The sequence below is a fragment of the Heloderma suspectum genome, chromosome 6 (assembly GCF_057233095.1).
Source record: "Heloderma suspectum isolate Gila_16-S chromosome 6, 16-S_ref, whole genome shotgun sequence".
Classification (NCBI taxonomy): domain Eukaryota; kingdom Metazoa; phylum Chordata; class Lepidosauria; order Squamata; family Helodermatidae; genus Heloderma; species Heloderma suspectum.
In genome coordinates this window covers 88,783,543-88,855,631 of record NC_139463.1, presented here as the reverse complement: position 1 = coordinate 88,855,631, position 72,089 = coordinate 88,783,543, and the positions used below count along the sequence as shown (strand labels likewise).

The following is a 72,089-nucleotide window of genomic DNA, read 5'->3' as shown; positions in this document are numbered from 1 at the left end:
CAGGGATGCAAATGGTGTCCACCACGTGGACGCCATTTGTGTCCCACCGGCTGGAATTCCGCCAGTGGCCAGAGCTGGCCAGGAGCTCCATGGACTTGCTGTGGAGTGGAGCCAGCTGGGGCTGGTGAGGATTCCAGAGGGGGGAGGGACAGATCACCTCCCCCCTGTGGACCCCCCGCTGACCCAAGGTGAGGGGGTTCCACACACCCCTGCAGCCCCGTTGCTGACAGACCATGGACTGGTACTGGTCCACGGGCCGGGGGTTGGGGACCCCTGTTTTAGAAGAGCAGCAAATTCACATTTGGGTTCTTTAAGAACTCAAGGATGGATATCAACTGAGCTCAGCAATTTATTAACTTTCCATTTTTCAGGAAGATGGAGAACTTCATCTTCTGTCACCACAATTGGACTCAGATCCTCACAGTCCCGTCCTGAAACATCAGTTCAGGCACAGGTATCTGTCCTACATGTTCTGCAGTGAAGACAGATGAAAAGAACTCAATTAGTTTATCTGTATTCTCCTTATCTTCCTTTAGTACTTCTGGAACTGCATGGACATCTAATGGTGCAATTACTTCCATAGCTGGTTTCCTGCTTGTGATATAATTAAAGAATTCTTTATTGTTGGCCTTAATGTTGTTGGTGATATGCTTCTTAAAATGCTTTCTTCCACCTCCAAATGTCTGCTTGCAACTTCGTTGCACAATTTTGGGCTCCATATTGTTCTCCTCATTTGGGCAAGAATTCCATTTTCTGATGGAATCCTTTTCTTTTTTAAGTCCTTTCTTGACACTGCTAATTAACAATGGTGTTGACCTCTTGGACTTTTAATTTCATTTCCTCTCCTGAGGTCCACATTCTAGATGAGCTTCTATTATTGCGGTGTTGAGGAACTGCATGTTTCATTATATTGATTTTGATTTTGAAGGGATGAAACATTTTGACTCCCCTGTTCAACTTTTTAGCAGGTCCCTCCTTGTAGACAGGTTTCCACTTTTCAATTCAAATGTGACTGCATTGGTTTTCTTTGGCAATTCCTCCACTTAAACATATATTACATCTTGCCTCCATCCCTCTTTGTGGGGTGTCTGTGAGCACTAATTGGATGCATTTTCAAACTAATTTGGTTGGAGCTCCAGCATTTTTGGTGTATCCCCCCTTGGCTGACCTCTGCCTCCTGGGACCTCTGCTTGCTGGGACCTCTGCTTGCTGGGACCCCTGCTTCTCTCCTCATGATCTTTTTTTTCAAATGGCTGTCGAATTCTACCTGAACAGGCAATCATCATTAGCAGTGAACAGGTCTGAAGCTGACCCATTCACAAAGAAACAGAAGGCAAGCACAGAAAGCACTGGGGAAGTAGAGTGAATTATCTCTGTATGCTGGATAGACCCCTTCTCCCCCTCCTTCTAGTTGCAGTGACTGTGCATTGAGAACTGGCCCGAATGTACCATATTTCATTCAGATAAATACTACTCCAACCCTTTCTCTCTCTTCACTCCCTATGCTTACCCATGACCCATTCATTTTCCTTCACAAGGGTTTTATGCAATACTGCTTACTTCATCCCTTCCATCTCGCCCCCAAAACGCTTCCTCCTGCCAGCTGAACAGTCCACACATTCCATGCCCTAGTTTAATGTCTGGAGCCCGTCTCCATGGAAATTCAACTCATCTCCCCACAATCCAAGTTTTCATTGAAGGCTGAAATAGTTCATTTTTCTGGTGTTTAAATTACAGTTGTACTACCACAGTATTTCCCTAAAAGTAATGTGTATGTTTTAATACTTAGTTGTTTTAGCTAAATAAATATCCCATGGTTTTCAGAAGCTTATGTGCATTTGGATTGATCTGAGTTTCCCCTCCCCACAAAGATACTCTCTTGCCAATGTCAAAAAAAGGTCCTTTTGATGAATGTTTGTCTTTTAGAACATGCACACAAGTTTGTACATGCATCTAGAGGGAGGACGTCTGGCAACACCTTCATGAATAGTATCCATTGCTGGCCTTACACTCAAAAAGGGTGTACTCCAGTCTGAGGCTGCCGAGTATCCAATACAGAGAGGCTGGAAAGCAGAGACGATCCTCGCCTCTGTGCTCAGGCTGCCCTAGATTTTCACTGGATGGGCAATTTCTCCCGTTAAGCAACGGCACTTCTGAGCGGGAGGAAAGGAGGCCAGGACGAGCACAGGAAGCTGTATAACACAACTTCCCACTTCTCCTCTCCATCCCAAACCTGGGACTGCCCATTTTTCCACATCTCTGTGACCCTTTTTGGAGTGCAGGGATGTAGCTAGAACCACTCTGGTTATGAGGGGGAAGGGGAGCACAATTTCTGGGCTCTGAGGTCAAACCCTTTTTTCTGGCCTCAGCTCCAAGAAACCAAATAATCCTGTCCCCTCCCCCCTCGATGCTATCTAGGGGGAATAGAATTGCTCTCTTTTACTGATATAATAGTTTGTTATTTTTTAAAAACAAAACACAACAACAACATTGTTTTTACACACAATAAAATGTATTATTGTTTTTACACACAATAAAAAGGTAAAGGTGTCCCCAACCAGTCGTGTCCGACTCTAGGGTGCGGTGCCCATCCCCGTTTCTAAGCCGAAGAGCCAGCGCTGTCCAAAGACGCTTCCGTGGTTATGTGGCCGGCATGACTGAACACCGAGGTGCAAGGAACGCTGATACCTTTCCCGCCGAAGCGGTACCTATTTATCTACTTGCAATTTCTTGCTTTCGAACTGCTAGGTTGGCAGGAGCTGGGACTGAGGACGGGAGCTCACTCCATCATGCAGCACTCGGGTCTCGAACTGCTAATCTGCTGACTTTCCAGTCTGCAGTTCAGCGTCTTAACCACTAAGCCTCTGCGGTCAACAAACACACAATAGACAGACACTAAAATATCTCTTAAGATTGTAAGATATCTACTTTTGGCTCCACTTACACAACAGATTCTCATTATTATTCTCTAATTCTTATCTTAGTTGTATATCATACATTGAGTTCACAGACATTATCTCATTTCTCTCCAAATTTTAACAAAAACAACAACAAAAGGGAATTAACCATCTCAAAGTTCAAAATCCACATACATAGATATCCTTTTTCTCTATTTCTTGTACAAATTCTATAAAAGGTTTCCAATCTATCATAAATGTAGTTGTTGATCCTTCTTTAATTACAGTAGTAAGTGTCGCCATCTCTGCCAGCTCCATCATTTTCATAATCCACTCAGTCACAGCTGGTATTGTTTCATTCTTCCACTTTTGTGCGTACAATAACCTTGCAGCCATTGTCATGTAGAGAAAGAGGGTTCCCCCCTTCTCTTTTATGTGTTTATCTATTAGTCCCAATAAAAAAGCTTCTGGCTTAAATTCTACAGTAGTCTTTAATATTCTTTGAGCTAAAGACTGTATTCATTTCTCAAATGTTTTAGCTTTTTTACAAGTCCACCATAATTGATAAAACGTTCCCTCTTGATCTTCACATTTCCAACATCTTCCAGAAACACTTTTATACATTTTAGAGAATACCATCTATACATCATCTAATAAAAATTCTCTTTAAAACTTGTACATAAAGTAAATTTTAAATATTTTCCCCACATACTTTCCCACTCTTCCATTGATATATTATGACCAACATTTTGTGCCCATTTTATCATACATTCTTTTACTTGTTCATCTTCTGTCTCATACCTTAACAGTAATTTATACAGTTTAGCAATAACATGCTCATCATTTTTACACAGTGCTCTTTCAAACTCAGATTCTGTTTGTTCAACTCCACCATTTTTCTCATCTATTTTAAACCTTTCTTTAATTTGCAAATATGAATACCATTGACACAGCCAAAAACATGACCTTCTTCCAATAAGCTTTCCCTTGATTTTAACTTATATTCCCCTTGTGACAGTTCCAGTAAATCATTATATCTTATCCATTTATGCATACTATCAAATTATCTTCTATGCATTGCTTCTTGTGAAGATATCCAATGTGGTATTTTTTTTTTTTGATGCAACCTTAATTTATATTTATTCCAAATTCTTAATACAGCCCTTAATACACTATACTATAGAGTGATTATTAAAATCTACATTCACTTTTGTTTTTTGTTGTTTATTCCGTCAGTCGCTTCCAACTCTTCGTGACTTCGTGGACCAGCCTACACCAGAGCTTCCTGTCAGCCATCGCCACCCCCAGCTCCCCCAAGGTCGAGTCCGTCACCTCCAGAATATCATCCATCCACCTTGCCCTTGGTCGGCCCCTCTTCCTTTTGCCTTCCACTTTCCCTAGCATCAGCATCTTCTCCAGGGTATCCTGTCTTCTCATGATGTGGCCAAAGTACTTCAGTTTTGCCTTTAATATCATTCCCTCAAGTGAGCAGTCTGGCTTTATTTCCTGGAGTATGGACTGATTGTACTGATCCATTTAGTTTTCATGGCAAGAATACTGGTGTGGGTTGCCGTTTCCTTCCCCAGGGATCGTATTTAGTCTGACCTCTCTGCCATGACCTTCCCATCTTGGGTGTCCCTTCACGGTTTAGCTCATGACGTCATTGAGGTGCTCAAGCTCCAGCACCACAACAAGGTAATGATCTCCTTTGCTGAAGACTTTTGTTTCATCATACCACAAATAACCATGCCACCCATATCTCAATTCATGTCTTTCTAATTCTAAAAGTCTTCTATTTTTCAATGTCACCCATTCCTTCATTCACATCAAGCAGCAGGCCGAAAAATAGGTTTTAAAATCTGGTAATCCCAAGGCACCTCTTTCCTTTGCATTTTGTAAGATTTTTATTTTAACTCTTGGTTTTTTTGCTTGCCATATAAACTTTGTTACATCTCTCTGCCACTGCTTGAAAGGTAAATCCAATGTAATAATGGGTATCATTTGAAACAAAAATAGCATTCTAGGTAATACATTCATTTTGATCATTGCAATTCTTCCCAGAAGTGATAGTTGCAATTTTTCCCATTTTGGGGAAATGTTCCTCTTTGTATCTCACAAGGTTTAGTCAAATCCCCATTTATAATTATTTGAGCATTTTGATCGGTATATACAGCTTTCACCCATTTTATAAAGTTTTCTCTAAAGTCCAGTTCTTCTAAAGTCTTAATTAAAAATTTCCAGTTGAGGTTATCAAATGCTTTCTCTGCATCTAAAAAGATTAGAGTAGGGATGTACAAAAGTCACTTACCTTTTTGCAGGGGTGATTCGCGGTGGGGGGGAGGTGCTCCGCACCTCCCCCCCAAATCCTAACCCAGCCAGGTCTGCTCCACGGCAACTCCGCAGAGCCACCGGCCAGGTGCAATCGTATGTGTGCGGAGCCCGTAGACACAAATGGCGGCGGCTACGGCAGCTGCCATTTGCGTTCATGTTTTTGACCGTGATAGGCTACGTAAATATTTATGTAGCCTATCACGGCCTCCGCAGGGACGTAAATGGCGTCCCTGCATTAGCTGTGATAGGCTACATAAGTATTTACATAGCCTATCATGGCCTAAATGGGGAAGCGAATGGCAGCCGCAGATGTGGTTGCCATTCGAAAAGCAGCGAGAATGGCCCCAGATAAGTGCTCCATTTTGCGTGCCTTTCGCGGGGTGAGGGGCTTCGTTCCACCATGGATTTTGGGGGCCGAATGCACTGGCATTTGGCCTCACTGAGATCTATGGTGGAATTCTCTGACATTCCTAGATCAGAGCTGCTTGTTTTCTGGGTGTTCTTCCAAATATTCTGCCACATTCAAGACCGTTCTTACATCGTCTTTCATCTAGGGATGTACGGAACACTTACCTGGTTTCGTCCAGGGACATCCGCGGTGGGGGGGAAGTGCTCTATCCCTCTCCCCAGAATCCTCCCTGGCTGGCTCCACTCCACAGCGACTCCGCGGAGCTGACAGCAGGGGCTACCTGCTGCCAGACATCCAGCCACTGCTGGGCTGCACAGGGATGCAAATGGAGGCTGCCGTAGCCGCCGCCATTTGTGTCCCTGTCTTTTGCCATGATAGGCTACATATATATTTATGTAGCCTATCACGGCCATTTCTGGGAAGGCAAATGGCAGCCGCAGATGCAAATGGCAGAGCAGCTGCCATTTGAGTTCCTGCCTATTGCCATGATAGGCTACGTATATATTTATTTAGCCTATCACGGCCTCCGCAGGGATGCAAATGGCATCCCTGCATTAGCCGTGATAGGATACGTAAATACTTACGTAGCCTATCACAGCTATTTGTGGGAAGGCGAATGGCGGCCGCAGACATGACAGCCATTCTCAGAGCACCGGATGGCTGCAAACAGGTAGGCTCCATTCCGGGCCCATTTCGGGGGGTGGCAGGGGGGGGTTGGTTCATTCCACCACAGATTCTGGGGGGCTGAATGCACTAGAATTCGGCCTACCTGGAATCTGTGATGGAATTCTTTAACATCCCTACTTTCATCTGTCACCTTGGTAAGAATCCACTTTGATCCTCGTATACAAACTCTTGCAATATTTTCTTGAGCCTTTCTGCCAGAATGGTTGCAAATATCTTATAGTCATTGTTTAATAATGAGATTGGTCTATAGTTTTTTGTCGAGGTTAAATCCTGTCCTTCTTTAGGTATTAATGTTATACGTGCTGTTTTCCATGTTTCCGGTATCTCCCCCTTTCCTAATATATTGTTCATCATATTTTTCAATGATTGTAAAATTTCTTCTTCACATTTCTTATAATATAATCCTGATATTCCATCTGGTCCCAGAGTTTTTCCCAATTTATTTATTTTTATTGCTTCCACTATTTCATTTATTGTTATTGGGCCATTCTTCATTTGTTTTTGTTCCTTAGTAATTTTTGATAAGTTTTGTTTATGAATATATTTATCCAGTAATTCTGGGGAGATATCCTGCCCTTTATACAAATTTGAATAGTATTGATAAAAGGCTTTCTGAATTGCTACATTATCGGTTAATTCTAATCCACTTTCACTTATTTTCACAATGTTTTCTTTTTCTTTTTCCTTTTTAAGTTTATAGGCCAAACAACTTCCTGGTTTATTCGCAAATGCAAAATTTCTTTGTTTTAAGTTTTTGTGTGTGTGTTTTTTGCATATCCTGAACTGTTAACATCGACAGTTGTTGTTGGGGTAATTTAATCTGTTGGAGGACACTTGCCTTTCCTGTATCTTTCTTTCGGTGTTCTTCTTTATCCTTTATCTGTTTTAAAATATTTTGTGCCTTCTCTTCTCTTTTCTTTTTCAATTGCGTGTTTTGTTCTATAAAATAACCTCTCATATAGGCTTTACTTGCATCCCATACTGTTCGGTTATTTATTCCCCTGTCCAGATTCAATTTAAAAAATTCTCTCAATTTCTTTTTAGTATCACCTAGTGTTGGCGGAGAATTTCTCCCCGAAACTTCGGGGGGCCGAGCGCCAACGTGTTCGGCCCCCCGAACAAGTTTCGGGGAGAAATTCTCTGCACCCCCCTGCCCCCCACACCCCCCCAGGATGGGACTTACCTTTCCCGAATGTCCCTCCCGGCGGCGGGTCCCGGCGGCGGTTCGTCGGGTCTTCGTCAGGGGCAGTGGCGGCAGCCGATCTTTCGACCGGCTGCTGCCATCGCCATTCCAATAAAACTAAAAAAAAACAACGCCCCCGTGATAGGCTACGTGACGATTAATGTAGCCTATCATGGCTAGATTTGCAAAGTCAGCCATGATAGGCTACGTAAATCATCACGTAGCCTATCACGGGTGACTTAAAAAAAAAAAAAGCGCGTACTGGTAATGGCGGCCCCCATAGGGAGCCGCCATTCATGTTCCTTATTTGGTCGCTGTAGTCTACGTAAAGATTACGTAGACTACGGCGAAAATAAGGGCAGCACTATTTGCGTTGCCCTTATTTTCAGCGTAGGCTACGTAAAGATTTACTTAGACTACAGCGACCAAATAAGGAACGTGAATGGCGGCTCCCTATAGGGGCCGCCATTTGCGTACGTGCTTTTTTTTTTTTTTTAAGTCACCCGTGATAGGCTACGTAATGATTTTCATAGCCTATCATGGCTGACTTTGCAGATCTAGCCGTGATAGGCTATGTTAATCATCACGTAGCCTATCACGGGGGTGTTTTTTTTAAAAAAATCTTTTTATTTCGTGGCCGGGCGAGGCGAGGAGCCTCCTCCCCGGCATGAATTTTGGCCGGGCGAGGGAGGAAACCTCCCCCCCTGGCCTGAGCTTTGGGGGGAGAGCAGCGAAGCGCCTCCCCCCCACCGCGAAAAGCTGCGAGACCAGGTAAGTGACTTTTGTGCACCCCTAGTATCACCCACAATACTTTTATTTTGAAAGATCATTTCATTCAATCTCCATCTAAAAGTAGTGCTTATTTTCACATATGACATAGATATAGGGTTATGGTCTGAAAATGATCTTGGTAGAACTTGTATTTTGCCAGTATTTGTAGCAAGCTGTTTAGTTGTCAAAATCATATTAATCCTTGAAAAAGATTTATGTCTTTCTGAAAAATATGTATATTCTTTTGAGTTTCCACTTTTATCTCTCCATATCTACTAAAGCCAAATTGTCCATCAATTCAAAAAAACTCTTAGGTAATTTCCCTTGATTACACTTAATTTTTTTCTCTGATATTCTATCAATTTGAGGTGCAATCACCCCATTCCAATCTCCCATTAAACACCAACTGTCAAAAGTTTAGGGATGGCGGAGAATTTCTCCCCGAAACTTTGGGGGGCCGAGCGCCAACGTGTTCGGCCCCCCGAACAAGTTTTGGGGAGAAATCCTCCGCACCCCCCTGCCCCCCGCACCCCACCCCAGGACGGGACTTACCTTCGCCGAATGTCCCTCCCGGCGGCGGGTCCGGCCGGCGGTTCAGCGGGTGTTCGAGTGGGGCGGGAGCGGCAGCTGGTCTTTTGACCAGCTGCTGCCGCCGCCATTCCAATAAAAGAAAAAAAAAAACGCCCCCGTGATAGGCTACGTGATGATTAACGTAGCCTATCATGGCTAGATTTGCAAAGTCAGCCATGATAGGCTACGTAAATCGTCATGTAGCCTATTACGGGTGACTTTAAAAAAAAAAAAGCATGTACGCTATTTGTGTTGCCCTTATTTTTGCCGTACTCTATGTAAACATTTACGTAGACTACAGCGACTAAATAAGGAACGCGAATGGTGGCTCCCTATGGGGGCCGCCATTAGCGTATGTGCTTTTTTTTTTTTAAGTCACCCGTGATAGGCTACGTGACGATTAACGTAGCCTATCACGGCTGACTTTGCAGATCTAGCCATGATAGGCTACATTAATCGTCACGTAGCCTATCACGGGGGCGTTTTTTTTAAAAAAAACAACAACAATGGAGTTCGCGGCCAGGCGAGGCGGGAAGCCTCCTCCCTGGCCTGAATTTCGGCCGGGCGAGTGGGGAAGCCTCCTCCCCGGCCTGAATTTCGGCCGGGCGAGGTGGGAAGCCTCCTCCCCGGCCTGAATTTCGGCCAGGGCGAGGTGGGAAGCCTCCCCCCCCCAGCCTGAACTTCGCGGGGGGAGCAGCGAAGCACCTCCCCCCACCGTGAACAAGCTTCGACGAAAGGTAAGTGCCTTTCATCCACCCCTACAAAAGTTAGATCCACGATTATGGATCTGAGATCCTCATAAAATTCTGCTTTGTGGCCCTTAGGTGCATAAACGCCTAAAATCAACTTTGATACACCATTCAGTGTAATTTTAACTCTCAAAAATGACCTTGTTCATCTGACAATACCAGTTCCGGTCCCAAATATGGCTTAATATATAAAACAACTCCATCTTTCTTTTTTTTTGGCTTGCAGTTATAAACTCTTCACCTATATTTTATTAATTAAATATTTGGTATCTTCTTTCTTAATATGAGTTTCTTGTAAGCATATTATGTCATGTTTCAATTTTTGTAAATAGTAAAATATTTTCTTTCTCTTATGAAGAGCATTTGCCCCATTAATGTTCCAAGTTAAAATTTGTAATCCATTTTTTAGGAGATATAAAATTAAAGTACATTTTTAATTTCTTCCTGTTGTACCCTGTGTACTGTCCTCTTCTTGTGCTTCAGGTTGTAGATCTGTCCAATCTTTTCCATAAGTTCGAAGGAACTCTCTTGCTTTTTGAACTGAGTTCAACTTAAATCTCTGTTCTCTGTAAGAGAAGACCACACCTTCTGGGAATTCCCATCTAAACAAGATCTTTTTCTATTTCAAGATTGTTGTTAAAAATGCATAATTTCTCCTTTTCCTCAGAAATCTTCCAGGAATTTCTTTTATGATGATAAACTCTTTGCCCACCATCTTTGCACTTGTTTAGTTTTATAGTGTTTCTGAAGAATTGAATCCCTTGTAGTTTTCTTTACAAAATGGACAATAACATAGGGTTGGCAGAGAATTTCTCCCCGAAACTTCAGGGGGCCGAGCACCAACGTGTTCGGCCCCCCGAACAAGTTTTGGGGAGAAATCCTCCGAAACCCCCCCCGCCCCACGAACCCCCCCCGGGACGGGACTTACCTTCACCGAATGTCCCTCCCGGTGGTGGGTCTGGCCGGCGGTTCGGCGGGTGTTCGAGCGGGGCGGGAGCGGCAGCCGGTCTTTTGACTGGCTGCCGCCGCCACCATTGCAATCAAAGAAAAAAAAAACGCCCCCTGATAGGCTACGTGATGATTCACGTAGCCTATCACAGCTAGATTTGCAAAGTCAGTCATGACAGGCTACGTCAATCGTCACGTAGCCTATCACGGGTGACTTTAAAAAAAAAAAAAAGCGCGTATGGATAATGGCGGCCCCCATAGGGAGCCGCCATTCCCGTTCCTTATTTGGTCGCTGTAGTCTACGTAAATGTTTACGTAGACTACGGCGAAAATAAGGGCAACGCTATTTGTGTTGCCCTTATTTTCACCGTAGTCTACGTAAACATTTATGTAGACTACAGCGACTAAATGAGGAACGCGAATGGCGGCTCCCTATGGGGGCCGCCATTAGCGTACGCGCTTTTTTTTTTTAAAGCCACCCGTGATAGGCTACATGACGATTGATGTAGCCTATCACGGTTGACTTTGCAGATCTAGCCGTGATAGGCTACGTGAATTGTCACGTAGCCTATCAGGGGGTGTTTTTGTTTTTGTTTTAAACGTTCGCGTTTGCGGCCGGGGCGAGGCGGGAAGCCTCCCCCCCCCGGCCTAAACTTCACGGGGGGAGCAGCGAAGCACCTCCCCCCCACCGTAAACGTCCTTCGACGACAGGTAAGGGACTTTCGTCCACCCCTACAATAACATCTCTATGTAGACCTTTTGTTTTTGCATATGTCGAATTCAGTCTATAAGACTGATCTATTTCCATTTCCATGGTTTTCTCTTCTTTACTCAGAAAGGCTGCTATAGTCTTTACCAATTCTGTTCTGAAGTCAGGTTCTTCTAGGGATGGCAAAGAATTCCACCACGGATCACGGTGAGGCTGAATGCCAGTGTATTCGCCCCCCCGAACTCCATGGTGGAATGACCTGCCACCCCCAGCCCCTCCGCGGATCCCCCCCAGGATGAGACTCACCTGGGGCGGATCTTCCGGGTGGCAGCGGCTCCGGCAGAGGCTTTGGTGACAGCGGTGGAGGTGGCGGCCGGTCTTCCGACCAGCTGCCGCCACCGCCATTTCCACTCTGGTAAAAAAAAAAGAAAGAAAGAAAATGAAAGACGTGATAGGCTACGTAAAGATTTACATAGCCTATCATGACTAGGTTAAAAAAAAAAACCCACGACGTGATAGGCTTCGTAAATCTTTACGTAGCCTACCATGGCTGAGTGGGTTAAAAAAGAAACAAACCCACGTACGCAAATGGTGGAGGCTACGGCCACCACCATTTGCGTTCCTTATGTTTGCCCTCTTAATCTACGTAAATATTTACGTAGACTATGATGGCAAAAATCAAAGGGAACGCAAATAGCATAGCGGGTGCTATTTGCGTTCCTTTTTCATTCCCCGTTTTAGCCTACGTAAATATTTACATAGGCTAAAACGGGGAATCAAAAAGGGACGCAAATAGCGCCCGCTATGCTATTTGCATTCCCCTTGATTTTCGCTGTCATAGTCTATGTAAATATTTATGTAGATTAAGAGGGCAAAAATAAGGAATGCAAATGGCAGCAGCCATAGCCGCCGCCATTTGCGTACGCAGGTGTTGTTGTTGTTTTTACCCAGAGCCCGCCGTAGCCGGAAATCCGGCTGTGGACAGCTCTGGCCTGGCCGGGCCTGGCTGGCTGCTCCATGGAGCTGCTGTGGAGCACAGCCAGCCATGGAGGATTCCAGCGGAGAGGAACGAAGCGGGGAGGAACGAGGCGAGGATTCCGGGGGGAGTGACGGAACACCTCCCCACCACCATCAACATAATCCACGAACAGGTAAGTGACTTTCGTACATCCCTAGGTTCTTAATTGCCATAACTTTCCATGACCACTCTAAAACGTAACAAGTGTTCTCTCTCTCTAAGCTCAAACCAAGCTAAGGCATCCTGCTCATGTTCTAACTCCACAATACAATTTCTGCATTATTTTCCAGTAGTTCCACTCTGTTTGTCATTATTTTAAATTCTTCTGTTCTTTGATTTAATGCAACATCTAATTTCTTAAATTTTTGTCTCAATTCTTTCTTTGTTTTTAATCTCCTCCTTTACTTCCAATACTTGCCTTTCCATCCATTTTTCTATACGTTGTTCGAAGGTACCCATCCTCTGTTCTATACGTTGTTCAGAAGTGCTCATCCTTTGTTCTATGCGTAGTTCCAAAGCCTCCATCTTTTTGCTTATAGCATCTATAATATTCTGTGTTTGTTCATCCAAGGCCATCTTTTGTATATCTTGCTTCTGCTCAGGTACCTCTTCCTTGCTTATAGATGTTACTTTCACCGATAATTTCGTAGCTCCCTTCAGAGTCTCTTTTAAAGAGCCTTTCCGGGATTCCGTATTTCTACTTGATTGTTCTGCAGGCATCTCCTAGGTATTCACTCTATTACCAGTTATTCTGATATCCCTTGATGGATTATCCAAATTCATAGTACTCATCCAATTATCTTCTTCATTACTTCTTTTATATCTGTCTGGGTATCCAGTAAGTTGTTGATTCTCCAGTGCCAAAAGTTCCTCTCAGTATCAAAAGGAGAAAAAGAGATAAAAAAAAAAGAACATGAAAAGAAAAAAGATTTTTCATCAACTGCTGGTTTTTTAACATCCAACAGGTGTCAGCAGTACTCCTTCTTTAAACAGTTGAAGTTTTAGGGGTGTACGAAACCCTGCTTACCTGGCTCTGCTGGGCTCTGCAGGTGGGGGGAGGTGCTCCGTGCCTCCCCCCAGAAGCCTGGCCGGCTCCACTCCGTGGCCAAGCCGTGGAGCCGCCGGCCGGCTCCAGCCACCTGCAGCCAGACATCCGGCTGCTGGGCAGCCCTGCAGGGATGCAAATGGCGGCTGTCATAGCTGCCATCATTTGCATCCCTGCAGTGAGCCGTGATAGGCTACGTAAATACTTACGTAGCCTATCACGGCAGGGGAGAAACCCCAGCGTACGCAAATGGTGGTAGCTGACGCCATTTGCATACGCTGGGTTTTTTTTCCCCATGCCGTGATAGGCTATGTAAATACTTACACATCCTATCATGGCATGGGGGAAAAAAACCCCAGCGTACGCAAATGGTAGCTGCCACCATTTGCATACCCTGGGGATTCCTCCCCCCACCATGATAGGCTGCGTAAATACTTATGTAGCCTATCACGGCCTCTGCAAATGGTGTCCCTGCATTACCCGTGATAGGCTACTTAAGTATTTATGTAGCCTATCACAGCTGAAGAAGGAGGAATCTAATGGTGGCCACAGGATGGCTGCCATTCGCACAGCAGCGCGGATGGGAGCAGGTAAGTGCTCCATTTTGCATGCCTTTTGTGGGGTGGGGGCAGCGGGCACTTCATCCCGTGTGCCTTTCGTGGGTTGGGGAGGCGGGGGCTTCATTCTGCAATGGTTTTCGGGGGGCCGAATGCACTGGCATTCGGCCTCACCGAGATCCGTCACAGAATTCTCTGACATCCCTATGATGTTTTTTCCAACCTGTTCCAGGCTTCCTGCCAAAAATTTATTTGTTTTGGGTTCCTCGCTTTCTCAAGGTCATGTTGGGGAAGCAAGCAGCTGGACAAAAACATAGCTTTCAGCCATATAAATTCAAACATGAAAAATTTCAAACACTGATTTAAGGAAATAGAATGTTAATCAGACTGTAATACTTATTCAAAAATGCAAACAGTCTTAGTACTCTTTCCTTTTTCTTCTTTTGAAAAGATCTCTTGAACTAAATTCAGTTTATAGGAGTCTGCAACTCCTTGATTTTAATTCAGGTTAGATTTATACAACACTTTTTGCTGTGCAAGTGGTGCTTTCCAGTAATTTAAGTTTCCAAATACTAACTAAAATTGGAGGTCGCCCTCCTTATGTTATTGTAATTAATTAAGAGTTTCAGAACAGCATTTCAGTAGGTGTTTATCTCTACCTTAGCTTTGAGCCTCTTTGCATCCTCTGCAAAGACAGCTTTTCTTCTAAGATTTCAACTGGATGGTACTGCAGGCTTCCCCTAAATTTTCCAGGGGAAAAAGAAATGTTCCTCAACCTTTTCACAGCTGTTTGAAGGAAGTGACCCCTGGAGCCCCACAAGTCACTGCCAGGTAGGGATGTACGCAAGTCACTTACCTTTAGCGGATTATGTTGATGGTGGGGGGGAGGCGTTCCGTCCCTCCCCCTGGAATCCTCGACGCTGGGGGGAGGCACTCTGTTCCTCCCCCCCGGAATCCTCCGTGGCAGGCTGTGCTCCACAGCAGCTCCATGGAGCAGCCGGCCAGACCCAGCCAGGCCAGAGCCGTCCGCAGCCAGATTTCCGGCTGTGGAGGGCTCGGGGGGGGGGGAACGCATACACAAATGGTGGTGGCCGCCATTTGCATTCCTTATTTTTGCCATCTTAATTAACGTAAATATTTATGTAGACTAAGGTGGCGAAAATAAGGGGAACGCAAATAGCAAAGCGGCCCAAAATAAGGAACACAAATGGCAGCAGCCGTAGCCGCCGCCATTTGCGTATGCTTTTTTTTTTTATCCAGACGTTTTAGGCTATGTAAAAACTTAGTAAAAACTAAGTCTCATCCCAGGGGGGATCTGCAGGAGGGTGGGGGGTGGCAAGCTGTTCCACCACAGATTTCAGGGGGGCGAATGCACTGGCATTCGGCCTCACCGAGATCTGTGGTGGAATTCTCTGCCATCGCTACTGCCAGGACGACATGGCTCCTTGAAAGAAAGAAAAAATCTGGCGGGGGGGGAACTAGAATTGCTCTCTAAATTAGTTAAATCCTGTTTTAAAGGCTTTTAGGTTGGTCTCCAGATCTAATTTATATAACAGGATTGTTTTAAGGATTCCTTGGACAATGTATATGAAGCAGATGCAAACACTGTAAATTACTTTAGAAATGCTAGCTGTTATGTAGATGGTATTAAAGCAGCTGGCACATATGTTCAGAGGACTAAATAGCTACAGTTTCCATATGGCTTTGACTATGTACTCTGTGATAGAAGGAAATGCAGAGTGTTGACAATGTGCATTACAGTCCTGCCTGTCATACAGAACATCCCATAGCAATGTCAGAACTCATTCATTTCAACCATTTCCACCACTGAGATTGCAACTGACCGACTGGTCTGCATGAAAAGCATCCCCAGAGGACTTCCTTGCCAGCTTTGCTGAAGATAGCACACGTTGTGGCTGGGAGACGCAACTTGTGGCCCTCCAGATGATTTGATGTACAACTCCCATCACCTCTCTCCATTGCCTATGCTGGCTAGGGCTGATGGGAAGCCAAGGCTGGACCATCTGGAGAGACCGAGGTTGCCCATCTGTACTCTAGGAGGAACTTACCAACAGAGCAGAGGCTCTGTAAAAGACTTCAACCATCATCCTATTTCATTTTCTATTTGTAACGAACACCTTAAATACATTCCTCTGTTTCATGAGAGTGTCTAATTCTGTGAAGCAACAATTGTTTAGAGTCTTGCATCCAACAGATGTCTGGTGGGTGGAGGAACCTCATTGGCATTTTCTTCCAGAAAATAATGACTGATATGAACATGCTGAAGGGATTTGCTTTGAAAAATAAAACAACCCTAATGTAAATGGAGGAAAGAAATTGTTGGCTGTCCCAAATACTGCAAATATGATGAAAAGTATGGTGAAAGGAAAAGGAACTAAGGATGTATGAAAGTCACTTACCTTTTCGATGGGGTGATTCATGGTGGGGGGGAGGCACTCCGCCCTCCCCCCAAAATCCTAAACTGTCCGGCACCACTGGCCAGGGCCATCCACAGTTGGAGTTCCGGCCGCGGACGGCCTGCTGCAGATGCAAATGGTGGCTGCCATAGCAGCCGCCATTTCCGTCCTACGAAGCTGCCATGATAGGCTGTGTAACTATTTAGGTAGCCTATCTCAGCAATCCAAAAAATCCCAACAGTGTACGCAAATGGTGTCAGCTGAGGCGGCCACCATTTGCGTTCCCTATTTTGAGCCATTTTAGCCTACGTGAATATCTACATAGGCTATTACGGTGAAAAAAAGACAATGCAAATAGCATCGTGGGCGCCATTTCCATTCCTTTCCCCCCCCTCCATTTTAGCCTACGTAAGTATTTACATAGGCTATTACGGCGAATGAAAAGGAACGCAAATAGCGCCCACTACGCTATAAATATAACATAAATATTTACGTAGGCTAAAATGGCTCAAAATAGGAAATGCAAATGGCGGCCACTGCAGCCACCGCCATTTGCATCTGCTGTTTTTTTTGGGGGGGGGCTTGTCATGATAGGCTACGTAAATACATATGTAGCCTATCACGGCCCCCGTGATATTAGCTGTGATAGGCTACGTAAGTATTTACGTATTCCTTAAATACGTATTTATGTATTCCTTCCAGCCATGCCAGAACCGTCCGCGGCCGGATTTCCAGCCATGGAGGGCTCTGGGGAAAAAAAACAACCCGCATACACAAATGGCGGCGGCTACAGCCGCCGCCATTTGTGTTCCTTATTTTTGCCGTCTTAATCTACGTAAAGATTTACATAGACAAAGACAGCCTTTTTTTTTTTTTACCCAGTCGTTTTAGGCTGTGTAAAACTTAAATGTTCCTATGTTAAAACTTAAACGTATGTAAACATTTACGTAGCCTATCATGGTGTTTTTTAAAAATCTAGCTGTGATAGACTACGTAAATCTTTACATAGCCTATCACTTTTTTTTTTTTTTAACTTGGAAATGGCGGCGGCCGGTCGGAAATGGAGCCGCCGTCGCCAGGGACATTCGCACAAGGTAAGTCCCGTCCCGAGGGGGGCGGCGGGGCAGACCATTTCTCCACCAATTTTGGGGGGCCAAATGCACTGGCATATAGCCTCCCCGAGATTCGTGGACAAGTTCTCTGACATCCCTACGGCCAGGGCCGTCCGCAGCCGGAGTTCCGGCCGCTTCCGGGCTGCTGCATCTGCAAATGGCGGCCGTTGTAGCGTATATATAAATACATAAATACTTTATGTATTTATAAATACATAAAGTATTTATGTAGCCTATCACAGCAAAAGGCAGGGACGCAAATGATGTAAATACTTGCGTAGCCTATTACGGCAAACAGCAGGGGTGCAAATGGTGTAGTGGCCACCATTTGTGCCCCTGCTCTTTGCCGTGATAGGCTACATAAGTATTTATGTAGCCTATCACCAACAAAGCCAGGCAGGCAAATGGCAGCCGCTACAATGGCCTCCACTTGCGGCTGCAGCAGCCCAGCAGTGGCTGGTAGACCAGCTGGAGCTGCCACCACCACCACTACTTTCTCCGCCGCCACCGCCACCACCTCCACTGCATCTGCCACCAGGTAAGCTCTGTCCTGGGGGGATTCTGAGGGGTGGCAGTGGGGGGAGGCCATTCCGTCACGGATTCCGGGGGCCGGACACTAAAGAAGTCCTGGAGTCCATGGCGGAATTCTCTGACATCCCTTCCAAGCACTCTGTGGATCTCAAAAACCTAGGGTAAGAAAGGCCCATTATGTTTCCAGGTTACCTGGTGCAGAAAATACATGCCCAGACAACATAAAGGCAGCTGTTTAAAAGATGTTGACCTCACAGATTCTTTACAGCAAAGGAGGATCTCAGGTTTCCCTCCCCCCCTTATGTCACAGGGATTTTCTCTGGTGTGCAAGGGGCCAAAAAAATCAGCTGTGACTTTCTTAGGGAGGATTAAAGTAGGGACAATATTGTTACAGGCAGCATTCAAGGAGAATTAGAGATCTCAGAGAATGTCACGCAATGTAGAATACTGCTGCTACACATAATTGAGAAGAGCAACCAATGGTAGTTTTTCTTTACGAAGTAGGGGTGTATGAGATATTTCTTTCAGTTCTTTTTTTTAAAATACAGAATTTGCCCAGTTTGCATTTTCTGGAGCAAACACATGCTCAGAAACAATCTGTAGAAGTCTGTACGTTTTCATGCTAGAAGAAAAAAAAGGTTCGCAAATTAATATGAACTTAGGTCAGAACGAGCTTTGAGTTGGAATTCAAATAATTTTGGCAAGCTCATGTTTTGCACATCTCTATTTTAAGGTAAAGGAGGAGGAGATTAAATGTATTACCCTCTGTCAACTAGTTTTAAATTCGACATCTTTGCTTGACATCATAAAATACAACACAACACAACAACAATCACATGATAAGTCACCGAAGCCATGTTTTGAGGTTATCTAGAAGGGGAACATCATTCCAAGAAAGCATAAAAGGAATCATTTAACAAGATGATGACATCCCAAGAACTGTAAATCAAAAGTGGATGTCAACTCAAGTTTTTGTTTTTTGTTTTTCTGTTGTTTCATACATATTTTCTATGGTGCAAATTTTTTAATTAATCATGTTTGACTATGTTTGGGGGAGGTTATGTCAGGGACTGTGTTAGTGCGGAAAGAATACCAGGAGCAGCAGAGCTGAAATAATGCCATGCAATGTTGTATACTGAATTAATGGATTAATTGATGAATGGATGAATCTTTTATTTACAATCACCTGACCATGAGCAAAAGATACAGAAATGCATAACAATGAAATATGTTGTTCTACATCATAAAATTAAGTCACAATGCCATAGAAGATCTAGTGAAAATAGCAATGTTTAAAATTTTAGCAACTCGTTCGGTAATTCATCTGTTGGATCCTTCGAGTAAGATTCACATAAGAGATTGAGTAATTGGAAGTATCAGGGCAGATCTGACACCTTGATAGTAACAGCAATTGAACAAAACATTTATTACAGATTCCACTCTAACGTTGTTGCAAGGTCAACATCTCTCCTTTACTTGGAATATCTTCCAGTGAAGAGTTTAGAGGGTAAAACATTAAGCCAGGCCAAAGAGTGCTTCTGCTTCGACATATAATTCAGGAGAGCAACCAGTGGCCCATCAGAGATCATCATGGCTGTAAGAAATTGTCTAAGATGCTTCAGCTATTCTTATTGTTTTATTACATGGTATGTATATTTTATTGCAGTATGATGCCAAAGAACTACCAGCATATCTTAGCCTTGGTGTTCGCTGTAAAGGAGATCAATGAAAATCCCACAGTCTTACCTAATGTGACAATTGGGTTTCACATCTATGAGAGCTACTACAACCCACAGATAACTAAGATGGGCACCCTTGGTCTGCTTTCTTCACCGCATAGATTCTACCCCAACTATGAGTGTGATGTGCAGAACAATTTGATAGCCATCATTGGGGGAATGTACCCTCTCATCTCTCTTGACATTGCCACAATCTTGGAGAATTACAAGACTCCACAGGTAGGTTTGTAGACATGAGTAGGTATCTCCATTCCAAAATGGCAGAAGGAACAGGCCTTTTGACGCCTTTATGCAAAGCTTTAGAGCTGCAGGCAGACAAGATAGGCAGTCACTATTTCTGCAAGGCAAAATAAGAAGGAAAGGAAAGGTTCCTCCTGTGCAAACACTGAGTCATGTCTGATCCCTAGAGGGACGCCACTTAAGCAGGTGTTTTCATGGCAGACTATAGCAGGATGGTTTGCCATTGTCTTCCCCAGTCATGACTACCTTTCCCCCAGCAAGCTGGGTACTCATTTTACCAACCTCGGAAGGATGGAAGTCTGAGTCGACCTGAGCTGGCTACCTGGGACCCGCTGGGATTGAACTCAGGTCGTCGGGAGAGTTTCGGTTGCAATACTGCCCCCTGCTCTCTGTGCCATATTAGGCCCTAAGGCAAAATAAGTGACTGTTTAATTGGTATTTGGTGCCAAAGATGAGAGAGAACCCAAGGCAAATGAATCAAGTATTGACATTTGGCATTTCCCATAGCTGCCAGTTTCCTCTGGTATTTGACCACTGTGCCCCAGAGAGAGGAGACAGTTAGGCAGAAGCTGAGTCTTTGGCAGTAGTAGGCATTTGACCCCAGCACCCCACAGAGTGGGAGAGAGGCCGGTTTAGCTGATGTTTGTGCACTGCAACCCACTGAGTTACTGGAGAAGAGAGAAAGGGAGAGGCCGACTCTGTAGCTGGCATTTGCCTGCAAGTCCCCATAGCTAGAGAAAGAGCCATGGCAGGCACAGTTCGGAAGACATTTGACTGTGGCAGTTCTCCTCTTCCCCATACATGCAGGATTCAGAAGGCAGAGTACTGCTTGCAGTTCCCCCAGCACCAGCACCTAGAATCTCCTCTGTAGGGATGAGGGAGAAATCCTCCATGGACCCCAGTGAGGTCAGATTCAAAAGAATCTGGACGCCAAGGGTCCATGGAGGATTGGAAGACTTACCTTCGCCTCCTGGAGGAATCCTCGCCGGTGGGATCTTCCCCGCCGGCTGGCTCCGGAGCGCCATTGATATGGCCGCCATTGCCGTATCGCTGGCTGGACATATTGACTGTGGATGCAAATGGCAAATGGCCATAAATGGCTGCATTTAGCTTAAACTAAGACCTTTACAGCTGCAAATGGCATAGTTGATGCCATTTGCATCCGCAGTCAATCCACCTAGCCAGCAATATGGCAATCGATGGCGTCCATATCGCTGGTGCTCTGGATCCGGTGGCTCTGCAGAATTGCCATGGAGCAGGGCTGGCCAGCTAGGATTCCAGGGGGGAGGGAGGGATCACCTCCCCCCACTGCGGACACCTCCCTGTACCCGGAGGTAAGCATTCCACCCATCCCTACATTCCTACATATTAGGAATGGTAACCAAGCATATTTCTTTAACAATCATTATGCAACCTCAGCCTAATATTTTGTAAATTATTTCCCTCAATAAATATCTACACTTTGTTTTCATTTTTTTCAAAAAAAAAAAATCTCTAGTGTTGTTTTCAGCCCTATCCCTATGGCATAGGAACCAGGTTACTGAGTTTCTTTGAACTATGGAGGGTTTATTTTGGTGGCAGAAATTTAAGATATTATACCTGATGGAGTATTCCCTAATGCTGAGGTCTAATTAGGAACTTTAGTAAAAAAAAAAAAACGTGCAATAAGTTTCATAAGTTTTCTTCCTTTTCTGTTCTGTTCTGTTCTGTTCTTTTCTAAAAGCAGTATAGGTTGGATAACCCATGTGCTGTTTGATTGCATCTGGTGAAAGTAATGGGATAACAAACTTTTTCTTGGACAACTCCAGATGTTTTGGACTTCAGCACTCATCAGCCTTGGCAAGCATGGCCAATCGTTAGGAATGCTGGGAGTTGTAGTCCAAAATATCTGGATCACAACATGTTGGGGAAGGCTGACATATATGTTTCTCTCACATATGGATTTTAGAGCTACATTCCTCGACTGCTACAACATCTGAGATGGGTCTGTTAACTTTTTTTGCCTTTGTCATTTGAAAATCTGTCCTGGGTGCCACCTTAAAATGCCTGCCATTGCCCTGGCTAGCCACAAAGAACAAATAAATGGCTTTTACTTGTACTTTCTGAGTAGAGGGTGAGATTTGAGTCCCAACACACAGAAAAACTCCTTTGAGTGAAGCTTTCTGAGCCAACAAACACCTATTCCTTCCATTTTTTTTTTTCTGATCTTAATCTGCCATCCATTTCCCATATTCCTTTTTCTCTCACACCCTGGATCACTACCTGAAACTCTGACTGGGCTTGCACAACACCCCAATCCACACTTAGTGATTGAGAGTGGACTGTTTTTGAACCGTAGGCTCTCCGTTGAACCATGAGTTACAGTGTTTTCTGAACCCAGGATATTTTCTGCAGAGTGACTTGTTAACCATGCAGTGTGCCATATTTTTTTCTTGAAAAAGCCACCTTCAGAACCCCTGGTTCATTTTTGGGTTCACAGATGAACTCATCCACTGTATAAAAAAAAAAAAAGGCAAACTCCATGTTAGGCATATGTAGAAAAGGAATTGCTCTCTTTACGCACACACCCATGTGCCACAGCTTAGCAGACAGCAGTAACAGGGGCCGCATCTGAACATCTGCAGCTCTGCATTTACAAAAGGATTGTTTCAAGCCACCCTGCAGAAAATGTCCTGGATTCAGAAAACAAAAGTCCCGTTCAACAAAAACCCACACTGAACCACTGAGTGTGGGTTAGCGTGTCATGTGAACAATCTCTCTCTCTCTCACACACACACACACACACACACACACACACGCTAGGGATAGGCAGATTCCCTACCTTCTGGTCCATGGGGAAACCACTCAGATGGGAGAGGCGATCTGATCCTCCCGCCGGAATCCTCTGGAACCAGCTTCTCTCTGCAGCTATTCTGCGGAGCTGCACGCCAGCTCCGTATCACTGTGAGGAATGAATACAGCCACAAATGGCGTAATGGGTGCCACTTATGGCCATTAAGCACTTATTGCTGCCATATGTGGCTGCAGTTAGGTTAAACTAAGGGCTTGATGGCCACAAGTGGCATCCACTACACCATTTGCGGCTGTATTCATTCCTCACAGCGATACAGAGCCAGCATTTGGCTCCACGGAATTGCTGCGGACAAGAACTGGCTCCAGAGGATTCTGGCAGGGGGTGGAGGTAAGTGATCCATTCCGCCGTAGACTCTGGAGGCCAGACTCTTTTGAATCTGGCCTCATTTGGGTCCGCAGCAGAATTCTCCACCATCCCTAACACACACAGACACACACACCAGGTCACAACCCATACACATCTGTACACACACTCTCTCTTTTCCCCTGGATCAGCACCAGTGCAAATTCCCTCCATCCCTCCCTCTCTTACACACACATCACAGATGAACCCATCCATTCACATGTGCACGTGTGCACGCGCGCGCACACACACACACACACACACACACACACAGGCAAGGACCCCTTGTGCGGATAATGCATACATGTCTGCATAGACACAAGTCCTGCCTTTCTCCTCTTCTCTGAAACCACATGAAAAACCACAATTGCTGCCTTCCAAGATCCCTCCAAAATCCCTCCTCTCAGAATCATCTCAACACCTTAATCCCCATCCATTCAATCATAGAAGCACTCCACCCTCCCCAATTCCCTATGTTGCTCCAGCTGGCTCCTCCAACAACCTGCCCGGCTTCCCATTGGTTCACTGACCATGCTAGATGCTTCCCCAGCAACCTGGTGGCTTACTGGTGCCCTTTCTACCTCTCCATAGCTCTTTCCCCAGTAGTAGCAGGGATCCCATCTTCTTTTTTCCTTTCCTTTTTCCTGGTGGCTGGCATGCTGAAGAGGACATTGTTGGCCTGCAGCCCTCCACCATCTTAATTTCCTAAGAATTTCTCTGAGCCCCATGTGCAGCCCTGTGGCATTCCTGGGAAATAAAGAGGGCAGTGCCGGGAAGCCCTCATCTCACTTTGAGACATTCCCAGCTGCTTGGAAGTCATTTTAATGTTCTTCTGTGTGGGAGGTATTGTGTGTCTGTGGTTGTTGTTATAGTTGTTGCTGTTTTGACACCCAAGACGGTTAAAGAGCACACATCTAACATATCTCTGCTTCCCTCCCCGCCATTCCATAGTTCACAACTGGTTCTACATTTTTGGTATTTTAGAGCAAAGAAAATCAACACAAAACCCTATTTACCAGCCCTGATAAAAACAAATGTTCTGGGCCTGTGCAGTATTGCATGTTAAACTCAGTTAAATGATAGCACTGTCATGTTGTTGTTGTTCAGTCATTCAGTCGTGTCCGACTCTTCATGATCCCATGGACCATAGCATGCCAGGCCTCCCTATCCTGCGCTTTCTCCCGGAATGTGCTCAAGTTCATATTCATTGCATCGGTGATGCTATCTAGTCATCTCATCCTCTGCTGTCCCCTTCTCCTTTTGCCTTCAGTCTTTCCCAGCATCAGGGTCTTTTCCACAGAGTTTTCTCTTCGCATTAGGTGGCCAAAATATTTGGGCTTCAGCTTCAGTATCTGTCCTTCCAATGAGCAGTCAGGGTTGATTTCCTTTAGGATGGACTGATTTGACCTCCTTGCAGTCCAGGGCACTCGTAAGAGTCTTCTCCAGCACCACAGTTGGAAAGCATCAATTCTTCGGCGCTCAGCCTTCCTTATAGCCCAGCTCTCACAGCCATACATTACTACTGGGAAAACCATAGCTTTGATTAGACGGACCTTTGTCGGCAAGGTGATGTCTCTGCTTCTTACTATGCTGTCTATGTTTGCCATAGCTTTCCTCCCAAGGAGCAAGCGTCTTTTAATTTCATGGCTGCAGTCACCATCTGCAGTGATCTTGGAGCCCAAGAAAATAAAATCTGTCACTGCTTCCATTTCTTCCCCTTCTGTATGCCAGGAAGTGATGGGGCCAGATGCCATGATCTTCGTTTTTTTAATGTTGAGTTTCAAACCAGCTTTTGCACTCTCCTCTTTCACCCTCAACAAGAGGCTCTTTAGATCCTCTTCACTTTCTGCCATTAGGGTGGTATCATCTGCATATCGGAGGTTGTTGATAATTCTCCCGGCAATCTTAATTCTGACCTGTGATTCATCCAACCTGGCGTTTCTCATTATGTACTCTGTATATAAGTTAAATAAGCAGGGTGACAATATGCAGCCTTGTCGTACTCCTTTCCCAATTTTGAACCAATCGGTTGTTCCATGTCCGGTTCTTACTGTTGCTTATTGACCCTTGTACAGGTTTCTCAGGAGACAGGTAAGGTGGTCTGGTACTCCCATCACTTTAAGAATTTTCCACAGTTTGTTGTGATCCACACAATCAAAGGCTTTAGCATAGTCAATGAAGCAGAAATAGACATTTTTCTGGAATTCTCTTGGTTTCTCCATGATCCAGAGAATGTTGGCGATTTGATCGCTAGTTCCTCTGCTTCTTCGAAACCCAGCTTGTACTTCCTGTAGTGTCAGTTCACATACTGCTGAAGCCTAGCTTTTAGGATTTTGAGCATCACCTTTGCCTTGTATGATATAATGATGGTAGTCATACGTTGGGATACTGAGGATGACTTGGAGCAATCCTAAATGTCTAAAAATGTCATTAAGTAAAAGTTATACTAGATCAATAATGTTAATAAGAAATGGAAGCAGCAGCTATGCTAGAAATCATACAGAAGAGATTAAACAAAACAAAAATCATTTCCCGTCCATGGCTTTCATTCTTAATACCAGATAGTCCCAAGTGGGGCTCATCAGTATATTGGGATTGTCCAGTTACTTGTCCATTCATAAAATACATCTATGTTCTATTTCAGCTCACTACTGGTCCTTTTTCTGCAGCACGGGGTGACAAATCTCTATTCTATTATTTATACCAGATGGTCCCAAATGATGCACATCAGTACAGAGGGATTGTCTAGTTACTTGTGCATTTCAAGTGGACATGGATTGGGCTCTTTACTACTGATAGTATCCATGGCGAACGGCATTTGCAGAAATTACTGCCAATGCTTTCACAGGGCGGCATCTGTGTTGCCTTTGTAGAAAAATTCCAAGTCTTCAAAAAAAAAAAAAGAGAAAAGGCAGGGTCATTGCACAGTGAATTGGAATATAGTTCTGTTTTCATGGAAAAAAAGGCCAGTGTATTTCTTGATGATTCTTCAAATCCATCTATAATTAAAATAAACTCACTCCTTATAGCAGTGCTGGATTCACCTATAAGTAAGGTGTGGGTTATGACAACATACTGGGATTTCACATCAAGCACCAGTCTAAGAGGTCATGATATACAATCCCTCCATGGTATGCTATCCTTTGCAGTTCACTCAAAGGAACCATTGGGATTCAGGCAATTTCTTCAGAGTGTAAATCCTTCCTGGGCAAAAGAAGATGGCTTTATCAAGGTATTCTGGGAGAAGACCTTCAATTGTTCATTGAAAAGAACCTTTGAGAGTGAAGCATTCCAGAAAGACTGCAGTGGAAAGGAGAAACTGGAGAGCCTTCCTGGAACTGTCTTTGAAATGGGTATGACTGGTCACAGCTACAATGTGTACAATGCAGCCCTTGCTGTGGCACATGCTCTACATTCCAGGCATACATCAACATCCAAATACAAATTATGGAGGTCTGGAAGAAAGCTGGAGCCCTGGAATGTGCTGGCCTGGCAGGTATTTTTAATCAAAAGCAAATCTCTTTTATATGTTAGTTGTTAACAGAATCAAGACACATATAAACTATATTACAATGCTATGGATCTTTCAGTTCCACAATGTATCCTGTTAGGAATATGATCAATTTATGGTTGACAAAAATAACAAGTCCTTTGGTAACAAGCATTCAAAAATACTGGCTAGAGTGCTTAAAATGACACAAATGAAATCTAAAATATATTCAATAAGTAGATATAATGGCACCTTAATAGTTTATCATATGCAAATTAACTCCCTCTTTGCAGATTTTTATGCACAGCTATATCATACAACCTCCCCAAGTGTGGACCTTATAAATAAGTATTGGAAGAAGAGTGGCATTGCTCCAATTAACAAAAGCCAACCAAAACTGTTGAACAGAGACATATCACTAGAGGAGGTTGAGCAAACCATCAAACATTTGAAATATAATAGAGATTCTGATCCTGAGAGATTTGGAAGTTCATTTTATAAATAAATAAAAGCATAAGGATTTATTGAGTCCTAGACTTGCTCAGCTTTTTTCTAAAATCTGCGAGGGAGAAGATCCCCCAGGTACCTGGAAGACATCTAGTTTAATAATAATGCCAAAACTTGGAAAACACAATACAAAGGTGAGATCCTGTTGCCCCATTATATTACTTAAACAGGATAAAAAAATAATAATTGATTTTAGTTCAATGATTAAATAAGGTGGTAGGCAATTTAATTCATGTATATCCGACTGGATTTATTCCTCAAAGAGGAATAATGCATTAGATCTAATATATTAGATCTAATACAATGGGGTTAAATGTTATTTATGATGCAACCAAAACAGGCCACCCACTGTCATTAATTTTGCTCAACATATTCAAGGCCTTTGACTGTCTTGAGCGGCAGTATTTGGTAAGAGTCTTGAATGATTATCAGTGAGGAACCAAAGTTGTGACTGCAATTTCCAAACTCTATGCTACTAGAAAAGCAACCATGTGTAGTAACAATGTGCACTGTCCAAATATCATTTTGGAATGGGGAACAAAAGAGGGCTGTGCCCTGTCACCTCTGCTCTTCACCCTTTCCCTGGAACCGTTGACTAATATTAGTCATCAACATTCTGGCATTGCTAGATACAGGGGATGGAGTGAAAAACATGTGATAAACATCTGTGCAGATGACATAACAATCATGCTGGGGGATCCATGCCAATCATCTCTACTTTAAAAGAAGAATCTGGAGGAAGAATTAGAAAATTGTAGGCAAGTGGCAAGTTAAAAAGTTACTCATGAAAAATCCACTATCATGTCATGCAACATTCACCCCAGTCATCAACATTGTACTAGCCATGCTTTCAGAACTCCAGTTTGCAGAACCTCCTTCAGATACCTGGGAATTCATATTCCCAGGAAAACTAGCAAATTATTTAAAATAAATTATGGCTTTCTTATAAAAAAACAAACAAAAAACTATGACCAGGGACCTAAAGAAATGGTGCAAAGTGAACCTGTCAATTTTAGGTTGAATTGCTGCAACTCAAATATCCATGATTCCTTTTAAAAAATTATTATTATTTCAGGTCTTTCCCATCCTCCTCCAGCCAAAGACTCGAATATCTTGGCAATCTCAACTTAATTCATTTATTTTCAAGCCAAAGGACCTCTCCTGGCATTAACACTGTATTACAAAAACCCAGGCAGAGGAGGTTGGGGAGGCCCAGACCTTTCATGCTTTCCAGTTGTGGCATCTCCACTTTATCATTATGAAGGCAAACAAAAGCTGGATATGTCTGGAAGAAGAAATGTTGAACAAAGGCCCCTTATGGGCTTTGCCTTTTCAATCCATACAAATAAAGGAGATAAACAATATTAAAAACCAAAGACCAAAACTATCTTCATGATCTGGAAAAAGGGGCAAGCTATCTTGTCTCTGGTGTGGTCTCCTCTCACCAAGGTAATCTGGATACCACTGTCATAACTAGGATTCCCAAGTGAGAAAAGAAGGGATATGTTTGGTTGAGTTTCTTTTATTCCCAGGATAAACCAAAATCAAAAGATGAACTCTGAGTTGACTTAGGAAGCTGTCTTGCTTCCTCAAAGATCCTCACATATAGACATACACTCTTAGGACCTTAACAGGACTAGAATAAGCAATGTTAATGGTACAGAAGGGGGTAAGGGAATTGTATCTTTATTTTACACTGTTTTAATGGATGCCTAAATGGGTTCTATGGCTGGCTTGAAGAAAGTGTGGGAAGGTGATTTAAGAAGGGAACTAGAAGATGCTCACTGGACCAAATTATGGGACAACAGGCCATTTAGATCAGTGTCAGCCTCCATCCAAGGAACCTCCTTGAAAGTTCTGCATGGAAAGTATTGTATAGAGAAATAATGAATAGAAACAATTTTATATGACCCAGAACATTTTTTTATTATTAGCATTATATGAAGGATCTAATGGAAGGATTAAATGTAAAGGCTTGCTATCATTCTTGTTAATTGCCACTCGCCAGACACTTACACAGCAGGAGGTGGGGGGGATAACAGACAATTTGGCAATATCAGGGGGGAAAACCCTCATGATTTACATTTGACTCAAGGAAAGACAGAGACAGACAGATAGCATGGAGTGTTATTCAACATACATCACAACTGGATTTACAACAATATTTTCCTGCTTCTGCCCTGAGCATCTGGACATTATAACAGCTAAACAAAGATTATACAGCACACTTAGTAGGAGTAGTGGTAGCAGCAGTAGTAGCAGTTTTAGTAGTATATTATTTGTGTCACAAAGTTTCTGGTAGCAAACCATTGTGCCCCCATTGTTAGGGGACTGTTGTCAGGGGGTTTTCATGGTTACGTTGTCTTTGGTTGTTGTTTTTCTGCCTTCTTATTGTTTTCTAGATATATGATAAAATTTTGTTGTTCAGTCATTCAGTCGTGTCCGCCTCTTTGTGACCCCATGGACCATAGCACGCCAGGCCCTCCTGTCCTGCGCTCTCTCCCGGAGCGTGCTCAAGTTCATATTCATTGCATCGGTGATGCTATCTAGCCATCTCATCCTCTGCCGTCCCCTTCTCCTTTTGCCTTCAGTCTTTCCCAGCATCAGGGTCTTTTCCAGGGAGTTTTCTCTTCGCATTAGGTGGCCAAAATATTTCAGCTTCAGCTTCATTATCTGTCCTTCCAATGAGCAGTCAGGGTTGATTTCCTTTAGGATGGACTGATTTGACCTCCTTGCAGTCCAGGGCACTCGTAAGAGTCTTCTCCAGCACCACAGTTCGAAAGCATCAATTCTTCGGCGCTCAGCCTTCCTTATAGTCCAGCTCTCACAGCCATACATTACTACTGGGAAAACCATAGCTTTGATTAGACGGACCTTTGTCGGCAAGGTGATGTCTCTGCTTCTTACTATGCTGTCTAGGTTGGCCATAGCTTTCCTCCCCAGGAGCAAGCATCTTTTAATTTCATGGCTACAGTCACCGTCTGCGGTGATCTTGGAGCCCAAGAAAGTAAAATCTGTCACTGCTTCCATTTCTTCCCCTTCTATATGCCAGAAAGTGATGGGGCCAGATGCCATGATCTTCGTTTTTTGAATGCTGAGTTTCAAACCAGCTTTTGCACTCTCCTCTTTCACCCTCAACAAGAGGCTCTTTAGATCCTCTTCACTTTCTGCCATTAGGGTGGTATCGTCTGCATATCAGAGGTTGTTGATAATTCTCCCAGCAATCTTAATTCCGACCTCTGATTCATCCAACCCGGCATTTCTCATGATGTACTCTGCATATAAGTTAAATAAGCAGGGTGACAATATGCAGCCTTGTCGTACTCCTTTCCCAATTTTGAACCAATCGGTTGTTCCATGTCTGGTTCTTACTGTTGCTTCTTGGCCCTCGTACAGGTTTCTCAGGAGACAGGTAAGGTGGTCTGGTACTCCCATCTCTTTAAGAATTTGCCACAGTTTGTTGTGATCCACACAATCAAAGGCTTTAGCGTAGTCAACGAAGCAGAAATAGACGTTTTTCTGGAATTCTCTTGCTTTCTCCATGATGCAGCGAATGTTGGCGATTTGATCTGTAGTTCCTCTGCCTCTTCGAAACCCAGCTTGTACTTCCGGTAGTTCTCAGTTCGCATACTGCTGAAGCCTAGCTTGTAGGATTTTGAGCATCACCTTGCTGGCATGTGAATTGAGCGCAATTGTGCGGTAGTTTGAACACTCTTTGACGTTGCCCTTCTTTGGAATTGGAATGTAAACTGACCTTTTCCAGTCTTGTGGCCACTGTTGAGTGTTCCAGATTTGTTGGCATATTGAATGCAGCACTTTAACAGCATCATCTTTTAGGGTTTTAAATAGCTCGGCTGGAATACTGTCATCTCCGCTAGCTTTGTTGTTACTAATGCTTCCTAAGGCCCACTTGACTTCACTCTCTAGGATGTCCGGCCCAAGTTCAGTGACCGCACTATCATGGCTATCAGGGACATTCAGATCTTTCCTGTATAGTTCTTCTGTGTATTCTTGCCACCTCTTCTTAATCTCATCTGCTTCTGTTAGGTCCCTGCCTTCTTTGTCCTTTATCATGCCCGTCTTTGCACAAAACGTTCCCTTGAGATCACCCATTTTCTTGAAGAGATCTCTCGTCTTTCCCATTCTGTTGTTTTCCTCGATTTCTTTGCATTGTTCATTTAAGAAGGCCTTCTTGTGTCTCCTTGCTATTCTCTGGAACTCTGCATTCAGTTGGGTATATCTTCCCCTTTCTCCCTTGCTTTTCGCTTCCCTTCTTTCCTCAGCTACTTGTAAAGCCTCCTCAGACAGCCACTTGGCTTTCTTGCATTTCTTTTTCTTTGGGATGGATTTCGTTGCTGCCTCCTGAACAATGTTACCGACCTCCGTCCATAGTTCCTCAGGCACTCTGTCTATCAGGTCTAATCCCTGAAATCTATTCCTCACCTCCACTGTATATTCATAAGGGATATGATTTAGGTCATACCTGAACGGTTTAGTGGTTTTCCCGACGTTCTTCAATTTAAGCCGAAATTTTGCAAGAAGCAGCTCATTATCTGAGCCACAGTCAGCTCCAGGTCTTGTTTTTACTGACTGTATGGAGCTTCTCCATCTTTGGCTGCAAAGGACATAATCAATCTGATTTCGATATTGACCATCTGGTCATGTCCATGTGTAGAGTCACCTCTTGTGCTGTTGGAAAAGAGTGTTTGCTATGATCAGCATGTTCTCTTGGCAAAACTCTATTAGCTTTTGTCCTGCTTCATTTTGTACACCAAGGCCTTTCCTGCCTGTTATCCCGGTGATTTCTTGACTTCCTACTTTAGCATTCCAATCCCCTATGATGAAGAGGACATCTTTTTTTGGTGTTAGTTCTAGAAGGTGTTGTAGGTCTTCATAGAACCGATCAACCTCAGCTTCTTTGGCCTCAGTGGTTGGGGCATAGACTTGAATTAGTGTGATGTTGAATGGTTTGCCTTGGATTCGTACTGAGATCATTCTATCATTTTTAAGATTGTACCCCAGTACTGCTTTTCCCACCCTTTTGTTGACTATGAGTGCTACTCCATTTCTTCTAAGGGATTCTTGCCCACAATAGTAGATATGATGGTCACCTGAATTAAATTCGCCCATGCCTGTCCATTTTAGTTCGCTGCTTCCCAAGATGTCGATGTTCAATCTTGCCATCTCATGTTTGACCACCTCCAGCTTACCTTGATTCATTGATCTGACATTCCAGGTTCCTAAACAATATTGTTGTTTACAGCATCGGATTTTCTTTTAACCACCAGACACATCCACAGCTGAGTGTCCTTTCGGGTTTGGCCCAGCCGCTTCACTCTTTCTGGCACTACTTGGAAATACCCTCTGCTCTTCCCCAGTAGCATATTGGACACCTTCCGACCTGAGGGGCTCATCTTCCGGCGTCATCTCTTTTAGCCTTGTGATACGTTCCATGGGGTTTTCTTGGCAAGAATACTGGAGTGGGTTGCCATTTCCTTCTCCAGTGGACCACATTTTGTCAGAACTCTCTGCCATGACCTGTCCGTCTTGGGTGGCCCTGCACGACATAGCTTATGGCTTCACTGAGTTACGCAAGCCCCTTCGCCACAACAAGGCAGTGATCCATGAAGGGGTATGATAAAATATTTTTTCACAAATTCTAAAAAGAAACACTCCAGTACATGTAGCCAAAGTAAAACCAGCAGCAAGAAAAGGCAATGATCTAAAAGCACTAAGACACTTCTCGTAATGCCTGGGAAAATAAAAAAAAGGTCTTCACCTGGTGCTGAAAGGACCATAAGAATAAGATAGGCACCGGCTGAGCCTGTCTGGGAAGGGTGTTCCACAGACAGGGCGCCACCACCGAAAGGTCCCCCCTGGTTTTTGGCAGCCATCCACCTTGCCTTATTTGGCAGGGGAAGCTGGAGGAGGGCTTTAGATGATGACCTTAGTGTCTGGGTAGGCCTAATTTAGAATTTCAAGTGTCTGATAACATCCAATAGTCTGCTGTAGAAACAGGGTACCTTCATGCTATTTAATGTCCCATCAGGTTGACATCTCTGTACTCATAATTAAATTTGCTTAGTACTGGTGCCATTATTTTTGATATGCTCCAGTGCATTTGCACAGCGGACATCCAATGGAGATCAGGGAAAGCTTCAATGTCAGGGAAAACACTGCACATGCAGTGGACATGTGTGTAGAACAGGCCTGCACAACTGGTGAACCACCAAGCTGAACACAGAATCCTTTGGCTGCCTGCCTGTAACTCCAAAAGGAGAGGAATTCTCCAGCAGCCAGCAAGCTACGACAGTTAGACTAGGGATGTACGAATCCCACTTACCAATCCCACTCACCTGGGTCCACTACGGGGGGAGGCGATCCATCCCTCCCCCCAGAATCCTCCCCACCCAGCTCTGCTCCTTGGCAAGGCAGCAGAGCCGCCAGCCAGGGCTGGCCGCAGCCGGACTTCCAGCCTCTGCCAGGCTGCTGTGGATGAAAATGGCGGCCATCATAGCGGCCACCATTTGCATCCCTGCATTAGGCCGTGATAGGCTACATAAGTATTTACATAGCCTATCATGGCCTAATGCAGGGATACAAATGGCGGCCACTACGATGGCCACGACTTGCATCCACAGCAGCCCAGCAGTGGCTGGAAGACAACCTGGAGCCGCCACTGCTGCCGCCATCAGATAGGTCCATTCTGGGGGGGATTTCGGGGGGTGGCGGGTGGGTAGTCCATTTTGCCACAGACTCTTTAGAATCTGGACTCATTATAGTCCATGGCGGATTTCTCCAACATCCCTAAGTTAGAATGTGTTCAGCTTGGCCTAGAGCTTTCCACAGCTTTGAAAAGAATGGGGAATAAAGAGCTCCACCTGTGCATGGGAGCCTCATGGTCATGATGTGACCCATACTAACAATTTTCTGTGTAATATAATATTTTCCTCACCTTCCTAGCCATTTCCTATGTTTATGTGATGCATAATGCTATTTGCCTCCAAAATCATATGAGCCTTTTAAAATATCTAGCTGAGAAAAAACAAACAAAAACATCTCATTTTTGTTTGGTTAGGGAGATAGCTGTGGAGAAGTTAAGCGGCTAGCTGTTCCAGCTGTATTCTGCCCTCTGTACATTAAAAGCCACACAAGTTAATCATGTAGCTCCATCCAGCTTCTCCATGTAGCCTTTCTTAAAGTCATGGTATATGAGTTATTAGCGTTAAGGTGAGGGTTAACAGCTGTCATGTTGCTCATTGTCTCCATCTCCATTTTAATGTAGGGATGGACAGAACACTAACCTTCCATTCTGTTATGTTTCCGCTGTGGGGGGAGACGCTCTGTCCCTCCCTCCGGAATCCTCGACGGGGGGAGGTGCTCCCTCCCCCCCCTCCCCCGGAATCCTTCCCGGCTGGCTCCGCTCTGCGGCCAAGCTGCGGAGCCGCCGGCCAGCTCCCGCTGCCCGCAGCCGGACATCCGGCTGCTGGGCAGCCTACAGGGATGCAAATGGCAGCTGCCGTAGCCGCCATTTACGTCCCTGTATTTAGCCATGATAGGCTACATAAGTATTTACGTAGCCTATCACGGCAGGGGGAAAAAAAAACCAGCGTATGCAAATGGTGGCGGCTATGGCCGCTGCCATTTGCGTTCCTTCTTTTTGGCCATCTTAGTCTACGTAAATATTTACGTAGACTAAGACAGCCAAAACTAAGGAATGCAAATGGCGGCAGCCGTAGCAGCCACCATTTGCATACGCTTTCTTTTTTTTGCACCCAGACATGGTAGGCTATGTACGTCTTTATGTAGCCTATCATATCTATGTTAAAACACACACACACACACACGACCAGACTGCAAATGGCGGCGGTGGCAGGCGGCAGCCGGTCGGAAGACCAGCCGCTGCTGAAGCTGCTGCTGGAGCCGCCGCCGTCCGGAACATCCACCCCAGGTAAGTCTCATCCCAGGGGGGATCCGTGGGGGGCTGCGGGGTGGCAAGCCGTTCCGCCATGGATTTTGGGGGGCCGAATGCACAAGCATTCGGCCTCACCGAGATCCGTGGCGGAATTCTCTGACATCCCTATTTGTATGGATCACTGATCAGTAACCTGTTTTTCTGGAGGGTGACATTAAGACATAATGGAGTGAAGGACATATCTCAATCCCCCTTTAACCAAAATGACTGCCACAAATACCTGGTTAGGAACTGGGGCAGAAACTTTTCTCAAGGGAACAGTTTTGCATCTGTCCAGCCACAGAACGTTGAGGTGGGGATGGCACAGCTGCACAGCTGGCAGAGTGTGGATGCTGTCGGGGACTTCCCAGCATCTGCCCAAGGGCCTCCCTGACCAAGCTGGCTGTGGCGGTCTAACATGCGGTGTTGGAGAACCCTAGGACTAATATCTTGGTGCCTTGAATATACACACTGAGATTGACTTAACCCTAGGGCTGGAGTGGGTGCCCAGCCAGATTCCGATGGCCTCCACCTCACTCATGCCCCCAGACCATGCCCACTTAGCCTGCTGAGCCCCTGCCCAAGCTTGCACTCCCCTTGCCGAGCCACCTCACCTATCCTGAGCTGTCTGCGAGCACTGGTCGATGCCGTGGTCCCTTTCTGCAAAAGTATTAGAGATGTAAATGGGCCATTTAGCCCTGTAATGTTGCCTAGATGCGGCCTCTACTTCTGCTATTTGTGCAATATAAAAGCTGTGGAAGTTCCTGAGTGACCATTTTGTTTGCAAATGGCCATGTTGGGAATGACGGATGCTTGCCGACAGCTCCGGGGTGGGGCAGGCAGCTCAGCAAGCAAGTTGCGAGTGGGTTGACATATCCAAAATAATGGAAACGTGTCTAGGATTCTTACTTGCCAATGTAATTGTAAAAATAGTTTGCTGTCTGTTAGTATCTTTTCTTCTTTGAATTTAGCTCCATCCCTTTCTAAGGGACATCTCATTCAACAACAGTGCAGGGGAGACAATACAGTTTGATGAAAATGGAGATGCTGTCACAGGATTTGATGTTACAAACTGGATCATTTTCCCAAATCAATCTTTTGTGAGAGTTAAAGTGGGAATGTTCAATCCACGAGCTCCTCCCAGAAAACAGTTAACAGTCCATGATAAAAGCATTGTGTGGCCTAGGAGTTTCAAGCAGGTGAGACTGGAAAAAGCATGCAAGATGGAGCACAAATTGTTTGTTTGTTTACTACTATTTTACATCACCTGTCATGTTCAGCACAAGGAATTAAAGAGGCATGGGAGTGCCCCTTTAGTTCAGATGAGTCACACACACACACACACACACACACACGTTCCACCACTATAACCTCAAAATTGTATTGATTATGAAAATGACACCACTTGAGCTGATAACTAAAAACCTGGTTTCCATGTTCTACCTTATGCGGTCTACAATTGCACAAACATTCAAATAAATCTAGGGATGGCCGTGAATTTCTCCCCGAATCTCAGGGAGGACGAATGCCAACGCATTCGGCCCCCCATAATTGGCGGTGAAATTCTCCGCCCCCTCGCCCCCCCCCCGGGATGGGACTTACCTCCTGCGAATGTCCCTCCTGGCGGCGGGTCCCGGCGGCGTTTTGGCGGCATTTCGGTGGGGGCGGCAGCCGGTCTTCTGACCGGCTGCCGCCGCCGCCATCACAAAATAAAGTAAAAAAAAAACAAAACACCTGTGATAGGCTACATAACGATTAACGTAGCCTATCACGGCTAGATTTCCAAAGTCAAAAAGACTTTGAAAAAAAAAAGCGACCGGATATTCCAGTACACCAGTATTTTCAAAGGGTTTTGCAGAGGAAATCAACGGCATTCTGTGATCAATGCTGATTTCTTCAGTTATGGCATGCGACCCCACAATGGCAGGCTACACATTACACAGACTGGGGCTGTAGTGAGGGGGTGCTTACGTGGACGTTAAACCATTAACCCCCCTCTCCTATTGTCTCAATCTGAATCAGTTCACTGTGACTCCATTTTTCATTGACAAAAAGTAATGTGCTTGCACAGAACTTTTAGGACATTTGTGCACAGCTCTGAAGGATTAACAGGAAGCAAGACAATCTGTCTGTGCCCACATCCCCATGCCTATATCAGCCTTGCACACAGTCAGGTGAATAAAGGAATAGACTTCAGATTCAAACAGAGTGTTTCTGTCTTCCATAACAGCTCTATATAAACTTGCCCAAACACCACCCACCTCTCTCTCTCTCTCTCTCTCTCTCTCTCTCTCTCTCACTCTCTCTCACTCTCTCTCTCTGCCTTGGCCTCTGTCTCTAAAAGACACTCACACACACACATGCACACACATGCTTTTCTTGAACAGCTTGGCAATTTCAGGCTTTCTTCAAGAATATTCAAATATTTGATTCCCTGAAGGGTTCTCTCCTAGCTTGCAATGCTGATGTAAGTGCACTGCCGTACGTATATATGTATGATAAATGAAATGTGTGCCATGATCACTTTGCCACTTGCAAAACATATTGTTTTGTGTGCAGGCATGTCTTTGTTGGATTACAACAGCAACAACAACAACAACAAAGGCAAAAGGAAGACTCCTAATTTCCAGCCCAACAGGGACGGCTGTTTTGGCTAAACTCTAGCACATACATGCACCTAACACATATATTCACTGGCACAACAAAAAGGTAATTTACATATTGTAAGGAGTACCACAGACACACTACTGATGCTAGTGATACACAAACACACATGTAGACACATGCAGTACTGAAAAAAGAAGTATGAGAGCTCGGGGTGGTCTCCATAATCTATAACTGTTTCATGCTGGTCACCAAGAAAAACCATTACCCTGGCATGGGCTGTGATGGCCTACACCTTGCGTTGGAACAAACAGACAGATTCTGGAAGCTGTTGGGGACTTTCCAGCCTGCTACCCAATTGTCTACCTGGCTGGGCTGGCTAAGGCCATTTCACAGGTGGTGTTGGAGAGCTATAGGACTATTATCTTGGTTGTCTTGAGCCCCTGCCCTCACATGCACTCTCTCCATGCTCTCCAAGATGCCCTGACATACTCCTCACAGTCTGCAAGGACTTGTCGTTCATGTGGTCACAATTTTGAGAAAAAACAAACACTGGTGACTTGGGAAGTTCCATAACTTTAATATTGCACAAATAGTGGCCGTAAAGACTCCATCTACACAATATTAAAGAATCACAGCAATATTACATGATTTAGCAGTCCCTGTAGTCTTGAAGGAGGTGGGGGGGTGCAATTTTCAGGCATTCTTGGATGAAGCTGATTACTTTGACCCATTTCAGTCTGGCTTCAGGCCCAGGTTGCAGATGGAATAAGACTTGGTTGCCTGCTGGATGACCTTCTTCAGATGAGGGATGGAGAAGTGCAAGCCTATTGCTGTTTACGGATCTCTCATTGGCTTTTGATACCATCAGTCACAGTATCCCTTTTCACTGTCTTTGTGAGATCAGGACACCATTTTATAATGGTTTAGCTCTTACGCACAGGGCCAGAACTAAAGATAACATTGGGTGAGTGAGCCTCAGACATTGGAACTGAGGAGACTCACTGCACACTATTTTGTCCTCAATGCGGTCGGAGATCAATATGATTCAGCTGGAGGTGGTCATCAGGATATCTAGGGCAGTATGCTGATGACACCCAGTTCTGTTTCTCTGCAACATCAGAGTCAGGAGAGGCTGTGCATATTCTGAACTCATCCCTGGATGTAATCATGGGCTGGATGAGGGCTAATACACAGAAACTAAATCATGACTATACAGAGACTGTATGTGGGTGGTAACCAATCCAGGAAACAGGTTGTTTGCCTGTTCTGAAAGAGGCAACACTCCCTCTGTTTGAACTAGGGATGTACAAATCCCTTACCTTGTTCCATTGTGGGGATTCCGTGGGAGGGGCACTCTGTCCCTCCCCCTGGAATCCTCCCCAGCCAACTCTGCTCCGCAGCAAATCCGTGGAGCTACCGGCTGGGGCTGGCCACAGCTGGACTCCTCCTGGCCGCTGCCGGGCTTCTGCGGCTGAAAATGGTGGCTGCTACACCAGCTGCCATTTGTGCCCCTGCCAAGCTGTGATATGTAGGTCCATCCCAGGGGCGATTTTGGGGGGTGGCAGGTGGGAGGCTGTTCTACCATGGACTCCAGGGGGCTGGATTCCAAAGAATCCGGCCTCACTGGAGTCGGTGGCGGATTTCTCCAACATCCCTAGTTTGAACAGGATATATCTTTGGATATATCTTTGCTCTGGATATATTCTTGTCACTGGAGTCCCAGAAAACCTCAGGGGCTGGGAGCACTGATTCCCAGTTTCAGCTGGTGTGGAAACTACATCATTTGCTACAGAGGGATAACCTAGCCACAGTGGTATATGAACAGATAATCTCACAGTTGGATTTATGTAATACACTCTATGTGGGGCTGGCCTTCACCTAGTTCAGAAGTGGCAGCTAGAGCAGAATGGAGCAAGTAGGAGTCTCAGTAAGGAATCCAGCCATGTACACATTTGTGTTGAAAGAAATGCATAGGCTGTTTATCAACTATTGAGCCATGTTCCAGGTTCTGTTGTTGACATACAAAGCTCTAAATCAACTAGGAGCAAGGCACGACGTAGCAGACCGTGTTCCACTCTGTATACCCAGCCTATGCAAGCTTTCCCTGTTTTGATATTTCTTATCATACCACTTCTCCAGTTCATGGTTTCTTTATATATATATATATATATATATATATATATATATATATATATATATGCTGTATTTTGACAGTCTTTGGATACTTTTGTATGTCATCTGCTTAGAGATTTTATTACCTCAAACACTTTGCATTATTAATCTTCCCCATTTAGAATACCATGTTTCTTTCTTTACACCCACAAGTGAAACCACAACTCTCAAATCTTTTTCTCAGTCCTAACCACTCTCCACTGATGTTTCTGATTAGGTGGTGCCCATTTCCCTGTGTAAAGACAACTGCCATCCTGGCTACATCAGGAAAAAGAAGGAAGGGGAGCCATTTTGCTGTTTTGATTGTGCCCCATGCCCTCAAGGGAAGATTTCTTATCAGAAGGGTAAATGTCATAGATCTGCACACATATCAAGCATGCTACATATCATACAATATCAAGCAAAACTGATATAATGAAAGTTGGCATGGTCTTTGGTTTGGAAGGAGTAGGAACAGGTTACTGACCCTTGAACATCTGTGTCTCTGAATGTTTTATGCACTTATTGATGAAAAGATGATAGACAGGCAGGCAGGCAGGCAGACATGTTCTATGCTGGTGTGGAACTTGAAAGGAGCAGGTCACTGGGGCCAGAATGACTAAAAGTCTTCCTAAATAGTCATTGGTACATTCCCTGGTACACCCTTTGCAATGGAATTTAAAGAAAAAATTCCCAGGAGGGCTTAGAGATGGTTTGGGAAGGCGGCTAATTCCTATTCACCCACTCCAACCAGGGTGATGGACAAGCTAGGTGTAAATGGGAAACAATACAGGACATTTTGTGAGACAAAAGATGGAGAATGAGAATGAGAGTGAACATAGCTGTAAACTCTGGAAGCATCTGGATTATATCTTCCTCCCTGGAGATCTGATGTGGGATAAGCAGGGCTGCTATGTAGGGATGGCACGGGTGCACAATTCACTCTGGAAATCCAGTGGACCTGCTCCTGCCTGCACCCCCGAGCCATGCTTGCTGAACCCCTGCCCCCACTAGTCCCATGCCCGCACTCAGCAATTGGCCCACACTCACCCGAGCAGCCTTGTCAAGCTTTGCATTCAACGTTTTCTGAGAAATAAAATGGCAATCACAAAAATATGCTCCTAAGGAAGAAGGATGTGATTAGTCACTGGCAGTGGCAACAGGGGCAGGTGGAAAGACAGCCTCCGGGGCTGGGGAGTTTTTGCTTGCCTACACCATGCAGGGCCATGGTGTCGGCGGAGGCTGACTGTGCCTCTGGAAATTCTCAGAGGGGAAAGAGGGAGAAAGAGAGAGAATTTCAGGTGAGCTCGTGGTGATTAGGTGAGATTTAGACATCTTGGCTCACAGTTCATGTATTGCCATCATATTATACCAAACCAGAAAGCTCTGTCTCACATCCAAAACATTTTTCATTTTATTTATTTTTGTTCCTTTGTTCTGTTTTGTTTTCCAAGCATGGATAAATGCAGATGTATGTCGCAGTGTTGTCTGATAGGGATAGGATCTTTGAACCATGCTACACTTTTGCTTTGAGGCCTCAGCGATATTCCTAGATTGCATCAGCTGTCTTTCTCTCATATACAAAAAAACCCACTGCTTTTTCTTTCCAGATATGGATTCCTGCACTGAATGTTCAGGAGATCACTATTCAAATGTAGAGCAGAATCAATGCATTCCCAAGGTTATAAGCTATCTTTCCTATGAGGAACCTTTGGGGATTTCGTTGTCTTTATCTGCTGTCGGATTTGCTGTGATCACAGCTTTTGTACTTGGAAACTTTGTGAAGCACCAGGAAACTCCCATAGTCAAGGCCAACAACTGGACCCTCACCTACATCCTGCTCATCTCCCTCCTCCTTTGCTTCCTCTGCTCCTTGCTGTTCATTGGAGAGCCAAAGAGGATGACCTGCCTTCTCCGGCAAACAGCTTTTGGCATCGTCTTCTCAGTTGCTCTTTCTGCTCTTTTGGCAAAAACCATCACTGTGGTTCTGGCATTCATGGCTACCAAACCAGGATCCAGCATGAGGAAATGGGTAGGGAACAGGGTGGCCAGTTTGATAGTCATGTCCTAGAATCATAGAATAGAATAGTAGGGTTGGAAGGGGCCTACAAGGCCATCGAGTCCAACCCCCTGCTCAATGCAGGAATCCAAGTCAGAGCATCCCTGACAAATGGCTGTCCAGCCTCGTCTTGAAGGCCTCCAGTGTGGGAGAGCCCACCACCTCCCCAGGTAATTGGTTCCATTGCCGTATTGCTCTGACACTCAGGAAGTTTTTCCTGATGTTCAGCCGGAATCTGGCTTCCTGTAACTTGAGCCCATTATTCCGTGTCCTGCACTCTGGGATGATCAAGAAGAGATCCTGGCCTTCTTCTCTGTGACAACCTTTCAAGTACTTGAAGAGTGCTATCATATCTCCCCTCAGTCTTCTCTTCTCAAGGCTAAACATGCCCAGTTCTTTCAGTCTCTCTTCATAGGGCTTTGTTTCCAGTCCCCTGATCATCTTTGTTGCCCTCCTTTGAACCCTCTCCAGCTTGTCTGCATCCTTCTTAAAGTGTGGTGCCCAGAACTGGACACAGTACTCCAGATGAGGCCTAACCAGTGCTGAGTAGAGGGGAACTAGTACTTCCCGGGATTTGGAAGCGATGCTTCTATTAATGCAGCCCAAAATAGCATTTGCCTTTTTTGCAGCCACATCACATTGTTGGCTCATATTCAGCTTGTGATCGACGACAATTCCAAGATCCTTCTCGCTCGTAGTGTGGTTGAGCCACGTATCCCCTATCTTGTAACTGTGCATTTGGTTTCTTTTTCCTAGGTGCAGAACTTGGCATTTGTCCCTATTAAATGCCATTCTGTTGTTTTCTGCCCAGCACTCCAGTCTATCCAGATCACTTTGAATTTTGTTTCTGTCTTCCAAAGTATTAGCTATCCCTCCCAATTTTGTGTCATCTGCAAATTTGATCAGCATTCCCTGCACCTCCTCCTCCAAGTCATTAATAAAAATGTTGAAGAGCACTGGGCCCAGGACTGAGCCCTGCGGTACCCCACTCGTTACCTCTCCCCAGCTTGAGAAGGTCCCATTGATAAGCACTCTTTGAGTCCGATTCTGTAGCCAACTGTGGATCCACTGGATCGTTGTTTCATCTAGCCCATTTCGAGCAAGTTTGCTCATCAGGATATCATGGGGCACTTTGTCGAAAGCTTTGCTGAAGTCGAGGTATATGATGTCTACAGCATTCCCACGGTCTACAAGGGAGGTGACTTGATCAAAAAATGAGATCAGATTTGTCTGGCAGGACTTGTTTTTGACAAATCCATGTTGGCTTCGAGTAATCACGGCATTGTTGTCAAGGTGCTTCCAGATGGATTGCTTTATGATCTGCTCCAGAATTTTCCCAGGGATTGATGTCAGACTGACTGGTCTGTAGTTCCCAGGTTCCTCCTTTTTACCCTTTTTGAAGATAGGGACAACGTTAGCCCTCCTCCAGTCATCTGGCACTTCCCCGGTCCTCCATGATTTCTCAAAGAGAATAGACAGCGGTTCTGAGAGTTCTTCTGCCAGTTCCTTTATTACTCTAGGATGCAGTTCATCTGGCCCTGGAGATTTGAACTCATTCAAAGTAATGAGGTGTTCCTTGACCATATGCCTGTCGATCTCAAGCTGCAATCCTGCCCCTTCAGCCTGTACTTCGCCTTTGCCAGGGGGGTCATAGACCCTCTTTTGGGAGAAGACTGAGCCAAAGTAGGAATTGAGCACCTCTGCCTTTTCTTTGTCATCTGTTATCATTTTGCCATCCTTATTTAATAGCTGAACAACCATTTCTTTCCTCTGCCTTTTACTATGCACGTAGCTGAAGAAAGCCTTTTTGTTGTTTTTAGCATCCCTCGCTAACCTCACCTCGTTCTCCGCTTTAGCCTTCCTGACACCATCCCTGCAATTCTGTGCTACCTGCCTGTACTCTTCCTTTGTTACTTGGCCTTCTTTCCACTTCCTATATGTGTCCTTTTTTGTTTTCAGGTCATCCCTAAGCTTTTTGTGAAGCCACATTGGCTTCTTCTGTTGTCTTCCACCTTTTCTTCTTGTTGGAATTGTTCGTGATTGTGCCTTGAGAATTTCCTTTTTTAAAAGTTCCCACCCATCTTGGACTCCTTTTCTCGCTAGCATTGTTTGCCATGGGACCTTACTGATCATTGTTCTGAGTTTATTAAAATCAGCTTTCCTAAAATCCAGGGTACGCGTTTGAGTACACTCGGCTTTTGCTTCCCTTAGAACCAAGAACTCAAGTACAACATGGTCGCTTTCCCCCAGAGTTCCTGTAACTGCTACTTTATCCACTAAGTCATCTCTGTTGGTTAGGATCAAGTCAAGGATAGCCGATCCTCTAGTTCCTTCCTCTACTTTCTGTAGGAGGAAGTTATCCGCCACACAAGTCAGGAATTTCCTGGAGGGGCCATGTTTGGCAGAATTTGTCTCCCAACAAATATCGGGGAAATTGAAGTCCCCCATTACTACTACATCATGCTTCCTTAAAACATTGGCTATTTGCTTTTCAAAAGTTTCATCCTTGGCTTCTCCTTGACTGGGTGGCCGGTAGTAGACTCCGACCACCAGGTTCCTTTTATTCTTTGCTCCATTTATTTCAACCCAGATGCTCTCGATGGGGCTACCAAGCTCCTCCTCCTGTATTTCTGTGCAGAGATATGTATTTTTCACATACAGTGCAACCCCGCCTCCCTTTCTGTTCCTCCTGTTCTTTTTGAACAAGTTATATCCTTCAACTGCTGTATTCCAGTCATGAGAGTCATCCCACCAAGTCTCAGTTATACCTATCAAGTCATAATTTCCCTCCTGTATTAAGAGTTCAAGTTCGTTCTGTTTGTTTCCCATACTCTGGGCATTAGTATATAGACATCGAAGACCATGTGCTTCATAGTCTGGCTTTCTTCCTACATGTGTCTGAAGACTATTATTGGGCGCTATCAGCGCTGTTCTCTCCATTGCAGTGCATGCGCCTACGTCCATTGTTACCCCCAACATTACATCTCCCTTCCCCGTAGGATTCAGTTTAAAGCCCTCCTGATGAAGTTCTTCATGCTGTGGCCAAACACATTCTTCCCAGCCTTTGTGAGGTGCAACCCATCCCTAGCCAACAGCCCATCTTCCAGGAAGTATAGCCCGTGGTCCCAGAATCCAAATCTCTCTCGTCGGCACCACCTTCGTAGCCAGTCATTCACCCGGAGTATTTTTCGTTCCCTTTCTATCCCTCTTCTAACTACTGGAAGGATGGATGAGAAAACTATCTGGGCCCCAAAGTTCTTGAGTTTCCTTCCCAAAGCTTCAAAGTCTGACGTGATCTCTTCGTAGCTCCGCTTGGCGGTATCATTTGTTCCCACATGGATGAGAAGAAAGGGATACCTGTCAGTGGGCTTTATGAGTGCAGGCAACCTTTCAGTCACGTCTCTAATCTGTCCTCCCGGGAGACAACATACCTGGCGAGTCCACGGGTCTTCGCGACATACTTGGGTCTCGATCCCACGCAGCAAGGAGTCTCCCACTACTACCACTCTTCTCTTCTTCTTCTTGTAGGCCTGGGTTTCATCGCCTCTGTTTGACTGACCTTTAGCCTCTTGCTCACTCTCATGCAGGTTCCCCTGTGATTCTTCCTCTGCAGGCTGTCCTCCAGTCTCATCTGCAAGTACCTGGAATCGGTTCCACAGCTCCACCGCTTCCACTGGTGCAGAGTGGCGTCTAGTTCTTCTTCTCCTAACTGTCACCGTTTTCCAAGGAGTATCCTCTACTCCATTTTTCTTCTCCTCAGCATTTCCCACTTCTGCCTCATCTTGCTGTTGCTCTTCAAGCTTCTGGTCTGCCCTTTGCTGCTGTAGTTCCCCCATTCTGTCCAAGAACTCTTCGTGTTCTCTTATTCCCCGGAGGGTCGACAGTCGCCGCTCCAGTCCACTTACTTTTTCCTCCAGCAGCGTGATCAACTTGCACTTGTTGCAGGTGTAGGCCATGTTGTTCTCAGGCAAGAAAACAAACATGGCACACACCTTGCAGGTCACCACCACTGGAGAGTCTTGTCCTTCCATAGCCCCTTTTCCCTTTTTGTGTCTAGCTTTGTGATTGTTCTAGACTAGCCTGTGCCTGCTCCTCTACTCAGTAGAGGTTAAAAGCAGAGTCCCACTGGTGTGGAAGTGTGTGTTACAAGACAATTAAATGGGAAAAAGTTAGTTAAAAAAAATGTTAGGGGCCTCCCCCTTGACCTCCCCTGCCGAACTCCCCTGGCCAACTCCTGTTTGCTCCCCCTGTTCGCTCACTCTGTTCGCTCGCTCTCTGGGAGCTTGCCTGCTTCTGTAGTCCCTGGACCAGCTGGAGCAGCTTGCTCTGCTCTGCTCTGCTCAGCTGGGAGGCGGGAAACAGACTGAAGCTTCCCGCCCAGTCAGCTGCTGGGAGTACTCAGGCCACACCCCTCCAATTCAGTTGGAGCTCTCAGAAGCTCCTGGTGAGCTCACAGCCAGTCAGAAGGATAAAGGGCAGCGCCCTGGGCTTCCTGCAACCCACTTACCTCTTAGCCTCTGTCTCCTTTGTCTCTTCAACCACTGCAACTCCCCTGGCCAACTCCTGTTTGCTCCCCCTGTTCGCTCGCTCTGTTCGCTCGCTCTCTGGGAGCTTGCCTGCTTCTGTAGTCCCTGGACCAGCTGGAGCAGCTTGCTCTGCTCTGCTCTGCTCAGCTGGGAGGCGGGAAACAGACTGAAGCTTCCCGCCCAGTCAGCTGCTGGGAGTACTCAGGCCACACCCCTCCAATTCAGTTGGAGCTCTCAGAAGCTCCTGGTGAGCTCACAGCCAGTCAGAAGGATAAAGGGCAGCGCCCTGGGCTTCCTGCAACCCACTTACCTCTTAGCCTCTGTCTCCTTTGTCTCCTTTGTCTCTTCAACCACTGCAACTCCCCTGGCCAACTCCTGTTTGCTCCCCCTGTTCGCTCGCTCTGTTCGCTCGCTCTCTGGGAGCTTGCCTGCTTCTGTAGTCCCTGGACCAGCTGGAGCAGCTTGCTCTGCTCTGCTCTGCTCAGCTGGGAGGCGGGAAACAGACTGAAGCTTCCCGCCCAGTCAGCTGCTGGGAGTACTCAGGCCACACCCCTCCAATTCAGTTGGAGCTCTCAGAAGCTCCTGGTGAGCTCACAGCCAGTCAGAAGGATAAAGGGCAGCGCCCTGGGCTTCCTGCAACCCACTTACCTCTTAGCCTCTGTCTCCTTTGTCTCCTTTGTCTCTTCAACCACTGCAACTCCCCTGGCCAACTCCTGTTTGCTCCCCCTGTTCGCTCGCTCTGTTCGCTCGCTCTCTGGGAGCTTGCCTGCTTCTGTAGTCCCTGGACCAGCTGGAGCAGCTTGCTCTGCTCTGCTCTGCTCAGCTGGGAGGCGGGAAACAGACTGAAGCTTCCCGCCCAGTCAGCTGCTGGGAGTACTCAGGCCACACCCCTCCAATTCAGTTGGAGCTCTCAGAAGCTCCTGGTGAGCTCACAGCCAGTCAGAAGGATAAAGGGCAGCGCCCTGGGCTTCCTGCAACCCACTTACCTCTTAGCCTCTGTCTCCTTTGTCTCTTCAACCACTGCAACTCCCCTGGCCAACTCCTGTTTGCTCCCCCTGTTCGCTCGCTCTGTTCGCTCGCTCTCTGGGAGCTTGCCTGCTTCTGTAGTCCCTGGACCAGCTGGAGCAGCTTGCTCTGCTCTGCTCTGCTCAGCTGGGAGGCGGGAAACAGACTGAAGCTTCCCGCCCAGTCAGCTGCTGGGAGTACTCAGACCACAAGGAGTACACAAGCAGGAGGGAGTACTCCTGCTCCTCTATTCAAACAGGGCTTTATGTGAGTTGGCTAAGCACTTCTCCATTCCGAGATATGGACATGCATTCACTGACTGGGGAAATTGTAGCAGAGTGCAATGAAGGCTCAGTCACCATGTTCTACACTGTCCTGGGCTACATGGGCTTTCTGGCCATTGTCAGCTTCACAGTAGCTTTCTTAGCCAGGAAGTTGCCAGACAGTTTCAACCAGGCCAAGTTCATCACTTTCAGCATGTTGGTCTTTTGCAGCGTTTGGCTCTCCTTTGTTCCAGCCTATCTGAGTACCAAAGGGAAATATCTGGTGGCCGTCGAGATCTTCTCTATCCTAACTTCCAGTGCCAGCTTACTGGCTTGCATCTTTTTCCCCAAATGCTACATTATAGTGTTGAGACCTGACCTAAACATCAAAGAGCAAATAAGAAGAGCAAAATGAAGGAGAAAAACAGTGGAAGAATGTGAGAATCAGTCTTCTTTTCCCAAAATGTTTGAGGTGTTGCATATGAAGGAAAAATATTGCCCCTACTTTTCAGCAAAACATGGCCTATTGTATTGATAAACATGGAATCAGATTCCATTCTTATTAATCATTAAGTTTTACTGAGAACACTCTGGGTTGCTCCCTCATAAATGTCCGCTGAAGGACCTGGCTGGTGTCTACGCTCCTGCTAGACATTTATCCTACAGGCTACAGGGGGAGTGAGACATTCTTCCTCTGGCTAAGTCCTCATTCCATATGTTTTTAATGTTGCTTTGATAGAAGCCTCGTGCTTTCTCATGATAGTATTTAAAAAAACCCAAACTCCCTCTCTTACCAAATATCTAGAAGTAATTCCTTAGATGATGGAAAGAAGAAAAAATAACCTGGTGAATATTGTTCATTTCATCAGTAATCACATCCAACAGTTGTCTTTCTCAATGATGCTATTGATCTGTAGATGTCTTGCATGTTGTATATTTGATTTGACTCAGACACACACACACACACACACACACACACACACACACCATGTTCTCTGCATCAAGCTGTATCAGTGATTTTTTAAATTGACATTTGAATGTGTGATTCCATTTCCCTGATGTATGTTTTAAATTCACTTTAGTGTTACTTGGATACACAAATAATGTTTTCCAGTGCCTTGTCTAAGTTCTCTGACTTCCTTAGCATTTTGGAGTATCACATTTTCCTCTACACCGAGCATTCAGTGTCAGAAGGCCGCCAAATTAAGCTAACTTCTTCCTATAGCAGGTTGGCCAGTGATGAATAATGAGCCAGTCAGAAATGAAATCTGGGTGAGGTGCAGCCTAAATGTCAACAGGGTAAATTACATGTGAAGCTAGGAGGTCTCAGACATCCTCCAGGTGAAACTGAGTGCTGAACAGCTGGCAGGGATCTGGACTGCTGGAAGGGCATCATGCTGCCCACATGAACGGAAAGGGCAGAACTGCCCACAATATTCAGCTCAGGACTTAGATGGGAGTCACGGGGCAATTTTGCAGCAGGACATCCAGGCCAGGCTGCTGAGGCAAAAGAAGTCTATGATCTGGCTCTGTTCCTCGCTGGCCGATAGTGAGGGATGTTGTGAGTGTCCATCTGGGGGCTAGAGCTCAGTGCGTTCCTGCCAGTTCCACCCACCTGGACACCAGTCCGTGACCCCCCCCCCTCTTGCGCAACTTGGTGCATGACAAATCGGGCAAGAGCGGCAGCCACTGCCCCTTTCCAAGCGTGGCTCTGAGCAGCAGCGGTGGCAGGACAGGAGCCGAGAGGGAAGCGGCATGGTGCTTCCCTCTCGGCTCCCATCCTGCCTCCCCTTCTGCTGCAACGGAGAACAACTGCACCCCTTTCTGCTATTCACTGGCATCCTGTTCCCATCCTGCTGCCTCCGCTGAATACAACTGTATCTCTCTCTGCCAAGCTCCAGCAGAGAGGGATGCAGCTGCTCTTGGTGGAGGCTGTGGGGGCAGGAGGATAGGAACCAAGAGGGAAGCACCATGGTGCTTCACTCCAGTTCTCATCCTGCTGCCTCCACTGTTGTGGATAAGAACAACTGTGCCCCTCTCTGCTGAGTACTGGCAGAGATGGACACAGTTGCTCACAGCGGCAGGGGCGGAGGTGCTCTCAGCGTTCCCGCAAATCACCAGCTGGCTCGTATCCCAACGCAAGCAGGGGCGGGCAGTGGGTGGGGATCAAGTGGCGGCTCACTGGGCAGACTCAGGTGAGTTTGGTGATCCCTACCGATAACTGTTTCAAGAGTTGATTAATGTCTTCCTTGTTGTTGTTGTTGTTCAGTCGTTCAGATGTATCTGACTCTTCGTGACCCCATAGACCATAGCACACCAGGCCTTCCTGTCCTCTGCTCTCTCCCGGAGTGTGCTCAAGTTCATATTCATTGCATCAGTGATGCTATCTAGCCATCTCATCCTCTGCCATCCCCTTCTCCTTTTGCCTTCAGTCTTTCCCAGCATCAGGGTCTTTTCCAGAGAGTTTTCTCTTCGCAATGTCTTTCTAAACATCTGCAACTCCAAAAGTTGTGAGTCTATGGTTCAACCTGTGGATATTCTAAATTATATCCATAGGTTGCAGGATAGCACTTTTCTCTGTGTTCTTCACATCAACCTAATCTGAGCAGGAAGCCATCTGAGATTACCTTTGCTCTGGGAAAAGAAAGAGTGAAACGTCAAGGCCACATACCACCTGTTCCTGCTTCAGTTGTTTGGCTGTTTTCAGTGCCACAATAATGGCAGCACATGGGAAGCAAATTTTCTTCCCTGAAATCATCAGCATGATTAACCCTCCTGCTCACTAAGCCCCAAGGGATGTCTAGAGGCCTCAATGAGCAATAACTTTGTTATACAAGCCACCGATAATACTCAGAGCTGCACCAAAGGGCCAGAAGCTGTGTCGCTGAGAGGGATGACCATTTTCAGAGATGTCTGCACTGCTGGATTTACTGGATTTCTACAGAGATAAAATATGAATAGTAGCTTGAGATATCTGCACCTACCAGTTCCCTCTTTTCCCCAAAAGGATTCCTCCTTCTCTTGATATCGCTTGATGCATCAGTACAGGAAAGGATCAAATATTTCACAGGGTTTTATCTTTGCGCAAAGTAATAAGAAAAAATGGTCAACATTCAGAAATTTCAAAATTGGGGAAATGGTGTAGATATTCCTTTATATCAACTTAACGTTTTTTCAGGAGGGTTTTAATTTATATATGCTGCTATATGAAAACCCCTTATTTTACTATACTTAGTGGTATATAAATATCACAAATAAAAAATAAATAAAATATATATGGTCAGCTCTCATTCAAGCAGTTTATAAACAGGCAAATCTGAGACATCAAGTACTCTTGAGGAAAATAGGGGAATGTGTCTCTAAATGGGAACTTCTGACCTCCAAATGGTGTTGTTGGTGGTGTGGTTGCTTGTGCTGTTGCCTCATTTCATGTGCAAGACAGGTTCTGTTGATCACAGCACAAAGACTCCTTCCAGTAAATGCAGAGTCAGTGACGACATCAGCAGTAGGCATGGGTTTTATCAACGGGGAGACCTTGTCATTGGAGAGGTTGCTTCTACACTCTATTCCCTGTATCCTCCTACATCTTTCAGGGAAAAGCTATCTTCATTGTCAATGAAGGAACTCATGTAAGGACTTTTCATCTACCCCTATAGTTTTGTTTTGCTCATACCATGTTGTTGTTGTTCAGTTGTTCAGTCATGTCCAACTCTTCGTGACCCCATGGACCATAGCACGCCAGGTGTTCCTGTCCTCCGCTCTCTCCCAGAGTGTGCTCAAGTTCATATTCATTGCATCCGTGATGCTATCTAGCCATCTCATCCTCTGCCGTCCCCTTCTCCTTTTGCCTTCAATCTTTCCCAGCATCAAGGTCTTTTCCAGTGAGTTTTCTCTGCATTAGGTGGCCAACTATTTGAGCTTCAGCTTCAGTATCTGTCCTTCCAATGAGCACTCAGGGTTGATTTCCTTTAGGATGGACTGATTTGACCTCCTTGCAGTCCAGGGGACTCGTAAGAGCCTTCTCCAGCACCACAGTTCAAATGCATCAATTCTTGGGCGCTCAGCCTTCCTTATAGTCCAGCTCTCACAGCCATATGTTACTACTGGGAAAACCATAGCTTTGATGATATGAACCTTTGTCGGCAAGGTGATGTCTCTGCTTCTTACTATGCTGTCTAGGTTTGCCATAGTTTTCCTCCCAAGGAGCAAGCGTCTTTTAATTTCATGGCTACGGTCACCATCTGTGGTGATCTTGGAGCCCAAGAAAATAAAATCTGTCACTGCTTCCATTTCTTCCCCTTCTATGTGCCAGGAAGTGATGGGGCCAGATGCCATGATCTTCATTTTTTTAATGTTGAGTTTCAAACCAGCTTTTGCACTCTCCACTTTCACCCTCAACAAGAGGCTCTTTAGATCCTCTTCGCTTTCTGCCGTTAGGGTGGTATCGTCTGCATATCTGAGGTTCTTGACAATTCTCCCAGCAATCTTAATTCTGACCTGTGATTCATCCAACCTGGCATTTTTCATGATGTACTCTGCTTATAAGTTAAATAAGCAGGGCAACAATATGCAGCCTCATCAAACTCCTTTCCCAATTTTGAACCAATCGGTTGTTCCATCGTAGGGATGTCAGAGAATTCCGTGACGGATCTCGGTGAGGCTGAATGCCAGTGCATTCGGCCCCCCAAAATCCATCGTAGAATGAAGCCTATGCCCTCCCAACCCATGAAAGGCATGCAAGATTAAGTCCCCACCATTCCCAACCCACAAAAGGCATGCAAAACGGAGCACTTACCTCCTCCCATCCATGCTGCTTTGCGAATGGCGGCCGTCCTGCGGTTGCCATTCGCTTCCTCTTCATAGCCGTGATAGGATACGTAAATACTTATGTAGCCCATCACAGCTAATGCAGGGACACCATTTGTGTCCCTGCAGAGGCCGTGATAGGCTACGTAAGTATTTACGTAGCTTATCATGGCAGGGGGGAAAAAAACCAGCGTATGCAAATGGCAGCGGCTACGGCGGCCGCCATTTGCGTTCTCTTTTTTTCGCCGTTTTTAGCCTATGTAAATATTTACATAAGCAATTATGGAGAAAAGAAGGGGAACACAAATAGCGTTCCCCTTTTTCCCCCAGCGAAAAGAGAGTGGAACGGAAGGTAAGTATTCCATCCATCCCTAGTTCCATGTCTGGTTCTTACTGTTACATCTTGACCCTCGTACAGGCTTCTCAGGAGACAGGGAAGGTGGTCTGGTACTCCCATCACTTTAAGAATTTGCCACAGTTTCTTGTGATCCACACCATCACAGGCTTTAGTGTAGTCAATGAAGCAGAAATAGACATTTTTCTGGAATTCTCTTGCTTTCTCCATGATCCAGCGAATGTTGGAGATTTGATCTCTAGTTCCTCTGCCTCTTTGAAACCCAGCTTGTACTTCCGGTAGTTCTTGGTTCACATACTGCTGAAGCCTAGCTTGTAGGATTTTGAGCATAACCTTGCTGGCATGTGAAATGAGTGCAATTGTACGGTCGTTTGAACACTCTTTGGCATTGCCCTTCTTTGGAATTGGAATGTAAACTGACCTTTTCCAGTCTTGTGGCCACTGTTGAGTGTTCCAAATGTGTTGGCATATTGAGTGCAGCACTTTAACAGCATCATCTTTTAGGATTTTAAAGAGCTCAGCTGGAATACTGTCGTCTCCGCTAGCTTTGTTGTTACTAACGCTTCCTAAGGCCCATTTTACTTCACTCTCTAGGATGCCCGGCTCAAGTTCAGTGACTGCACTATCATGGCTATCAGGGACATTCAGATCTTTCCTGTATAGTTCTTCTGTGTATTCTTGCCACCTCTTCTTAATCTCATCTGCTTCTGTTAGGTCCCTGCATTCTTTGTCCATTATCATGCCCGTCTTTGCACAAAACGTTCCCTTGATAGCTCCAAGTTTCTTGAAGAGATCTTCAGTCATTCCCATTCTATTGTTTTCCTTGATTTCTTTACATTGTTCATTTAAGAGGGCCTTCTTGTCTCTCCTTACTATTCTCTGGAACTCTGCATTCAGTTTGGTATATCTTCCCCTTTCTCCCTTGCTTTTCACTTCCCTTCTTTCTTCAGCTACTTGTAAAGCCTCCTCAGACAGCCACTTTGCTTTCTTGCATTTCTTTTTCTTTGGGAAGGATTTAGTCGCTGCCTCCTGAACAATGTTACGGACCTCCGTCCATAGTTCCTCAGGCACTCTGTCTATCAGGTCTAATCCCTGAAATCTATTCCTCACCTCCACTGTATATTCATAAGGAATATGATTTAAGTCATACCTGAATGGTTTAGTGGTTTTCCCTACGTTCTTCAATTTAAGCCAACATTTTGTGATAAGAAGTTCATGATCTGAGCCACAGTCAGCTCCAGGTCTTGTTTTTACTGACTCTATAGAGCTTCTCCATCTTTGGCTGCAAAGGACATAATCGATCTGATTTTGATATTGACCATCTGGTGATGTCCATGTGTAGAGTCGTCTCTTGTGCTGTTGGAAAAGAGTGTTTGCTGTGATCAGCGTGTTCTCTTGGCAAAACTCTATTAGCTTTTGTCCTGCTTCATTTTGTACACCAAAGCCATGCTTGCCTGCTATCCCTGTGATTTCTTTACTTCCTACTTTAGCATTCCAATCCCCTATGATGAAAAGGATATCTTTTGTTGGTGTTAGTTCTAGAAGGTGTTGTACGTTTTCATAGAACCGATCAGCCTCAGCTCCTTCGGCCTCAGTGGTTGGGGCATAGATTTGAATTACTGTGATGTTGAATGGTTTGCCTTGGATTCGTCCTGAAATCATTCTATCATTTTTAAGATTATACCCTAGTACTGCTTTTCCCACCCTTTTGTTGACTATGAGTGCTACTCCATTTCTTCTAAGGGATTCTTCCCCACAGTACTAGATATGTTGGTCACCTGAATTAAATTTGCCCATGCCTGTCCCCTTCGCCACAACAAGGCAGTGATCCATGAAGGGGGCTTATACCATAATAGACCACGAAGAACAGAAATGAGTTCTCAGATTGCAATAATACATTTGTTGTAGGAAGCCCAATGCATTTTGGACTTTTTTTTTCTTATTTTGAGGCTGTCTTCAATAGTAAAGGAAAAAGGTCTGTAGAAAAAAGTCTGCAGCAAATCATTGCCTCCGGTGTCAACCTACTCGCTTCACCTACTGGCTTCCTACAATTCATTTACTGATGCTTCATCAAAAATTTATTTTGGAAGACATTAAAACAATAAAGGCAACAAAAAAATGAACAATGGTAACAACATAACTGGATTGCTAAAGAAATAAAGCAACTTGCTAATGCTCATTCTTATTCTATCACTGAATATTTGTGAACAGCTAGAGAAAAATAGCATAAATACTACAGCACTGTATAATGAAAGGATGACAAATGGCTTTTAAATAGCTCCCTTTCTGGAGTCTTGGCATGTATCCCCCTGCCCCCCAACCCAGGTGAGCTGGAAACCTAATCTGGTTTTCTCATAAGAGGTTTAGGGATGGCAGATAATTTCTCCACGAATCTTCGGGAGGCCAAATGCCAATGCATTCGCCCCCCCCGAAATTGGTGGGGAAATTCTCTGCTGGCCCCCCGCCCCCCCGGATGGGAATTACCATGGCCGAATGTCCCTCTTGGCGGCGGGTCCCAGTGGCGTTTCGGCGGCGTTTCGTCAGGGGCGGGGGCAGCGGCCGGTCTCCCAACCGGCTGCCGCCGCTGCCAATGCAAAAAAAAAAAGTAAAGTAAAAATTAAAAAAACACCACACCTGTGATAGGCTACGTAACGATTTACGTAGCCTATCACGGCTAGATTTCCAAAGTCAGCCGTGATAGGCTACGTAAATCATCACGTAGCCTATCACGGGTGACTTTGAAAAAACAAAAAAAAGCGCATACGCAAATGGCGGCGGCCCATGGGCACCGCCATTTGCGTTCCTTATTTTGGCACGTCTAGTCTATGTAAAGATTTACGTAGACTACGGCGAAAATAAGGGAACGCTATTTGCGTTGCCTTTATTTTCGCCGTAGTCTACGTAAATCTTTACGTAGACTAGAAGTGTCAAAATAAGGAATGCAAATGGCGGTCCCCATGGGAGCCACCATTTGCGTATGGGCTTTTTTTTCCCCCAGAGTCACCTGTGATAGGCTACGTGACGATTTACATAGCCTATCACGGCTGACTTTGGAAATCTAGCCGTGATAGGCTACGTAAATCATTACGTAGCCTATCACGGGTGTGTGTGTGTTTACTTTTTTTTCGTGGCCGGGTAGACGGGGCGCTTCTGCCCAGCCTGAATTTGGCCGGGCGAGGCAGGGCGCCTCCCCCCCCTCGCCTGAACTTTTGGGGGAGAACCGAAGTGCCTCCCCCCCTCCGCGAAGCAAGCTTCGAGAACAGGTAAGGGACTTTCGTCCATCCCTAGTTTTTGAGATCCACAGAGTACTTGGATATGGTTCTAACTACAGTGAGTAAAGAATATTGGGTTTTCAGAGAATTGGAGAAATGTGTGTTTTTTAAAATGACTATTTTATTTTTAAATAAAACTTAAATAACATTTATGTTTTAAATGACATAACTCATTTCAGTTAAGGGGGGGGGGGAGCCAGTGTACAAAAGGATTATAATTACATGCATTAGGTTATAACAATGTACCATGCTAATATTACTTTGTATTAATTTGGATATGTAGCTTTAATAATAAAGCATGCATCATGTTCTCAAATTTTAATGCCAGAGATTTTGTTATTCATAGGACAGGCTGAAAGCAAAGAGCATCATGTTTTCATACTGATAATGGTTAGTTCCTTTTCCTTACACTATACTTTTCACCATATTTGCAGTATTCGGGACAGACAACAGTTTTCTTTCCCTGTGTTCACATCTGGGATGTTTTATTGTTCAAAGTAATTCCCAGTAGCATCTTAATATTAGGCATTTGACATTGCTACAGGGGGGCTATATGTCAGGCAGGACTACAGATTGTCAGCACTTTGCATCTCCTGATGTCAAATAGTACATAGCCAAAGCCATGTGGAAATGGTAGATATTAAGCCCTTTGGACATTTTAAGAAGGGGGACTTATTACACTTTCCCCACTTTTCCTCATATGTGATGAATTTCTAGGTAGTACTGCTTGTTCTTGGTTTCCTCTGGATCAGAGGGCACTGGAGACTTAACTGCAATTTAAACAAGAAAATGTGTTATATATATAGTTCATTGGGACATAGGTGGATCCAATAAGAATTTGTTGAAAGTAGAAGTTCAGTCATCCCATATGAGGGCGTCAGGGAGAGAAGTGACATCCTTCAGCCACTCCACACTTTTCTCTTCCTGACTTTTTCCACAGTCATCTAATGTCTGTCACCCTAGTGTTAGCTCCAGGGCTGCCACTTTCATGATGGGTTTCTCAATAAAAAACACAGAGGAACCCAGGATTATCTGCTAACCATTAGCTCCCATAGAAGAAACATCAGCCATCCATCTGAAGGTGTTAACCAAGGATCTTCCTAGGAAAGGAGATGATCAGCCAGCTGCTTTAATACCAAGTAAAGACGAGTTTGCATTTGTAAAGTGATTTACAGTGCTTGCGTCTGCTTCATATACATTGTCCAAGGAATCCTTACAATGATCCTGTTATATAGACTAGAAATGGACACCAACTGGAAAGGTTTTAAAACAGCATTTAACTAATTTAGAGAGCAATCCTATGCCCCTAGACAGTGTCTTGGGGGACATAGGAGTGTTCCATTTCTGGGATCCAATGTCAGAAACAGGGCTCCAACCTTGGAGCCCAGAAATTGTGTTCCCCCCTCTCCCTCATAGCCAGTGTAGTTCTGGCTATGTCTCTGCACTCGGAAATGGAGCACAGAGAAGGGGAAAAGGGGGGAAGTCCTGGGGCAGGGAGGTGAGGAGACCGGGGAAGCTGTGTTATGTTCAAAAAGACAAGCATTCATCAAAAGGCACTTCTTAACATTGGCAAAGTATCATCGGCAAACTGAGGGAGGGGAAATTCAAATCAATCCAAATGCATACAAACCTCTGAACACCATGGTAGGCTACATAAATCTTTACGTAGCCTATCCCAATGTTTTTTGTTTTTGTTTTTTTTACAAGACAAATGGCGGCGGCAGCAGCGGCAGCCGGTTGGAAGACCAGCCACCGCAGCCGCCACAACCGCCGCTGCAGCCGCCACCGCCGCAGCCACCGCCACCTGGAGATCTGCCCCAGGTAAGTCTCGTCCCAGGAGGGATCCATGGGGGGGCAGGGGGGGCAGGCCATTCCACCACAGATTTTTTGGGGGTGAATGCACTGGCATTCAGCCTCACTGAGATCCGTGGCAGAATTCTCTGACATCCCTACCATAGTGTATCTGTTTTGCTAACAGAAGTAAGTATTAAAACAAACACATTACTTTGGGGGTAATACTGTGGTAGCACTATTGCATTGCAGACACCAGAAAAATAAACTATTTAAGCCTTCAGTAAAAACTTAGACTGTGGGGAGATGAGCTGAGTTCTCACTGAGACTGGCTCCTGACATTAAACTAGGGCATGGAATGTGTGGACAGTTCAGCTGGCAGGAGGAAGCATTTTGGGGATGAGGTGGAAGGGAGGAGGTAAGCAGGAGTATGTAAAATCCTTGTAAAGGAAAATGAATGGGTCAGGGGTAAGCGTAGGGAGTGAGGAGAGGGAAAGGGTGAGAGGAGTATTTATCCTAAGGAAATATGGTACGTTTGGGCCAGTTCCCGATGCACAGTCACTGTAACTAGAAGGAGGGGGAGAAGGGACCTATCCAGCATACAAAGATAATTCACTCTACGTTTCCAGTACTCGTGTGCTTGCCTCCTGTTTCTTTGTGTGTGGGTCAGCTTCAGACCTGTTCACTGTGAATGATTATTGCCTCTTCAGGTAGAATTCAACAGCCATTTGATAAAGATCTTGAGGAGAGAAGCAGAGGTCCCAGCAAACATCATTTCTACTGGTCAGCCAGGGAAGGATATGCCAAAAATGCTGGAGCTCCAACCCAATTAGGTTGAAAATGCATCCAATTAGCACTCACAGCCAGCCCACAGAAAGGGATGGAGACTAGATTTAATATATCTTTAAGTGGGAAAATTGCCAAGGAAGTCCATCACAGTCACATTCGACTTTAAAAGTGGAAACCTGTCTACAATGAGAGAACTGGTTGAAAGCTGAACAGGGGAGTCAAGGCATCCAGTCTCTTCAACATGTGGTTACTCAACACCACAAGCTCATCTACAATGTATACCACAGGATAGGAAATAAAACACATAGTCCAAGGGGTCAACACTGTTGTTAATTAGCAGTGTCAAGGAGGCTCTGAAAGAAAAAAAAGCCTTCACAAAATGGAAATCTTGCCCAAATGAGAAGAAAATGGAGAGAAAAATTGTGCAAGGAATAGGGATGGGGGAGAATTTCTCCCCGAAACTTTGGGGGGCCAAGTGCCAATGCATTCGGCCCCCCGAAATTGGCAGTGAAATTCTCCGCCACCCCCCCACCACCACCCCACCACCCCCCCGGGATGGGACTTACCTTTGACGAATGTCCTTCCCGGCGGCGGGTCCCAGCGGCGGTTCGGCAGGTCTTCGTCAGGGGCGGGGGCGGCAGCCGGTCTTTCGACCAGCTGCTGCCGCTGCCATTACAAGGAAAGTAAAAAAAAAAAAAACACCCCGTGATAGGCTATGTTAATAGTTACGTAGCCTATCACGGCTAGATCTGCAAAGTCAGCCATGATAGGCTACGTTAATCGTCACGTAGGCTATCACGGGTGACTTTGAAAAAAAAAAGCGCGTACGCAAATGGCGGCCCCCATAGGGCGCCGCCATTCGCGTTCCTTATTTGGTCCCTGTAGTCTACGTAAAGATTTACGTAGACTATGGTGAAAATAAGGGCAGCTCTATTTGCGTTGCCCTTATTTTCGCCGTAGTCTATGTAAACCTTTATGTAGACTACAGGGACCAAATAAGGAGTGCAAATGGCAGCGCCCTATGGGGGCCGCCATTTGCGTACGCGCTTTTTTTTTTTAACGTAGCCTATCGTTACGTAGCCTATCACAGGGCTTTTTTTTACTTTTCTTTTGAAGTTCGTGGCGGGGGAGATGGGGCGCTTCTCCCCAGCCTGAATTTCGGCCGGGCGAGGCGGGAAGACACCCCCCCCTCGCATGAACTTCGGGGGGAGAAGCGAAGCGCCTCCCCCCACCACGAAAAAAGCTGCGGGACAAGGTAAGTCCCTTTCGTACATCCCTAGATTCTTTACAGCACAGCTGGGTTTTCAGGGTTTTAGTTCTTTCAAATGGCTGGAAATGGCTGGCAGAGTGAGAGCGAAGAGAAGAGAAGAGAAGAGAAGAGAAGAGAAGAGAAGAGAAGAGAAGAGGAATACGTTTTTGTTGGCTCAGAAAACTGCACTCAAAGGAGTTATTTTGTGTGTTGAGACCCAGATGTCACCTTGTGCTCACAAAGGACAAGTAAAAGCCATGTATTTGTCCTTTGGGGCTAGCCAGGCCAGTGGCAGCCTTATGGCCATTGACACCCTTCCCCATGGATTTAGAGGTCCAAGCAGACAAGATAGGCAGTCAGTGTTCCCACAAGGCAAAATACGTAGTCTGTGTTTAATGGATATTTGGATGAGAGGGAAGCCAAGGCAAAGAAAAGCAAGTGTTGACATTTGGCATCTGACCAGTGTGAATCCCATAGGTGCCAGTTTCCTCTGGTGTCTGACCACTGTGTCCCAGACAATGAGTATTTGGCAGCAGTACACATTTTACCCCAGCACCCCAGAGAGGAGGAGAGAGGCACACAGACACACACACACACACGTGCACACATACACAAACAAGCGAGGAGTGCATGTGCCGATAATGAATACATACATGCATAGACACAAGTCCTGCTCTTTTCCTCTTCACTGCTACCACATGAAAAACCACAATCAATCTCTTTCAGGATCCCTCCAAAATCCCTCCTCTCTGAATCATTTCAATACCTTTATCCCTCCCCCATTCAATAATAGAAGAAGCACACAACCCTTCTCAATTCCCTAGGTTGCTGAAGCTGGCTCCACCATCACCATGGCTAACTTCCACTCCCCACTAGGCATGTATGAATCCCTTACCTGGCTCCATCCTGTGGTGTCTGCGGTGGGGGAGAGGCAATCCGTGCCCCCCCCCCCCAGAATCTCGTAGCGGCTGCAATTTGCCTCCCTGCATTAGCCATGATAGGCTACGTATATATTTACGTAGCCTATCACGAAAACAGCAGGGATGCAAATGGTGTAGTGGACACTATTTACATCCCTGCTCTTTGCCGTGATAGGCTACATAAATACTTATGTAGCCTATCACTGCTAAAGTCGCAAGGGCAATGGCGGCCACAGACCAGGGTAGCCATTCACAGCCGCAGATGAGGGCAGTGGACGGCCGACAAAAGCTAGGGTCCATCCCGGGGAGGTTTCGCAGGGTGGTGGTGGGGATTGCTCCGTTCCACCATGGACTCTGCGGGGCCGGATTCTAAAGAATCTGGCCTCACTGGAGTCCGTGGTGGAATTCTCTAACATCCCTACTCCCCACCCAGGTGCTGATATAGGGTCTGCTTTCCTGTGTCCCCATCACCTGATGCTCTCTGAATGGTCATTTGGGAGGGGGGCTGGCACTTAGACACCAAAGTCCAACCCTAGCTGCACCACAGCCCCAGAATCTAATCAGAACTGTCCCTGAAACACAGAACTCTATAGCACAAAACCCAAACTGTCAAGAATGCACACTTTGTAATTTCAGTGTCTTGAATTCAGGTTTTCTACTATTTCCCCAAGGAATACTCCATGCCAAATTTAATCAGATTTTCCAAAACCAAATCCAAAAATGAATGTATTTGTTTTCACATTCATTGTTCTCATCTCTTCTGTACATTTGTTTTACCTTAAAGTGTAATACAAATGATGATACATTCATTTCTTCATTTGTTTTTGAAATGAATGCACATTTCATCCTGTGGCATACACAGTGATGTTCATTATCTTAGCCTGGTGAGCAAGTTACAGTATCTCCTAGAGAAAATATAATAGCCTGGCCACTGTTATCCATCCATCACTAACCTCTAGGATGGGATACCACAATACATGATACGTGAGACTACCTTTGAAGACTTTGCACAGTACAGATTGCAGCATCTAGGTTTCTCATTGGGACTGGGACTGGGAATGGTCATGTTCAATATATCTTGCCAGTTCCTTTTCTTGTGATTAATATTTGTATTTATATTCATGAGATGCCAATAAAAGAAGGCTGCAAACAATATAAAATCAAGAGAAAACCAACACATAGCCAGCACAATAAAAAGCAGTACAAATGGCAACATAATATAATACAGTAGAAATGAAGAGCTAAAACCCCTTAATAAATACAGTCAGAACCTCAAACCTCAAAAAGTGTCATAGGGATTAAATATGATAGATTAAAAGCAAAAACGATGACAACAAAAGTCTTAACCTGATACTGAAAGTAATACAATTTTGATAGTGCGTGATCTTCCCTTGGAAGGGCACTACATACCCGAGTGGCATCCCCGAGAAGTTCCTCTCCGTAGTGGCCAGCCTACAAAGTTCTGGAAAAGGGGACAGGCAAACCCAGGCCTCTTTGCCCATGGGTAGGCACATAAGGGAATCGGTGTTTCATGAACTCCCAAGACACCGGGCCATGAAGAGCTGCATAGGTCAAACCAGCACTTTGGGCTCCGAGGTGAGCAGGAAGCCAGAGCAGATGAGTCAGGGCTATTGTAATACATCCCAGTCACCTGCTCCTTAATAGCTACACTAACTGTCAATCTGTCTCCAGATCCAATTAATGGTAAAAGCACTTATCTATAGAGACCTTCATGTCTTAAAGACTGAGAAGCTAAAGAACTGGTGTCTATAACAGAGCTTGCCAAAATACTGTCTTCTCTCCCTAATTTCCCTAGCTGAAATTAGGAAGGTTGGGCCAGAGAGAAGAGCTTTTCTGTCAAGTCACCTAGTTTATACAATGCCACCCCCACCCCCACCCTGCCCTTGCTACAGGGAGGGACATGTGGAGCCAACTCTACTATTGTTTTGGTTCCAGGTGAACATGTTTTGATTTGTTCAAGCCAGGCCTGCTGGGGGCAGGGGGAGCAAAGGGGGCAGTTTGTCCTGGGCCCCCATGAATCTCCCCCCCCCAGACAAGAGCTATTTTATTTTATTTTAACAAAATGCAAGCCATTCACATGATGAGCCAAGCGGAGGAGAGAATTTAAACAAACAAACAAACATGCTGGCACATGCTCAGAACTTTCCTGCTGTTCCAGGGCCTTCCCCTGGCAAAGGCTTTGGAGTCTTCCTGGTGCCCAGCCCCAGGCAGTGCTAGCCCCCCTAATTGAGAGGGGAAACACCACAAAAAATGGGGTCAGCTCAGGCTGTTAGCCTGAGCTGGCCAATCAAAGATGGCCCCTTCCCTCCACAAGGGATGGGTGGTTTGGGATGATAGGGGCAGGGTTGCACAGAGGAAGGAGGCTGGCTGGCTGGCCAGTAAATGGAGTAGGTGGCTGGCTGGCCAGTAAATGGAGTAGGTGGCTAGCTGGCCAGTGAGTTGCCAATCAGAGCCACTGTGGGTGTGTTGGGGGTTCAAGCCCAGTTAAATGGAGTAGGTGGAGTGACTGAGGCACAGTATCTGCATTATTTCCACTCTACCCTTCATCACATGTAGAAAGTAGAGATGTCAGAGAATTCCGCCACGGATCTCAGTGAGGCTGAATGCCAGTGCATTCGGCCCCCCGAAATCCATGGCGGAAAGAAGCCCCCGCCCCCCCAACCCATGAAAGGCACGTGAAACGGAGCACTTACCTGCTGCCGTCTGTGCTGACTTGCGAATGGCGGCTGCCCTGCAGCCGCCATTCGCTTCTTCATCATAGCCATGATAGGCTATGTAAGTATTTACATAGCCTATCACGGCAAGCCAAAAAAAACACACCAGCGTACGCAAATGGCGGCGGCTACAGCGGCCGCCATTTGCATTCCCTATTTTTCACAGTTTTAGCCTACATAAATATTTACGTAGGCTACTACGGCGAAAAAAAGGGGAACACAAATAGCCATTTGTAGTGGGCGCCATTCGCGTCCTTTTTTTCCCCGCCGTTTTAGCCTACGTAAATATTTACGTAAGCTATTAAGGCAAAAAAAAAAAAAAGGAACGCAAATAGTGCCCACTACACTATTAGCATTCCCCTTTTTTTCACCGTAATAGCCTACGTAAATATTTACGTAGGCTAAAACGGCGAAAAATAGGGAATGCAAATGGTGGCTGCCGTAGCCGCCGCCATTTGTGTATGCTGTTTTCTTGGGGGGGGGGCTTGCTGTGATAGGCTATATAAATACTTACATAGCCTATCACGGCAGCTTCGCTGGACGCAAATGGTGGCCACTACAGCGGCCGCCATTTGTGTCCACAGCAGCCCATCTGCGGCCGGAACTCTGGCTGTGGACGGCCCTGGCCGGTGGCTCCGCGGAGCTGCCGTGGAGCAGAGCTGGCCCAGGCAGGATTCTGGGGGGAGAGATGGAGCGCCTCCACCCCACCGCGAATCCAAGCTGCGAAAAGGTAAGTGACTTTCATACATCCCTAGTAGAAAGTGGTCGGGGGAGGCAGGGGAGAGAGAGAGGGAGACCAGACCAGACCAGACCAGACCAGACCATCACTGTTTATTTTTTCATAGTTATACTGGCATGTTCTTCATTTAAAAATCTTTCCAGTCTCTGTTGTGGGTGTCTAGAAAAATCCATAGGTGCTGCTGGGTTGTAAAATGCAACAAATTTTTTGTACGCATCTTGTTTACACAATCTCTCTCCCCCCCACCCCCAAACCCCTGCCCCAGTACTCAAAAACAATCTTTAAGTGGCCTCTGCTAGAAATTGCTTTCTATGTTTTACTATACTGGATAAATTGGAGTGGAGATAGGCTGGGTGATCGGAACTGGTTTTGAATTGGGGCTTTTTTTGTCTTCCATTATACTTGCCTTAAGTAATTAATGGGCCTCCATTCTGTGGTGCTAGGCATTGCTTCTCAGTAGGGATGGACGAAAGTCACTTAGCTGTCCTCGAAGCTTTTCACGGTGGGGGGGAGGCGCTTCGCTGCTCCCCCCGCGAAGTTCAGCCTGGGGGGGGAGGCTTCCCGCCTCGCCCGGCCGAAATTCAGGCTGGGGGGGAAGCTTCCCGCCTCGCCCGGCCGAAATTCAGGCCGGGGAGGAGGCGCCTCGCCTCACCCGGCCGCGAACTAAAAAGTAAAAAAAAACAACGCCCCCTTGATAGGCTACGTGATGATTAATGTAGCCTATCATGGCTAGATCTGCAAAGTCAGCTGTGATAGGCTACGTAAATCATCACGTAGCCTATCACGTGTGACTTTAAAAAAAATAAAAGTGCGTACGCAAATGGCGGCCCCCATAGGGAGCCGCCATTCGCGTTCCTTATTTGGTCGCTGTAGTCTACATAAATATTTACGTAGACTACGGCGAAAATAAGGGCAACGCAAATAGCATTGCCCTTATTTTCGCCGTAGTCTACGTAAAGATTTACGTAGACTACAGCGACCAAATAAGGAACAGGAATGGCGGCTCCCTATGGGGGCCGCCATTATTCGTACGCGCTTTTTTTTTTTAAGTTACCCATGATAGGCTACGTGACGATTTACGTAGCCTATCACGGCTGACTTTGCAAATCTAGCCGTGATAGGCTACGTTAATCGTCATGTAGTCTATCACAGGGGCGTTTTTTTTTTCTTTTATTGGAATGGCGGCAGCAGCAGCCGGTCAAAAGACCGGCTGCCGCTCCCGCCCCGGACGAAGACCCAACGAACCGCCAACCGGACCCGCCGCCAGGAGGGACATTCGCCAAAGGTAAGTCCCATCCCGGGGGGTGCGGGGGGCGGGGGGGGCAGAGAATTTCTCCCTGAAACTTGTTCGGGGGGCTGAACACATTGGCGCTCGGCCCCCCGAAGATTTGGGGAGAAATTCTCCGCCAACCCTACTTCTCAGTCTGTTTTTACTCTTTCCCTTCTTTTGGTGGTGCAAAGTAATGCCTGAGACCATATATTTCTAACCAAGTTCCTCATGGTGTATATTTGCTGATCTGCTGTCTTCAAAAAATTATTATTTTCAACCCTGTGATTATGTAACCCATACTCAGCATTGAGTTCAATTACCTGCAGCCTCAGTTTTCCTGTGTGTGAAATGGTTCCCCCCTCCCCCCACTTTCTTCCAATCACTGATGAGTTGCTTTAGAACACACATTTCTTGCTAAATTCCTCTTTTTTCTGCTTGCTGGGCCACACATAAAAAAAAAGCCTGTGGTTATCTACAGTATACCAAATATTCAAGGACAACATTTCAATCATTTTTTCCTATAAAGGTCACCCATTATAACAGAACTTCTGGTCATAATCTTGACCCCACATTGGTTGTTTTTGAGGTGTGCCTCATGGGCCTTCTTTCAATTGTGTGCATTTTCACTCTGAAGCCAGTTAGTGTAATGGCTCTTGCACTCTTGACTGTGCATAACGTTATAGTGGTACAGGACATAGTATTTTGTGTCTTGTTTTGAACAGAACTATCAGCTCATGTTGTCTTGTATTAATATTTCATTCTGTTCCAGGTCTCTGACAAAAAAAAGTTGAGGAAGCAGCTCAGGACTTGGTTTTGGAATACTTCTCAGGCAGTGGTTACTATGCATCTGAAAGCTCTGTTCGTATAGTTCTTCTAGGAGTAGTGACTGGAGGATTGTGGTGGCTATAAGGAGAGGAGGAGGCCATTAACCTTTCCTCCCATTAATTTTAACTATATGAAAATAGTACATTAAAAAATCACCTAAAATTCCTTTTAAATTGTCAATTTGTAAGAGATAAGCAACATATATTAAACATAAAAATTCTCAGCTCAATAATGGGACGCTGCTCTCCACCCCAATTTAACTTTCGGTCTAAAATATTTTTAATTACCTATTGGGGAAAGCTTCAGCAAAGGAGATCATTACCTTGTTGTGGTGCTGGAGCTTGAGCACTTCAATGACGTCATGAGCTAAACTGTGAAGGGACACCCAAGATGGGAAGAAAGGTCAGACTAAATACGATCCCTGGGGAAGGAAACGGCAACCCACCCCAGTATTCTTGCCATGAAAACTAAATGGATCAGTACAACCAGAGATATGTTGGTATACCATCGGAAGATGGGACTCCTAGGTCGGAAGATGGTCAAAATGCTACTGGGGAGGAACAGAGGATACGTTCAACTAGCCCCAGATGTGATGACGCAGCCACCTCAAAGCCGAAAGGATGGCTAGCAGCCGATGGCACTGGTGGTGAACGACGAATCCGATGTTCTAAAGATCAACACACCATAGGAACAGGAATGTAAGATCGATGAGCCAGGGCAAATGGGATGTGGTTATTGGGGAGATGTCAAGATTAAATATAGACATTTTGGGTGTCAGTGAACTGAAATGGACTGGAATGGGCCACTTCACATCAAATGACCACCAGATCTACTACTGTGGACAAGAGGACCACAGAAGAAATGGAGTAGCCTTCATAATTAATAATAAAATGGCTAAAGCAATGCTTGGATACATCCAAAAAATGACAGCATGATCTCAATTCGAATTCAGGGTAAGCCATTTAACATCACAGTGATCCAAATATATGCCCCAACCACAGATGCTGAAGAAGCAGAAGTAGATCAGTTCTATGAGGATCTGCAGCACCTACTGGACAGTATGCCGAACAAAGATATTATTTTCATTACAGGAGACTGGAATGCTAAGGTGGGTAGTCAAACGACACCTGGAATTACAGGCAAGCATGGGCTGGGAGAACAAAATGAAGCAGGACATAGGCTGATAGAATTTTGCCAAGACAACTCCCTGTGCATAACAAACACTCTCTTCCAACAACCTAAGAGACGACTTTATACATGGACTTCACCAGACGGTCGACACCAAAATCAGATTGACTACATCCTTTGTAGCCAAAGGTGGCGGACATCTATGCAGTCAGTAAAAGAAAGACCTGGAGCTGATTGTATTTCATATCACTAACTTCTTATTGCACAATTTAGAATCAGACTAAAGAGAATAGGGAAGACCCACAGATCAGTTAGATATGAGCTCACTCATATTCCTCATGAATATGCAGTGGAGGTGAAGAATAGATTTAAGGGACTAGATTTAGTAGATAGGGTCCCGGAAGAACTATGGACAGAAGTTCGCAACATTGCTCAGGAGGCGGCAACAAAAAATGTCCCAAAGAAAAAGAAAACCAAGAAGGCAAGATGGCTATCTGCTGAGACACTGGAAGCAGCCCAAGAAAGAAGGAAAGCACACGGCAACAGTGATAGGGGGAGATATGCCCAATTAAATGCAAAATTCCAGAGGTTAGCCAGAAGAGATAAGGAATTATTTTTATACAAGCAATGTGCAGAAGTGGAAGAAGATAATAGAATAGGAAGGACAAGAGACCTCTTCCAGAAAATTAGAAACATCGGAGGTAAATTCCAGGCAAAAATGGGTATGATCCAAAACAAAGATGGCAAGGACCTAACAGAAGCAGAAGAGACCAAGAAAAGGTGGCAAGAATATATGGAAGATCTGTATAGGAAGGATAATAATATTGGGGATAGATTTAGGGATGGCGGAGAATTTCTCCCCAAATCTCCGGAAGACCGAATGCCAATCTGAATTACCGAATGCCAATCTGAATTACGTTAAATGTGAATCTGAAGCCCTTTTCCTGCTTTCACCTGATGGCATGTAGGCCTGATGTGGGCAGGGGTACATGAGCACATATGTAAGCTCTGTGTCCAATGTCCCTGCATGTCCAGCTTTTGTTTAAACCTTCCCGCATTGAGCACAAAGCTCAGAAAAAGACTATGTAAGCACATTCCTTTTGGGCAATGTAAAGTGGAACCAGAGTGGCCTGATTCAGATTGCAAGCACAGCAGGGAGGAGCAAAGTTTTAAAGTCCCCTAGGCACCCCTCATGCTAGGATCCCTAGCATAAGAAAATCACACCAACTAGAGGTTGGATAAAGGTTTATGAAGGTAAAAATAAAGGGATAGAGGGAAGGGGAGGAATGGAAGTAGCAAGTTGCAGAAGAGCGTACAAGGCCAAATTGATTAAACATCCACAGAGAGCCTTATCAACACACACTCAAACAAAAGAATAAAGCTACCTGGCCTGTCCTTAACAAACCTAAGTATGCCTCTCCCAGGATAGCAACCAGCCATCAGGAGGTCCAGAACCAGCGGGACGAAGGGCATGCCTCTGCCTAAGCCCTCTTTTAAAGCCCAGCCTGGCAATCCAGGGCAGATTTTCCTTTAGCCAAGTACTGGCTCATCCCCTGGCTGGATGGCCCTTGTGTCCAAGAGGCTGGAACCCCCCACCAAACCCAGTTGTTGTCACTCCCCAATTAACAGGGACTGTGCCTGGCCCTAAGCAAAGGGCCGAGCCACCTCTAGATAACATACAGTACTATTCCAGGTGGTTGCATTAGACAGGACAACACAGCCTAATCTCATGATGGAAAACAGGCCACCCTTCTTGACAGCCATCGATTTCCTTGCAAAACCATTTCACAACACTGAGCTACTTGCAGCATTCTAGCTTCAGGATGACACTGAGCATACATGACATAGCTTTGCCAGCATTTGATGCCACTGTCTATAATGGGACAGAAAAACCTTAATATTTTTGGAACAGCTGCCCAGAACATTGCCAAACCAGTGAAAGGCACACCTCCTCAACAAGCAAGAATAAAGTACATCTGGAGTTTTCACCAACATTTGAAAGAAATGTATGATAAGCCATGCTGGAGTTGGAGAGGAAAGTGTAAACATGCCCATCTTAAGCACTATTTAACAGGCTGTACCAGTGGCAACTTTTTCAGATTGATTTGAATGTCTGTGCAATTGTAGACCTCATAAGGTAGAATACAGATGCTAGGTTTCCAGCTGAACTGGTGTCACTGGTATAAGCAACACAATTTTGAGGCTTGCAATGGTGGAACTTTTCTCTGTGTGTGCCTAAGCTAAAGGGGAACTCCCATGCCTCTTTAATTTCTTTGTAGTTCTACTGTTGTACCCCACCTATGCATGTTGAAAATGACAGATGGTGTCAAATATGTTTAAACAAACAATTCATGCTACATCTTGCATGCTTTCTTCTGTCTCACCTGGTTGAACATCCTAGGCCACACAATGCTTTTATCATGGACTGTTAACCTTTTTCCAGGGGGGGGCTACTGGACTGAACATTCCCACTTTAACTCTCACAAAAGACTGATTTGGGAAAATTATCCAGTTTGTAACATCAAATCCTGTGACTGTATCTCCATTTGCATCGAACTGTATTGTCTCTCCTGCACTGTTGTTGAATAAGGTGCTCCTTAGAAAGGGATGGAGCTAAATTCAAAGAGGAAAAGATACTAATGGACAACCAAGTATTTTCACAAATACATCAACAAGTACCTATCTTAGATATGTGGAGCTTATTTTGGATATGTCTCACTCCCGCTTCCTAAATGCTTTAAGTTCTGTGGCTGGACAGATGCAAAATCTTTCCTTTGAGGGAAACTGGGGTTTTCTGCCCCAGTTCCTAACTATGTAGAAAAAAGAGATTTGTGGCAGACCATTTTGGGTAACTGGGGGTTGAGGCATGTCCTCCTTCTCCATTCTGTTTTGTGATCCTCCAGAAAAATAAGTTACTCACAGAAATGGAGAGGAGAGGGATGAGTCACCAAACAGTATAGGTTATTGGAAAGGATGTGCATGCATGCATATATATATACACACACACACACACACACACACACACACTTTCCTGTAACCTATACCATTTGGTGGTTTTTGTGTGGTTTAGGATATTACCTTTTCTCTGAGAGGAGATGATGAATAACATGATATCTCTTTCCCCTAACCCTTAACCCTAATAACTCATACACTGTGACTTTAAGAAATGAGAAGCTGGGAAGAGGTACACAGGTAGCTTTTGTGGCTTTTATTGTATAGAGGAAAGAGTACATCTGGTACAGGCTTACCATCTCCACAGCCACTTCCCTATCCCCCAAAATAAGGGATGTGCTTTTAATTGAAAATACCTCCCATGCCAGCACGTTCCAGGGCTCCAGCATTCTTCCAGACCCCACAATATCTGTCTGGGTCTTGAGACATGCATGGAATGTAGAGCATGTGCCACAGCAAGGGCTGCACTGTACACATTGTAGCTGTGACCAGTCATACCCATTTCAAAGAAAGTTCCAGGAAGGATCTCCAGTTTCTCCTCTCCACTGCAGTCTTTCTGGAATACTCCACTCTCAGAGGGACTTTTCAATGAACAGTTGAAGGTTCTTCTCCCAGAATACCTTTGTAAAGCCATCTTCTTTTGCCCAGGAAGCATTTACACTCTGAAGAAATTGCCTGAATCCTAGTGGTTCCTTTGAGTGAATTGCAAAGGATAGCATCCCTTGGACGGACTGTATGTCATGATGCGTTACTGCAGTGCTTTCTGTGAAATCCCAATATGTGGTCATAACCCATACCTTATGTATAGGTGAGTCCAGCACAGCCCTCTGAAGGAACAAGCTTATTTTAAATATAGTTGTATTTGCGGTATCAACAAGAAACACATTGGCTTTGGTTTCCATGAAAGCTGAATTTTCTCCCATTCATTATACAACAACCCTGCCTTTTCACCACGTTTTTCAAAGTCTTCGATTTTTTCTATAAAGGCAACACAGATGCCTCCCTGTGAAAGCATTGGCAGTAATTTCCGCAAACGGCGTTCTCCATGGATATTATCCCCAGTGAAGAGGATCCATGTCCAGTTGAATTGCACAAGTAACTGGACAATCCCTCGGTACTGATGAGCATCGTTTGGGACCATCCGGTATAAATACCAGAATAGAGATTTGTCACCCCATGCTGGGGAAAAAGGACCAGTAGTGAGCTGAAATAGAATGTAGATGTGTGTTATGAATGGACAATCCCCATATACTGATGAGCCTCATTTGGGACTATCTGGTATTAAGAATGGAATTGTGATTTGTCCCCCCAAGCTAGGGAAAAAGGGCCAGAAGTGAGCTGAAATCGTATGGATAAAAAGCTTCATGGATAAATGTGGGCTAGAACTCAAAAACCACAGGTTAAGTTTTAGATAAATGTAGGTGGTCAAAGAAATGGCTCATCTAAATCTTCTTCCCTGACATACTAGTTGAATGTACAGTGGTTTTTTTACAAAATGTATTCATAGAGCAGCATTTACAGAATCACACTGATTCAATTATTTGTGTGTTGAAAAGATTTCTAAGATGCCCTTCCCTTAATGTCTTA

General features: G+C 45.3%; 1 protein-coding gene across 1 annotated transcript; it reads left to right on the top strand.

Annotated features, from left to right (window-relative positions):
- Positions 1 to 19,604: 19,604 nt before the first annotated feature.
- Positions 19,605 to 48,086, top strand: LOC146341757 (vomeronasal type-2 receptor 26-like). The gene is made up of 4 exons (XM_084807656.1): positions 19,605 to 19,892; positions 40,057 to 40,183; positions 41,429 to 41,882; positions 47,639 to 48,086. The coding sequence occupies exons 1-4, from the start codon at positions 19,605 to 19,607 to the stop codon at positions 48,084 to 48,086; spliced, it is 1,317 nt and encodes a 438-aa protein (XP_084663782.1).
- The last annotated feature ends 24,003 nt before the right edge of the window (positions 48,087 to 72,089 follow it).

Coding starts and splice junctions, on each gene's coding strand:
- LOC146341757 (XM_084807656.1), top strand. CDS start 19,605: ATGCCAAAGAACTACCAGCATATCTTAGCCTTGGTGTTCGCTGTAAAG. Junction 40,184..41,428: donor GAAGATTTCTTATCAGAAGG/GTAAATGTCATA, acceptor TTTTCTTTCCAG/ATATGGATTCCTGCACTGAA. Junction 41,883..47,638: donor GTGGCCAGTTTGATAGTCAT/GTCCTAGAATCA, acceptor CACAAGCAGGAG/GGAGTACTCCTGCTCCTCTA.